Raw genomic sequence first — 72030 nt, forward strand, 5'->3', positions numbered from 1 at the left:
CGGTGACCCCCCCCCCCCACAACCATAGAATTATTTCCGTTGCTACTTCATACTGTAGTTTTGCTACTGTTATGAATTGTAATGTAAATATTTTTGGAGATAGAGGTTTGTCAAAGGGGTTGAGACCCACAGGTTGAGAACTACTGAGCTAGAAGGATGAGTTTCAGTTAAAAAAAAAAAAAAAAAGAAGAAGCAGCTCAAAACTACCATGCTGTTGTTACTGACTTAAATAATGTTTTTTATTTTTCCTTTATTCTCAGTGACTACTCTCAATATGCAAATTATAATAAAGATTAAAGTGACTGGGTGTTTTCAGGAGGGGAAAAAATAGAAGGTTTATGGAAGGTGTGAGGATCCGAGAAAGTGGTTTAAGGCATGTGAAAAATGAGACTTAAAATGATACATATTTTGTTAAAACTTCAAAGTTCAAAGTTTAATGTCAATCAGTTCTGATAAGTTATTAATGTAGGCTTGGTGACAGGTAGAAGCACTGGCACTAACACTTTAAAAAAATAAAATTATCATAGTCACAGACTCAAAAAAATTAAATTTCCTTCAGCTGTTTTCTAAATATAGACTTAAAAAGTGCCTCCCATTGTGCAGAAAGCACCTCTGTCCAATCTCCATCTATCCAGTCCTCTGTTCAAGAGGAACGAGTGTTTGTGCTCTACCCCAGAACCATCCTTTGGTTCCTCCAGCTCTTCTTCCCACTTGTTCTCTTTCCTGTCAGGACATTTCTCTTATTACAGATGAATGTTCATGCTTCTATCACATTGATAATGTTCAGGCCTTATTTTTGCTATGGTCAAAGGTGTGAGTCCACTTGAGCTGTCTGTAGACTTATTAACTGCTTTCTCTACAATAAGAATGTCAGTGCAGACTAGAAACAGTGGTCCTGCTAACATATCTAAAACTTCTGCCTCTTTTTGTCAACTTAAAATTAATTCATGTAAGGTTTAGGGAGTGTGACTTGGATCCATCTGTCACCGCTCAAATGGGCTCCAGATCCCTTGCCTGAGAAAGGCCTGGAGATTTCAAGCATATGCCTGTGATAAAGATCCTCCCAAGCCCTTAACTGTACTTTCTGTCCAGAGTCTATATCTGTTCCAGTAGATTTCCACTCAGCTGACAGACACCATGCAAGAAAAAACTTCAGCCCCTGCAATTACTCATCTCCCTAGCCTCAGGTGGTCCTGCAAAACTGGTCAACCCTCAGCTTGCTGACAGCCCAAAAACTTCCTCCAGGAGAGAATTAGTGAAATAACCCGGCTATGGTCAGTAAACTGGATGCTTCTGATGGAGTTTCCTAATGTCTCCTACCATCACCTGCTTACTTGAGCCTCTGCTTTGGACCAGCATTCCAGAGTTCCCTCTTCTCAAGCCCCCAATCAACAGGAAACAGCCAGAGAACTAGTATTCACCCTTATCATCAACCAAAGGCTGGAATGTTAGGCCCAAAGTGCTCCCCAAACTGGCAGTGCTGATGACATAGTCCTAAGCAGAAGGACTTTGGCCAGATAAACAGAATTATGATTGGGTAAACAGTAGTCTAAAGGTGGGTTTCTTTTTACTGGGAACCTCCCTTAAATCACCAGGAACCTCCTTTAATCATCTCCAAAGGTCAGACATTTTGGGCAAGGGCATCTGGTTCCCGGTCAATCCAAACAGTGTCCCTACCCTGTTGACTGTCACATAAAATATACTTTCTTTTCCACCATTTTGCTCTTCTCTCTGTACCCTCCCTTGCTCCAGAGATAGCCTTGGCAGTTTGATCCCCAGTAAACCTTTCCTTCTATCCATGGAACAGCCCAGTTTGGGGTTTCACTGCACCCTAGATTACAATATCAATGTAAGAAGAAACCAAGAGAACCAGTCAATAGCTCTTCATTGGATATAAAATGTGTGCAATGATCTGTGAAAGATTCTATAGTTAAAAACTAAAATAAACATGAATAAATAATTTGATTGGTGTTTGCATAAGATACAGATATAGCCTAGCAGATTTGGCCAAACCATGCTTCTACCATAACGATAATTCTTGGTATGTGACCACCTCCCCAGAGCTCCTGCCACCAAAACTTCCTGGCCATAATAGACTAACTGTGCTCTGGAACTATGAGCCAAAGGAGAACCTTCTTTCCCAACGTTGCTGTCTTCAAGTGTTTTTCTTACGACCATGAGACAACAAATGCACAAACTGTGCAGCAGCTTTTCACGTCAAGTTGGTTTATATCCCTTGCAATCAAAAGAGACATCGTTAACAGGTGAGCTGTGCCAAAGTGAAGCTAAGCAGAAGTTCTCAGCTGGCCCGCATTGCCAATGCTCTTGCCTCTGCAGATGCCCGAAGTAGAATATAGTAGAAAAGTCCAATGATTAGCTATTGACTTATTTAGTGATTCACTTAAAGCGCTGTTTGTCCTGCCTGTCTGCCAAGCATGACTTCACTTGCTACCTGGAACAGAATGACCTGGAGGAATAGCTGAAACATGGGTTGTTTCCCTTAACAACCTGCTGACTGCTACTTATGCTTCTATAAAATCCTGCTTGCTTGCCCACCCTACCTTGTGGTTTTAGAGTATAAAATGAGAATGCAAACTGGACCCAGCATTGAAACCTTTCAGGAGATGTCCTGGCTTCAGTCCACCAGTGACGTCTCCTCTCTTCCATTCCCAATGAGTGCTTATTCCAGAAAGATTCCTGAAACATACCCAAGAGCCTGCATCTGCCCCTTTGGAAAGGTGGGGCAGTCCTGTGTCACTCAATTTTGTATAATTCAAGTTCCCATAAAGCACTGAACTCTACAGTCTGATGGGTTTTAACAGAGACACTGTTAGTTTCTTGGTGCTTTCTGTGCGTGTGTGTGTGTGTGTGTGTGTGTGTGTGTGTGTGTGTGTGTGTAAGTTCAAGATAAGATGAGGGAACTGGATCAGAGGATGACCCCAGGGAAAGCTCCACATGGTAACTTATCACAAATCCCAAAGCCACTCATTTTAAGGAAAAACCAAACCAAACCAAACCAAAAAACAGAATGTTTAAAGTTGAAGCAAATTCCCCTTTCAACAGGAAACTGATTTTTCTGATTTCATAGTTTTTCTTTCTCAAGAAGGGTCTCATACTGCTTGCCACACATCGTTAACTGATCGTCCTTGGGGGAAGAATGAGAATTAGGTGGGACAGCAGGGGGACACCTGGTGATACAGTGGGGCCTACTGTTTGCTTTAGAGGAGCAGAGAGGTGTGGACATGTGAGTAGAGTCAGAGCAGAGTAACAACCAGATAAGGAGTAAGGAGTTACATGCTTTCTCCTTGAGCCTTGTCGTTTCCTGGGCAGCAGAGGAGGGAGGTCTGTTGTCTCTGAAAAAATAAGACAAGATGAAAAGAGACAACTCAATGGGCCTGGAACACGTAGTCACACTGGAAAATGATTCTGGAAGAGATTACCAAAACTGAAACTGAATTTCTAACCTCAGACTCTCCCAAAACAGTATTTGAGCAAATTCAGACCTCAGAAAAAGAACCTGATTCAGAACACGGAACTTGCGGATGTCCACCATGTGACACTTACTGAGATATCTGAAAGCACCAGTAAAAAAACAAAACACAGCAAACAAATGGCAGATAAAGGTGTGTGGAGGCCCACAAAGTTTTCCTAGTGAGATCCGAGCTTGCTTTGTTCAGCAGAGCTGCATTAGAGGATTGCTTGACCACGTGCATGGGTATTAGGTGATTGGAAGGGTCTACACTTGGCTGAGCTAGGGGGAGGTCTTTGCTCCACCCCTTGGCATTCCTATGAATAGTCCTTTAGAAGGGACAGAAGGGGCCAGTGGATAATGACCCAGGCCCTCCTGAGGCTATCCTGTAGATGAATTTCTAAACAGTTTTATTAAATAAGAAACACAAAGCCAAATACAGGGGTAATAGCCGAAGAGATCAGAGAAATAGTGAATAGCCACCGACAAAACCTTAGCTTACCACCTTGCCGCTGTAGGTTCCCAAGAGAGAGCTTCTTCCTGTCTAAACTGCACTTTTATTGCCTTCCTGTTCTGTCTTCTCATTGGCTGTAAGCCCAGCCACATCACTTCCTCATCACTGCCTGTCTATACAGACCTCCAGGTCTCTGTGATTGGTACTGGGATTAAAGGCTCCTGTCACCATGCTTGGCTGTGTCCTTGACCACACAGAGACTCTGCCTGCCATGTGATTGGATTAAGGGCGTGGGCTACTACCGCCTGACTTCTGTTTATGGCTCGCTATGTGACCTCTGATCTCCAGGCAAACTTTATTTATTAACATACAAATAAAATCACATTTCAGCACAATTAAAATATCACCACACTATCCTGTGTTTCTGTTTCTCTCCCCTCTATTCTTCTATCTAAATCTCTTATCCCTCTCTCCTCAAGAGTACACTGTCATAAAAAAATGGGAGCTGGTCTCCCACTAAGGTAGAAGAGTAAAATGGTTGTTTCCAGAAAACAAGAAAATGAGACAATTCTCAGTCTTAGGAATCACTTCTAAGTGAAAGGAACGAATCTTTTGAAAACAGGAACTGATTCCAAGTTGGGGTGAGAGAAAGGGCAAGGTGCACTGAGGAGCTCCTGCTGGCCACACTGCAGAAATTCACTCCCAAGTCCAAAGAAAATGAACGGGCAGAGGGAAAAGTTAGTTACTCTGTAGAAGAATAAAGGGTAATGATACATAATTAATGACATAATCATATGAACTCCCCTTTGCCACTATTGATGTAATTGTTTATTTGAGCCAAGTCCCCAGTAAGTGCTAAGGTCATTAGGTGAAAGTTGTTGGAGAACTGTATCACAGTTAAGATAATAAAAGCAACTGTAAATCTGATGGAAAGGGCCTTAATCCCGTTATCAAACTCGGCACTGCCAACAATGGGGCCAATTAGGATTCCATGGTGTTCGATGCATGATAACCATCAAACAAAATAAAAAAATAAACATTTACCAGTGAACACAGATTACACTGTAGACCAAGGGATTATTCTTACAAATTGTAGGTCTAAATTCTGAAACTCTCTAGAATCAATTATTGAGAGATACAAATAGGAAGAAAGTTGCAGAAAAGGAAGCAGAGGGACTGAACCCGAGGGAAGTATGGTTGACACGTGCTCACAGGTGCAAAGATGCATGCACGTGACACATGTACCAGTTACTCTCGTCACACTGGGAAATCATGGAAAAATCATTTGGGCAAGAAAATATAAGGCAATGTTAGCAGGGATGAAATTTATTTATTTATTTTCCTTTTTTCTTTTTTTTTATTGAGATTTTCTATTCATTTTACATACCAACCACAGATTCCCCTGTCCTCCCTCCTCCTGTCCCCCAGCCTTCCCCCTCAACCCACCCCCAATTCCTACCTCCTCCAAGGTCTCCCATGGGGAGTCAGCAGAGCCTGGTACATTCAGCTGAGGCAGGTCCAAGCCCCTCCTCCCTGCACCAAGGCTGTGCAAAGTGTCTCAGCATAGGCACTAGGCTCCAAAAAGCTGGCTCATGCACTGGGGACAGGTCCCGGTCCCACTGCCTGGGGGCCCCCTATGCAGTTCAAGCTCAACAACTGTCTTGTTTATCCAGAGGGCCTAGTCCAGTACCGTGGGGGCTCCTCAGCTCAGAAAATTGGAAATCAATCTTCCTTAAGACCCAGCTATACCACTCTTGTGCATATACCCAAGGAATGCTCAATCATACCACAAGGACACATGCTTAACTATGTTCATAGCAGCACTGTTTGTAATAGCCAGAATCTGGAAACAACCTAGATGCCCCTCAACTGAAGAATGGATAAAGAAAATGTGGTACATATACCCAATGGAGTATTACTCAGCAGAGAAAAACAATGACATCATGAAATTTTCAGTCAGATTGATGGAACTAGAAAATATCCTGAGTGAGGTAACTCAGACCCAGAAGGACAAACATGGTATGTACTCACTCAAAAGTTGATACTCGATATAAAGCAAAGGATAACCAGACTGCAACACACAGCTCCAGGGAGGCTAGTTAGTAAGGAGGATCCTAGGAAGGCTGTATGGATTGCCCAGCGATGGAAAAATGGATGAGATCTACATGAGCAAACTGGGGGGTGAGGGGAGTAATGGAGGACAAGGGCAAGGGACGGGGGATGAGAGCTTAGAGGAGCTGGAGGTTCGAGCTGGAATGGGAACAGAGTGGGAGAGCAAGGAAAGAGATACCATGATAAATGAATACACCATAGGAGTAGGGAGAAACAGAGTGCTAGGGAAGTTCCCAGGAATCCACAAGGATGACTCCACCACAAACTACTGGCAATAGTTGAGAGGGTGCCTGAGCTGACCTACTCTGGTGATTGGATGGCTGAATACCCTAACTGTCATCATAGAACCCTCATCCGGTGACTGATGGAAGCAGATGTAGAGATCCACGGCTGCGTCCCAGGCAGAGCTCCAGGAGTCCGATCGATGAGAGAGAAGAGGGATTCCATGAACAAGGGATATCAAGACCATGACTGGAAAAAGTACAGAGACAACTAGCCAAATTAGTGGAAACACATGAACTGTGGACCAATAGCTGAGGGATGAAATTTAATTCAACTTTTCATAGAGTGTTTTGACGGCATCAATCAAAACATTAAATGTGCACCTATTTCATGATGTCTAGCAATTTATTGTAAACGTTCACATCAAGTATGTAAGATAAACACACAGAGATATTAATGATGTCCTTTAATTTCAGCAGTGAGACACTGGAAACAGTCTCTAAGACTGTATGAGGAAATAGAAAGTGAGCAATGGGGAGAGGATGAAAAGTGGTGCCCACTTCTCAGTTGGTATCTTTGCCATTGTTTTGAAGACAAACTTGTTTGTTGAAATAACAAGTGAATCTAATTTAATAAAGTTGATGTCCATTCCAGACAGAACTGATGGACGCCATAAGAATCTTTCAGAAAGGGGACAGACTCTCATCCTCCTGAAAGGTTTTATTCTTTTGGGCCCCAACCCATGTAGAACAGTTTTTGTTGGTGTGCTCTTGTAGACAAGGGGATTGCCCAGGAATGGGGCACTTTGTCCCTGATGGGCTTCTTAAAATCTGTTCTAGAAAGTTGGCTTGGATGAACGGAGTTAGGGAGCTAAACAATAGAGCCAGGGAAGCCTGAACACAACCTGAGGAAATTACATTTTCTTCCGTGGCTTTGTAGTCTTGAAACATCTTTTCAGGCAGAAAAACTCATCTCATTCAGTATTAAAGTGGCTCCTAGGTGACTACACATCTACAATTTTTGCAACAGCCATTGAACAGAGATACATTTAGAAGAACTAGTGTGGCATGTGTCGTTGTCTGCTGTCTGCAGAAAGTCCTTCAGGTATGCAAGTATCCAATATGATACTTCTCTGTTGTAGATGTAACCAACCATCTTATTAAATAAGAAACACAGAACCAATGCAAAGAAGAAAGCCAAGAGATCAGAGCTAAGAGCCTTACCCATCTGCTGCAGCTAGTCTCTTCAGCCAAGAGAGAGACTTACTTCCTGAGTGTTTGTCTTTATATAGACTTTCTGTTCTGCCTTCTCATTGGTTGTAAACCCAACCACATGACTGCCTCATTACTGCCTGTTTGTACAGACCTCCAGATCTTCTATGGTTGGTATTGAGATTAAAGGCGTGTGTCTCCAATGCTGGCTGTATCCTTGACCACACAGAGATTTACTTAGCTCTGCCTACCAAGTGCTGGGATTAAAGGCATGTGCCACGAATGCCCAGCTCTGCTATGGCTTGCTATTAGCTCTGACCCCCAGGCAACTTTATTTATTAACATACAAATAAAACCACATTTCAGTACAAATAATATATCACCATACTCTGTGTTTCCCACCTTCCTCCCAAGATGCACACAGACCTATTGGAATGTAGTGTGAGATTGATTTTATGTTCCCTCACCTCATACTTGGGAAATACGTTCCATTCTTATGTTGAGGTAAACAGATTTTTGCCAAGATGGTATATATGGAATATTACCTTAAGTCTCAGAAGCACTAAAGAGTAAAGTGACCTAAATGCGGGGTAGGATTCTAAGGCTGTAAATGAGGCAATTCTGCACAGCATCTTGGCTTATGATTTGAAATTTCAGACATATCCAACTTCCTGTCTTCAGTAGAATTTGTGTTGTGATTTTCCATTAGGTGTTTCAGAACTGAAATAAACATAGTCTCATGCCCGAACATCACCTTTCCCCAGTATAATTCCAAACCCAGGAGAAAGGGACAGCCAACATACCTTCCTAACCCGGTCTGCCAGGGAGAGTTGTCTGTAAGATTCCACATTCACTGGACATGTAGTTACAGCAAGTGCTTGACTTAATGAGCCCACTGGGAAAACATTTCAGCCTCTTATTGGAAAAAGGCCTTCAAAAATAACAGGGCAAATAGTTCCAGGTCTCTGTGACCTGAAGCGTCTAATTAAGCTGAAGAATTACTAGTGCATCTTTGAGAAAACTGAGGCCATGAAGCCTGATGAGTCAGTGAGGATGCTTTGTCAGGAGGTCATAGAACAGTGTGGCTTAGCTCTGTCCCTGGTGTTGGTGGCAGTCACTGTGGAAATTCTTGTGTCCTGGATACTCTAGGACAAGGGCACACTCTGCACTTAAATACTTCTAAAGCAAACTTACTTGTGATGTCTTCACCTTTTAGGAAACGGAATGATGAAGTCCAAATATCAAGAAAAGGATTGCAAAAGCAATCACTGAGAGACATAGGCCACGTGGAGAGTTTGAGGATATAGATGGTACACTAGTGATTTAAACGTCTGTATGCTCTTGGTACAGTCATTTAGAGGTGAGATACATGAAGGAGAGTAGATGGAGGAGGGAGGGGATGGGCAGAGGGGTGTTTGTGAGAGGATCCCAAATTATCAATCAAACATACACTGTCCTCTGGTGGTCAAGTGTGAAACTGCACTGTCCAGGTGATTAATAGTGGTTAAAAACTAAAGTCAACCAGGTACTTCACAAGGGGGGAATAAGTCACTTGAACCATTTGGTTGAATGTTCCGCCATCATTAAAGTTGAATGGCTCATCTTAGAGACTCCCCAGTTTTATACGCATTTCCATCTTTGGCAGTGGCTGCAAATGGAACTGCATCAGACTGAGACCCACGCTGTCCCTCTGAGGATTGGAACATCTTGTCAGCAGATGCCCATTTTATCCTCAAGAGAGCGACCCACACAGCAGTTAGTGAGCAATCAGTTACAGTTAAGTAGAAAACCTTGACTTAGGCTGACTTCACTTTGAACTTGCACCAAGGCCCAGGGATTCTTATTTTTTTAAGGATTGATTTAGTTACGGATTTTATGTATATGGGCGCTTTGTCTGCATGTATGTCTGCACACCAGAAGAGGGCGCTGAGCTGCAGACTAGAGGTATAGACAGTTGTGAGCCACCATGTGGGTGCTGGGACTTGAACTCAGGACCTCAGGAAGAGCAGCCAGTGCTCAGTTGTCTCTGCAATTCTCTAGGATTTCTTGTAGTTTACACAAGGAAATGATGCTCAGCCTTGTAAATGCTGGGGCTTTTTCTCCTCTCTGCTTAATGGGTTTCAAGATCAAATCCTTCATTGCACGTGTTGGTGGCTTATTCCTTTGTTTTAAATAAGTATCCCATCATGGTTCATAAGCATGTCAGAATTTACTCCTCTTTTCTCTTATTTATGGACATGAACTTGTGTCCAGTCCTCAGCTGCACACTTCTTATGGTTGTACGTATTCTCTTGTGGAGTTTGCTCTCTCTTTCTACCATGCAAGTCTGCAGAATCAGACTCAGCCTTGGCAGGCTGGCAGGCCTGGCAGCGAGCACCTTTACTTGCCCTCTTCATCTTGCTGGCCCACTTTTGCTCCGTGATGACTGAAGAGGATTGAAGTTTGCCATTCTAATAGATCTCAGACACCGTATTAATCAGGTGTAAGCTATTGTGAACGGACTGTTACACCGTGAAATTGTCAACTCTCTTGATTTCTTAATGACTTATTGACCTTAGTGAGGGGGAATTACAAGAAATGTCTGGTGAAATCAGGATGCTCATGTCCCCAGGCAGGGTTAGGAAGAGTGTGAAGACCAGAAGAAGCCTGTGATGCTGGAGGTGGGGCAGTTCTCTTATCTGCAACACCATGCTGATGTAGAGGAGGATTGCAAATGCATTCACACATTTGCAATACTTGAAAGCATGGTAGGTGGTGTCTGGGAGGAGTGTCAGTTCAGGTGGAGCAGGAAGGCCAGCAGGAACACAGAAACAGACACAGGAAAGTGTGCATTCTGAGTGTGGCGTGTTGTTAAAAAGGTGGTCTTTCTAGTGCTTCCGACAAAGGGCTGTAAGTGCCCACGCATTAGTTTACAAAGAGATGTGCTGGAGCATATAGTGAGGGTGCAAATGGGCTGACCTGTTCACACCTGCCCTCAGTCATTGTAGGGTCTGTGAGTGTGCAAAGTAACATTGCACATGACTGACTTATCCAGGATGGTTTTCTTTGTCCACATTCGCTTATTTCCAATCCGAAGACTCAACTCCGTGCTCTATGTCCAAGAGAAGTCCTGTGTCCTCTAGCTCCAGTTCTTTTCAGTCTTTGACATAGCAAGGTAAAATTTACAAAGGGCAAAAAAAAAATACATAATGTGTCATAAAATAAAAGTGTCATAAATAATAACCAAACGCTAAGTACATTCACATGATTGCGTAATATAAACAGCTTTTCACTCCCCCCAGCATGACATGTGATCTCCCTCTCTGCCCTAAAAACAATCTCTATGAGACTGACACAGTATTTTTTAATGTTTTATGTAAATATCCACATGGGTCTCTTTGATCAGTAGCAATTTTCCTTGAGGGTATAATGCTGTACACGCAGTTGTGCAACTTACTTTTTTCAGTTCAATGACTTTTAGCACTGAAAGATGTGCTAAAAGTATAAATTCATACTAAATGACATTAAAGAGGAACAAAGACTGATTAGTAGCTCAAAGGAAATTCTATATTGCTAACTCCTAGATTCCATATTTTATGTTCTACAGGTCCCCAGATCTGAAGATCAGCTTTTTGGGCAGCTCCTTTCACTTTATGCAGCTTCCTCTCTGGACACAAGATGGCAGGAGCTCTTTGGTATAAACAGAGTTGTCATTTTCACTAAGGTGCAATGGAGAGCAGGACTAGAAAAGCTCAAAACAGCAGGGTCCTGCTGTTCTAGACAAGGGAAAGAGAAACCTCACCTCTAAGGGCAAGCGAACAAGGTGGAGAGTCCACAGTCGCTTCTTTAGGTTTACTGGAAGGAAGCAGAGACAGAAACCAACCAGCCAACACAAAGCCTACACCAGAGTGAACATACAGAAGCCAGGGCCGAGGGCATTGGAGGCCCTTCCTGACTAGGCTGCATACAATTTGTGAAGCCTGCAAGAAACGGGCGCTATGCCCACGATTAGCAAGGGTCCCGTGGCTCTGGCCAGTGCTGTCTGAGCTTTCTCCTCAGCTCACCAACCCACTCCAAAGGAAGTGCTTTCCTTTCCTGATGACCACATGTCCCTGTTCCAAAAGACACAGAACCTGGCAGATTCCAGCGGGCGCCTGAGGACTCAGATCTGCCCCTATAACACAACCACCGACAATAAATTGTTTGGTAACTATTTTGGAAATGCTTCTTTCCCCCACAATCCTTTTATTAACTTTGCAGGCATTGCTTGGTGGTAGAGTCAGGACCCTCCTGCAGTAGAACATTATTGTAAGGTGTGTTACTTTTGTTTATGTTGCATTTGTCCAGAGCCACATAACTCAGACGGAGCATCGATGAACTTTAAGCTGAGGAGGTTTCAGGCTGCTATTCTGTTTCTCTAGCACAGCAAGGTACTGCGATATTAGGAAGGAATGGGTAAGAGGCACAGCCCAGCATGGTTACTGTCTTAAGGGTGCAGACACCATGGTGATGAGAAGTGAGCTTGCGGGACTGGTTGTTTCCTTAAAGAATCAAATCAATACATGTGCTATGTTCTTTTGTCTCCTGGACATCAGTTAAAATAGGATCAAAACAGATTGCTTCCAATTAAAATGATTTTAAGTAACTGTATTTTAGAAACAAAAATACAGCTGTGCAGTCCAACAAGTATGCTCCCTTTTATTGGACCCAATAAACTAAAACCTTTATTTTTAGCAACTCTCGAATGTTCTTCAAATCTGGAACAATATGTACACACATGTGCTTGTAAATGTATACATTACATCACACACATATATCATGATGATGGTGATTTGCTCTCAGGGGAAGGATTTTTATTTGGAATAATTATCAAAATATTTTGAGCTAAGAAGGGCAGGCAATGTACAGAGCTGAGCAATATTAAAGTAAAATGAATTTTGGGCTAAAAACAACGAGCTGGCCTTTTAAACATTCAGTTAGCAACTGTGACATTTACTTTCTCTAGCTAAGGAGCCCGGTATCTTTGAACTTGAATTCCATTAAGGTGAGTATTTATTTCTGCTCCTCTTCATTAATAAGTTATAAATTTGGGTGGTAATTTCCTTTGTACAAACTCCATCCTATTTTCTGGATTATAACACTAAGTAGACACAGAAGAAACCAGCACCCTCAGACAGCACGATCCAAGAAGGCAGCACGTCTTCAGCTACCCAGCACAGTCCTGCCTTCGTGAACAGCCCGTGGGAAGGGCTTTTCACAGTCTCTCTTCATTCTCATGTTTGGGGAGTAAACAGTCATTTATCCATTCCCAGAGTGGCAGAGATTCATTGCTAGACAGACAGTTTAGCAGTCTGCAGTAGTCCCCGGTGCGGGAGAGGCGTTCTTCTAGCGACTGCTGCCATCTGCTGGTCTCGATGGGAATACTTAGGTTTTAGAAAAAGCGGTGCACAGGGCCCCGGTCAAGATGATGCAGAAGGCAAGCATCATCAGTAAGTAGTTTCGGAGACCCTGAGTAATAAGAAAAGAATGGATGCGTTGAATAAAACTGGAATCAAATTTAAATTTACAATACGGATATTTTAAAAAGACTGTCATGGATGTCGTGGACCTTTACTGACTCATCTGCTCTGGCTACCGGTGTGCTGGCCCGACTCTGACACTGTCTCTCATTCTCTCTCTCTCTCCCCCCACTCCCTCTCCCGATCCCTTCCTGTTCCTTTCTGTCCTCTCCTAGAGATCAACAATTCTCCCAGGAAAACCTGCAAGAGTTCATCCACTGAGTAACACACGTGAGTACCCTCAGTGCCTGCCCTGAGAGAAAGGTGAGGGCTTTTAACAGACAACCACCAAGTTGTTTGTGCATGTGTTCCTGGACTCTGCATAGAGCTGGTTTGGTGAGTAGAGTTGGGCCTCTGACCCTGAAGTGTTGTAGCCCAAGAAAATGGGGAGCAGCAAGTGGAGATTCCTGGAGGGAAGAATTTATGTGCAAAGGCCCTTGTTATTAGGAAGCAGGGCTGTTTCCAGGGCAGTTTCAGTAAGCCTGGGGCAAGGACAGGCAAGAGCAGGATGGTGAGGATGTGGCTGAATGGCCAGTGGAGAGTTTGGGAGCCCATGGGCCTAACTATGCTTTGGGATTCTACTTTTCCTGGCAATGAGAATGGAATTAAAGGAACAGGAAGCCATACATGCTGAAAACATTAGATTTGCATTCTGGAAAGTACACTCTTTTAGAGGATGGGAAGCAGATTGGAGGGGTCAGAATGAATGTAAAGAGACCGAGGAGGTAACCCTGGTCCCTGAGAAAGATGATGGGATGGAGATGGAGTGGTGGAGATGGATCTAAAGAAACAGAAAGAGAGGTGTAAGGAGTGAGGATTAACTTGTCCTCCTTTGATGGGCACTAGTGTAAAAGACGGAAGGCATGGACAGGCTCATCCCGATGCAGCTCAGTATTTAAAATGTTTTAAAAATTTAGACTTTCGGGACAATGAGACAGGTCTGCTCCTGGCAGCACCGATTTACTTCAGAGAGGAGGATGGGCATCGAAGACACTCTGTATGGAGTTTATCTTCTTCTTGGCAAATATAGCCATTTGGGCAAGAAACTGTTCTTGCCTGGACTGCATAAAAAATGTATGGACTGGACATGCAGGACCCATAGGAAGGTGACCACTGAACTTTGCTTGGCGAAATGGTCCTTCAGGTTCCTGCTTTGCAGAGGAAACTGCCAGACATTCTACAAGACACAGAGAGAAATGACTGAAAGACTCTAGGCCTGTGGGCTAAAGACAGATGCCCCAACTTTACAAAGGAACATTAGGTGACTGTCCAGGCTGCCAGCTGTCTTTGTCTACCCTGCAAGACTCCCGAAAGTTGCTTACATCCTTCTCTTGTTTCTCAGGTAATAGTATATCCTTCTGAGGTCTTTGATGTAGTTGAAGACTAGAGTTATAATTTCCTCAGTTATGATAAAAGATAAGTTAGATATAAAACCTTAGACTCACAAATATAAGATAGACAGGATATCTTCTTTAATATAGTAACTGTAATTCTTGCTTTGATAATTGTTTTGTTATGCAATTTTACTATGCTAAAGTTAAAACCTTCCTTTTTGAAAAAAAGAAAAAGGGGAAGTGCTGTGGATGACTGATTGATAAATAAAACACTGATTGGCCAGTAGCCAGGCAGGAAGTATAGGCGGGACTAACAGAGAGGAGAACTGAGAGAACAGGAAGGCAGAGAAGGAGATGCTGCCAGCCGCCGCCATGACAAGTGAGATGTAAAGGTACCGGTAAGCTACAAGCCATGTGGCAACTTATAGATTAATAGAAATGGGTTAATTTAAGATATAAGAACAGTTAGCAAGAAGCCTGCCACGGCCATACAGTTTGTAAGCAATATGAGTCTCTGTGTGTTTACTTGGTTGGGTCTGAGCGGCCGTGGGACGGGCGGGTGAGAGAGATTTGTCCTGACTGTGGGCCAGGCAGGAAAACTCTAGCTACACTCAGTCATCTTTTGAGCCACAAATAAAATATCTCCCTGAGGTAAACAGAAATATTTCATTTCCATAAGATCTATTTTTAGGGGTACACATAGATCGATTTCAATATCTCCCTCCTGAGATTAAACCTGCAAACACCGGGAAACAACGATCTTCTCTCCCTGAGCAGCTTTTCCTGGTCAATATCTTAGCACCTTCAGCCATTTTTCACATAGAATGGTTTCCAGCACCCTCTTTGTCTTGACTGTTCCTTCTGAATGATGGCCAGTGGGTGTCCACCTCTCTGTACAGATAGACTCTGTATGCTGCTGTAAGGCAAGATCTGAACATTCTAAAGTAAAACCGGAATAATGTCTCATGCACTTTAGATACATAGTCATTTAGTGGTCTTGGTCACCTAGGCGGGGCTGGGGAGCTAGAGAGTCCCAGGGACCCTCCTTTGATTGCCTCTCCAGTGCTGGGATTAGAAGTGGACACCGCCACACCTGGACTTTTATTTTTGTCTGGATTCTGGGATCGAACCTGAGTCTTCATGCTTCAAGTTAAGCATTTTACCAATGGAACTAGTCTCCCTTCCCAAGTTTTAGATCATCTAATAGGGAAATCATAGAATGCTACTGTGGGCCCTTAGAAGTGACAACGATTCAATTATAGTCATGTAGTGGACACATGGGGATTCTGAGAGCACCATGGTGGTGGGGGAGATAGGACTTAGGAACACAGCCTGCTCCATATCTGCAGGGAAAGTGCAGGCAACCTTCCTCTAACCATAATGCTGAGGCATATGGCCTAAAATTATGAGGGCACAGACTTGGAGGAAATGGGGTGCTGTGTCTCTGGAGAGAGTCAACTGACTTATTGTGGGAAGTGAGTTTGTGAAGGCTGGGTGCTGCTCGTGGGTGACCCTCAGAGCTGAGAGCTGCATTTCTGAGCACCTTCCCCAGGAATGCCTGGCCAAGAAATCAATGGAACGCATATGAAAACCCGGGGACCCCAGCAGTGGATCACATAGGGAGACCTGTTTGAGGTTGGAAAGATGCAAAGTTGGAGGAAGGGCTCCATCTTCCCTGCCCTTTGGCCAGATCTACTTTGAGGGAAGACTAGGAAAGAGTACCCTGGTGTGGCTACCCCACGAGTCAGAGTCCAGCAGAAAACGTCAAATAAACAATTGTACAGGAGACTGGCTCTCCTAACCACACAGCAAGACCCTCTGCAAACTGAATCTTCCTGGTCTCATTTGCCGACTTTTCCTGACACTTCCTTAGGGGTACTGGACTTCAGTTCTGATAAATTCGGAGAGCAGAAGTAAATTTGTGCAGCAAACCCAGACACAACAGCAACAGTACCCAGAATGGAGAGGTGTGGGCACTGCTAAGATAGCCGTGCTTTCAAACTTATAGCTCTTACCAAGATTAATCACACTTGGGGATGGAGAGGTGGTTCAGTGGTTAAGAGGTCTTGCTGCTCAGCCAGGCGGTGGTGGTGCACGCCTTTAATCCCAGCACTGGGGAGGCAGAGGCAGGCGGATCTTTGTGAGTTCGAGGCCAGCCTGGTCTACAGAGAGAGATCCAGGAAAGGCACAAAGCTACACAGAGAAACCCTGTCTCGAAAAACCAAAAAAGAGAGGTCTTGCTGCTCTTCCAGAGAACTGGAGTTCAGTTCCCAGCACCCACACAGGGCATCTTATAACTGTCTGAACTCTAGCTCCAGGGGATCCAGCACCCTCTTATGGCCTCTGCAAGTACCTGCACTCACATGCACATACCCACATACTGACACACACACACATAAATAAATTGAAAAAATAAATTAAAAACTGTTTCTAAAGAAGAGTAATGATCCTTAACATGTAATTCAAAGACCAAAATTATACATACTCTTTGAAATTTAATAAAGAATCAGGCTAGAGTACATTAATTAATTTGCCTTTGATCAGAGCTTTGTAAGTTTGGTTTAGACTAGGTAAGCTGTCTGACTTGCTGGGAGCCTCAGTACTAGATACTAGATAGAGATATTCTCTATACGTGAAGTGCGGCACCCCAGAGCTGCCAGATGGGGTCAGCTTCTGTAACACACACACACTCCCATGCCTGTGAGTCCCACACTAACACTTTAAGTCTCCTAAAATCTTTGTTTTAGTTTTCGGAAGTCTTTAACCTTAACCTAGCTACTCATACTAGTTCTGAATAGGCACTCTGTAACCTTGTTTAAACAATGGATATATTCAAAGGCTCTCGAGATGTACTTGGTGAATTAGAAAGGAAGCTGTGAGTTGACGCAGGTAAGCTCAGAAACTGAGGCTTCAGTTATAAGTGCCGTACGCCCAACTATTAGAACACTCTGCTAAGCCCCATGTTATCTCACAGCAGAAGAATGATGTTGTCAGGGGGTCCATTTCCCCCTTACATTTAAGAATCTACCCAAAGTTCTCAGTTTCCTAGAGGGGACTGACATTTGGGGATGGCGACCATTTCCTTATCCTTACCTGTATTTCCTTGAAAATGAAGATACCCCACAGTGCAGCGATAAGTCCAGGACCCTTAAATAAAAGAAGTTTAATTTTATTAGATATTTTTATATAACTGTACCCTAGAAAAATGTAGTAAGCTACAGGCAATGTAAAATATTTTCCGGGGAAAAGAACTATAATTCTAAACCTTAACTCCACACTGATCCAAAACTCATTAAACATCATTAAATAACATCATTAAATAAGACAGATTTATTTTTTTTGCTGTTTTTGTCTCCATGGTCATGATTGCTATTATTTTGATCATATTATAATATTTTATGGCACTAAATGCTTTTCTTTGATGTGATGTATTTATGACAAAACTATTCTATCCAGGCCTAGTGGTGTGAGTCTGTAGTCATGGATACTCAGGAAACTACGGCAGGAAGATTGAAAACTGAAGGCCTGCCAGGGCTAAAGACTGAGTTCAAAGTCAGCCTGGATAGCTTAGCAAAGCTGTCTTAAAAAATAGAGTAAAATTTGAAGGGGGATAGGGGCTATAACAGTGGTACAGTGCCTTCTTCATATGTGGGAAATTCTGGCTTTAAACCTAAATATAAACACACACACACACACACACACACACACACACACACACACACACACACACATCCCAAACAAAAAACCCCCAAACAAGAACAACAAAAAATCCCAAGCAAACAAGCAAACAAAGACAGAAAAGGAACAAATAACCTTCCTCTTTTTAAATAACCAAATAGCTTGTTTTTCTCCTGACTTACTTATTAGGCACACATAAAGGGATTGATAAACGAAAGCGAATGAATACACCTTAAGTTTTCTCAGCATTAGGTACACACTCTGATCTCCTAACTGAAGCAAGGGCATCTTTGCCTGGTAGACAATGGAAAGATGGCAGTACTCGGTCCCCATGCAAACCAACCAACTTTGTCTAACTCTAAACACAAACAAACACTGAAGGTAGCGATATAGAAAAATCAAACCATGTAAGCAAGCAACAGGAGTCACTGGAGGCAAGGACAAGAATGAAAAGATACAGAAAATAGGAAATGAGAAGCGACAAGAGAAAAGGCATCTTTCTATAATTTGAAATGTGAAGCTGTTGAGAGTTGGTGTTCATGTTTTTCACCAGCAAGGAAAACAGTAGAGTTGGCTTAGCTGTGATCTTGGTGAAAAAGATGTTACGAGACCAGAATTTTAATGACTCCTCTTCAAGCCCTGTGGGGACTCTGGAAGAGCTTCAGTAAACAGCTCCACAGTGTTCTCTCTCCCAGGACTACTCCCACTGTCCACAGGGCTGGCCCAACAAAGTTTGATTCCGCTGCTTCCAGCGTGTGTGGGGAAGCAGTAAAAATGCTTTGCTCTCCATTTGTCAGCCTCCGAGAAGTCAGCCTCAAAGGGGCCAGAGAAATAGGTCAAAGGAACTGCCTTACATCAGTGATGTGAAGTGCTGATCCTCAGAATCCAAATCAAATGGGGAGCATGTGCTTTGAAGCGGTGGGAGGAAACAGAAGAGGGATGACATACTAATGCCTACTACGTTAGTTACACTAGTTACTCAGGAATCTGTGTCCTCTTAATTTTGAAGACCCATTTCCCTCCAGAAAGGCGAAAACACAGGACCGCAGGTGCCACCCGCCTCTCTAGCTTCCCACCTGATGATTTTCTAATTATCCCTTCAGGCATGTTCCAGCAATGCTGTGAGGATGTTCGTGGTTTCAGGAGGTGATACTGTGCCAAAGTAATGTACACCCCAGGCAAAGGCGAGCTGAAGAGAAAGCGCATTTCACAGCAGGTGAAACTGCTTGGGACACTGGAGCTGTGGAACTGTGGGTTTTCCTTTTGGGAAATAAATCAGGTTACATTTAAGTCAGCTTTTGAAGGTGGGTTTGGTACAGTCTTAGAAGCCAAACCTAAAGTGCTTAGCATGATGCTTGGCACATAGGTACTCAATAAAATATAGATGATGATGATGATGATAATGATAAAGAAACCAAGCCTTCTAGATGAATTGGTTAGTTTTAGAATTGCCAGGGAAGAAGGGAAACAGAGAGTGAGTGGGTCCTGAGCAGGGAAATGGGGTCCTCCTTCTCCCTCGCCATTTTCCTTTTACAAGGACTTTGGATCTGATAAAAAAATTTATTGAGACTAGCACAGTTAGGCATTTCCTTTTTATGCCAACATACAGTTTCACTTTCAGTGAGAAAAATAGCTTAGATTTTTTGAATTTAGTTGTGTTAGAAAGTTATTTGGTGAATATAGAGCGGTCAAAAGCACACTGTGTGAGCCAGGCTTTGTGATTGCTAACATTTTGGAGGCTGCGGCAGGGGGATTTCATACTTGAGGCCAGCCTGGGTTACAAAGACACCATCTTAGAAACAAACAACAAAATTCAATTTCACACCCACAGCTCTTATCAAGCCTTTATGAAATCTCTTTTAGACTACTCAATTGTTAAGGTTTTTAGTTTTGCACATGTCTGAAAAAATGTGTGTGATGATTATTTAGGAATCAGGAGAACAACTGGTCAGAAGAGCATAAAAATAGGGTGGCTCAACTGTTAAGAGACCTATTGCTCTTGCAGAGGACCTGAGTTCTGTTCCCAACACCCATGTTGCATGACTTGCCAGCTGTCTGTAACTCCAACTCCAGGGAATCTGCACTCAGGTACACACACAGCACACATGGATACACACAATTAAAAATAATAACGATAAATGTTCAAGGAAAACGCCTGTGTTTATATACAACAGGCTGGAGACTGTTCAAGGTGATGATGAGCTGGCTGAATCGATTCAGTCAGCCTTCTTTCCTCATCCTCAAAATGTGGATGGTTGTAGCATCCCTTAGGCTACGTCAAAATAAGCATTGTGGTTTTGGCTGTTAGCTCTGTTTCACACAACTGAGCCCTAAAAACCCGCTGAAGCAGAGAGCAGTTCCCACGATTAGTGGCATCATCATTTCTGGAAACTTCCTTAACCTAGGGAAACTTCCTTAACACCTTCTCAAGGAGTCTGAAGTACTGTTAGCGCCACATCATATTTATATACCATTATACAAAGAAGACTGAAAGAGTCATGAGTAGAAAACCATAGTATGCCGGGCGGTGGTGGCACACGCTTTTAATCCCAGCACTCGAGAGGCAGAGCCAGGCGGATCTCTGTGAGTTGGAGGCCAGCCTGGACTACAGAGTGAGTTCCAGGAAAGGTGCAATGCTGTCTCGAAAAACCAAAAAAAAAAAAAAAAAAAAAAAAAAGAAAACCATAGTGTATCCCAGAAGACCAGAAGACAGTAGGTAAAAATGACCAAAGGAAAAATTGCAGGGACATACAAAGATGCGGCATTGGCAAACCTGCTAAAAAGAGGTTATAAACGTTCACTCCACCTCAATCAAGAGCATGGAGACCGGAGAGTGGGCGCTTGTCCAGTTTTACTGTAAAAACAACCCAGGAGGTCGGCCACTTACAGCAGTGATGACTGGGAAGCTGATCACGGCGCTCAGCGAGTGGTTGGCTATGAACCAGCAGCAGGTGGCGATGGCCCACAGCACCCCGGACAGGAAGCCTAGAACACAAGGGAGTGTACATGGGAGGGAGGGGTGTGGTCCTCTGCTGAGCACCATGCCTTCCACGCCACGGAAGGTGTAAGCGTACTGATAAAAGCATTCTTATTAACGATGTTGGCCCTTATGGGCGTTTGAGCTGTGCTTTGTGGTCACTTTGGAAACCCAAGGATTCCTCTGATCATGTGTCTGTGAGGATGAGGACTGGTCATTCCCTTTATTGAATGAAGGAGGAGCTTCATCCCATAGGGACAGGGTAGGGGAGAGGGGCCTAGCAAGTACTGGATCTGGCACATCTGCAAATTGAAGTTGAGAATGGTACTGGAAGTGGGGGAAGAGAGAATCCCGATCTTTAAGAAAAAAAAAAAAACCCAGCTACATAACTCACAACGCACCATTGTCTATCAATCCGACATTCAAAATAATCAAGTCATGCATGTTTTATTTTATGTAAAAATGTTTGCTTGTGGCTATATGTTCCAAATTGAATTATGCCGAACTCTTTAGTGAGAAACTATTATCTCAACAATGACTAAAGGGTGATGACCCCAAATACACTTTCTATAGCCCTCCAGGCACCTTCCCTGACCCTGCCCTGTAACTTTTGGATAAACTATTTTTTTCTAAGTGACTGCAGACTCTTATCTGTTGATATTTATTTATTTATTTATTTAAATAGGGGCAGGGGGTTCTGAGTTGTTATATAAATCTTGAAATGGTAGGAAAAAAATAGTGAAGACTGATGACCCTGACAGAAGAGTTTTTAACACAGGACATCTTCCCTTTTACAAAATTCATTGTTTGGCAGTGTTAGGTTCTGTATTGATGATCAACATTTTGGATACAGTTTCTTGGTGTTTTTTAATACTTCATATTTTATGGTGGACTGGACCAAAGCCCTTAAGAGAACACTCCTCTCTCTCTCTCTCTCCGTCCCTCCCTCCCTTTCCTTCCCTTCTCTCTCTCTCCCCTCCCTCCATCAGTCACCTTCCTTCCCCCCCCTCTATCTTTTTCTTTCCCCCTCTAATGATTATTCAAGTTCATGAGTGGAGGCTGGCACTTCCAAAGAGTAATAAGATTTTGTGTAGTTAATATTCTTTCTTACCTGGTAAGACTGCCTCTGGATATAGCCTTGGCTTATTTTTCATGGCTACACAATAGGCCACAAAGTAGATTGTACTTGTAAGAAAGATGCCACTGGAGTACGCAAACACGTAGTCTAAATCTGAAAACACAGATGAAGAAATGCAAACATCATTCCAGCCACCTCAATAGACCTTAATTTCTGTAACATAAAACATACTCACAGAAACTAACCTTGAGTGTACAGGACCATTAATTATATTTAATCATCCTCATTCTCCATATGCTGTTCATATAGAATTTTAATAAAGAGATTTAAAATCTAGAAATACTGAGTAAGTTAACTACAGTGAAATCTATCAGGCTAGTTTTCATAGTAGCCCTGGAAATCTCAGTAAGAAACGGTGACTATTGTCTGACTATGATGTGAAGTTGCCCTTTAAGAAGGAATACGCAGTCAGCCCTATCTCTACTATGGACTGTAGCAACTGTAGCAAATCTTGATGTATATTGGAGGGGAGAACGTGAATAAAAATGGGCACTTGCATGTGGCCAAACTACATGGTCTGTTGATCCACCCAGAGATCAGCAGTTCTGTTGCAGATGGCAGCTGTACGGGAGGTCATAAAGCTTTGGAAGTTATTCCAAAGGCAGCTTTGTCTAACCATTTACAACAAACCAGCTCCAAGGCGGAGATGGACAATGACACATAATGGTGGCCCGTCTTGGGAAACCCTAATATCACCGACAGCCTGAGCAGATGGCACTGAGCCACACAGATGGGGGCACTGTAGGAGCTTGGCTAGGAAGTCTACCTTGAAGTCAATGCTTCTGTCATCTACAGTTTTGACAAGGATGAGTGGTGTGTGTTTTTGGATGGAAACCTGAACTGCATGTCTGTCTCTTCTTCTAAACCTGAAATCATATTGTAGATCGTAGAAATGAAATCCATCCATCTATCCACAAAAAGAGATGAGGGCTATCCAATTACTATCTGCAAAAGTCTTTATAAAAGAGCACATGATACATACGTGTTGTTAAATAAAATACAGCAATGCCCGCTGAGGATTATTTTTTAACAAACTGGAATAAAGTACGCTCCTGTGAGACTGCATCTATACAGCCAGAGTTGTAAGAATACCTAAAAACTCATTGTCTATTTATAGAAAGAGACAGTTGAGGACATTGTTCATTATGTTCCAGGACCAGGAGGGGCTTTATTCCTGAACAGCCAATTGATTTTATCTGTGCTCACTGACTTCTGGGGCTGAACTGATTTCCCCTGTGGCTAAGAGAATTCCGAGAGCCAAATTCATGCTTATCATAAGCAAGTATACAAGTGTTCTACAATGATGTCAAACTCCCTCCGGCTCTGTTTATTTATTTCTTCTCCTTCCTGTGGTTAAGTTTTACTTCAGTTATTATCTTTTGAAAAGAAAAAAAAAAAGGAAATCTAAAACAAGAATTTATGTGAAACTTTGAAATAAAGGAGGTCAGTAGAGGGCACCACACATGGAGCTAAGTACAATGGGTTACGACAGCCCGGAGACTGTCAGTGAAGTTCAGCCCTCAGTAACAACCCAAGTTCTCCCTGTGGGGACTCAACGGGCCTTCAGCGCGTGACTTCCCTGACTCATCTGCTTCTTAAGAGTTTTGTGTTTCAAACTTCTCCCTTATCTGGCTAAAATTCCCATTGAGTTTCCACATCACGTAACCCGGAATTTTATTTTATTCATCTGGCTTCCTTATGTATGTTGTACTTCCAAGGAGTTCCAAGACCCCTACAGTAAGTAGATCCTTGTTTATCTCCCATTCAGCTTTCCCAGGGTCGTTGCATAGAATGTGGTTTCTGAGATGCTAGTTTTAGAACCGGAGGCATTATGTTGACTCTTTCAATGGACCACTTTGTGCTTGAAAAAGAATATCCTCTGACCAAATAGGCTTATGCTTTGACATTTGCTTGGTTTAAGAATGCTGTGTACTACACTTCAGCTTTTTTAAAGCATAGAGTACATATCTTCCCAGAGGTCATGATATTGGACATAAAGGACTCTTCACAGTCTCTGAATCTTAGTGGAAAGCTGGGAACCCCGTGCTGAGATCCAGGCAGTGGAAATGAACCCTGACTGCAGTTGATTTCATTTGTATGTTACGGAGCCCAGGAAAACATTGCGGTGTCCATTGCCACCTTGATTCCTGGTGCCTTCTAATTCACCACTTACAAATGAGAAGACAAACGCACCCAGCATGACTGACGTGATCGTAGCTCTTTTCCTATCTTCGCTTACCGTACTGACTGGCGCCCGCGTACTCGCTGTCGTTTCTTTTGCCGTGGTCCTTGATGTAGATGATTGGCACAAACGTAGATCCATAGAGTATTCCGGATATCACGGCAAGGCTGCAGCCCCTGACAAAACCAAAAGAAAGCACTGCGAATCTAGGCAAGAGGCAACGTTTTCAACACACTACTGGAACCGCAAGGACGGCTTTCTTCCATGTGAGGATTTTAAGCAGTTTTGCAGAGGCTGGCCCTCCGTCTGGAGCCCTGTGACCGGCAGAGTCGTGAAGACAGGAGCGGAGCCTCAGCCGTCTACAGGGTCTTGGTGGAAGAACATGACAGGCAGAGGGAGGAGGAACTATTACTACAAATGTCATCACACACGAGCTTCGAGTATTGCTGCTATTGGGTCGTATGTCATTCAAACAAAACTAATGTAGGAGGTGTTTGTGGACAGACACTAGGGTTCTCAAGTTTCTCTCAAAGACATGCTCCAGGATCCATCATGGAGCCAGGACAGACTAAGAACAAATGCCTTTTTGTTTAGAATGATTACAGAGAGAGACTTGATTATGGCTTTGTCAAGAAGTGTTAATGGAGCCTAAGAATCTGAATATTTTTGGTAAAAAAATTGTTAGAAGAAGAAAAAATGTTTCATTTCTAACAATGCCAACTCCTTGGCCTTGAATACTGCATGCATGGAATGGGAATGGACATTTCCAGGGATCTGGACGTAAGGGAGAAGATGGATATTGTAGGACAGTCTATCTTCACACAGGGAGGCAGTTTTAGGCAAGACCCCTGCCTTCAAGGCATGATGGCATGACCCTGTAATCTCAGAGAGAGAAAAAAAATTGGAGCAAGTACGGAATACATAGCAAGATGCTGTTTTAAAAACAAACAAGCAAAACCCAAAATAATTAAATAAATAAAAACTCCCCTAAGCCTAAACACAAATTCTTTGTCAATTTTTAGTAAGGACATGAGAGTCCAGAGCTCTCTGTACACGTTGACAATACATTCCACATACATTGACGACCCCTGACTTGAAATGAGGACAAGAATCCGTGGCTCCAGAGTGGCCCAAACACATAAGTGTAGCTAGAGTTTTCCTGGTCCTGCCTGGCCCATGGTCAGGACAAATCTCTCTCACCCTCCAGTCCTGCAGCTGCTCAGACCCAACCAAGTAAACACACAGAGACTTATATTACTTATAAACTGTATGGCCATGGCAGGCTTCTTGCTAACTGTTCTTATATCTTAAATTAACCCGTTTCTATTCATCTATAAGTTGCTCATGGCTTACTGGTATCTTAACATCATCTCAGGGTGGCGGCTGGCAGCATCTCTCTGCCTCAGCCTTCCATTTCCCTGAATTCTCCTCTCTCCTTGTCCCGCCTATACTTCCTGCCTGGCTACTGGCCAATCAGCACTTTATCAATCAATCATCCATAGCACATAACTAGGTAAAAGACAGTTAGAATTTCTTTTTAGGTGGTGCTTGGGATGGATCCCTGGGCCTCTTACATACTAGCCGAGTGCTTTATGCTGTATCCTTTGAGCTACAACCCCAGCCCTAAACATCTTCCCTTTTACAAATATTCCCCTAATGGAAGACATGCTTTGTGGAGAAAATCCATGAAAATATTAAAAAAATATATATTTATGAAACAATTTCCTTTAAAAAAAAAAAGGGGGCCAGGCAGTGGTGTCACACGCCTTTAATACCAGCACTCGGAAGGCAGAGGCAGGCAGATCTCTGTGAGTTCGAGGCCAGCCTGGTCTCCAAAGCGAGTTCCAGGAAAGGCTCAAAGCTACACAGAGAAACCCTGTTTCGAAAAACAAAAACAAAACAAAACAAAACCAAAAAAGGGAAACTTTCCTTATGAATGTAAAAATGGCAATATATTTTTCTTGCACAGCTTAATTAATTTTTATTTTTTCATTCATTTAATTTAGTCCAACATTACTCCATGGCTCTTTTGCACTGTGAAGACAGCATATCTGCTGCCTTTAGGTTGGGACTGTACAGCTCAGTGATAGAATGTTTGGCTAGCATGAACAAAACAAAGCAAGTAACCCCTTCATGGTCCCAGGTCCACAAAGTTCACACAGCCATGATCTGTAAAAGGAAAACTGCATACTGCAACATGTTTTCAATAATTCAGCCCTCCCAGAAAAAAACAAATGAAAAAACCAAACCACTATAACCCCATACCCTAAAAGTGAGACAGGCTGCTGTTAAGGCATCCCTGGAAGTGCTTGTGAGGGAGACACGGGGGTAGGACTTACATGGGCACAGAATATGCTATTATATTTGATAATGGACACCTGGGATCATCAAACTGTCACACATGAAAGGAGGGTGGTAGTCCTGGGCTGATCTCAGGAAACGGAGAGCACTGCTTGATTAGCTTGTGATACAACGTGGTTATTATGCAACCTCTTCACTTTCAGTGCTGAAGTCCTACAGAATAAGGTTGTTGCTGTCCCTGGCTAACTGGTCAGATACACTACAGTGATTTGGGATTTCTCAAGGCATCTGAGCTCAATGACCAACTTCTACACCTAAGACTCAGTGCAAAGAGCAACCCCTGCCCCCAGGAGGTAGACCTGAGTTTTTGTCATTTTCTTCCTGGGATCAGACGACCTTCACCACATCTCGCGAGACCCTCTGTTTTAGTCAAATGTGAAACGCAACACTAGAGAGAGAAGCTGCCTCGCCTTACACAATGCGGTGGGACGTGGTGGAAAGTCTGTCGACCCAGGGGGAACCGGCACAGGGGTCTTCGGCTGTGTTGATCACCTGTGGAAGTCATAAGAAAGATCTGTATACAAGGACCTTCAGCAGACAATTGCAATGCCACACAAGGATGTCCAGGCTTTTCCTCCCCTCTCAAACACACCTTAACACGTGCACAAGTCACCCATGATCTCTGGGAGTTCAAAGCTGCTCTTCTGACTCCACCCCTCCAGTTTTCCACTTAAATTTTTTTTTACAGATTAATGTGTTGCTATTTGATAAACTTAGCTCTCATGGTTCATTAGTGTATTTTAATAAACTGTAAAGAAATCAGAACCAAGAAAAACTCAGACTTTCCACAGTAGAATGCATACAATCAATAAGCATTTTATGTCTCTTTTCCACTCAATAACACTATTTTAATTTTGTGTTTTACTGAATTAAAATACTTCCAGGCATGTTTCAAATTTAGGCTAATACTTAAGTTGAGGAAAACCTGTGAGCAGATTTGAAGAAAATTTGTCAGTTTGAATTCACTGTCCTGGCTGAGTCAGGTTTTCCTCAGTTGGTGCTGTGGAGCTCAGGCTTGCCCCTGCATCATCATTCATCCTGATGCTCGCATATCTTTAATCTCAGCTGTTTGTTCCCCTTGACCTAACCTAGAAGATCTAGTAGGTCTACCCTGTGTCTCTTCTCAAGTTGTGTTTGTTTCTTTTCTCTTTCTTCTTTTTCTTTCTTTCTTTTTCTTTCTTTCTTTCTTTCTTTCTTTCTTTCTTTCTTTCTTTCTTTCTTTCTTTCTTTCTTTCTTTCTTTCTTTCTTTCTTTCTCTCTCTCTCTCTCTCTCTCTCTCTTTTCTCTCTTTCTTTCTTCCTTCCTTTCTTTTCTTCTTTCTTTCTTTCTTTCTTTCTTTCTTTCTTTCTTTCTTTCTTTCTTTCTTTCTTTTACTTTGTTCCATCGTTCAAAGTATGGTTAGCTGGGAGGCATCTAGATCCCTGGATCAGGTGAGGAACACAAGAGCATCCTCTCGGGGCCAACTCATCTTTTCTTGAAGCACACAGTGCTTAAAGATGTCCGGGAACTAACATCCTTGTCTCTGTTTTTAGGTCAATGTAATGAAGGCATCAGCCATCTTGGTTGATAGAGGTTTGGGTAGGGGAAGAAGGCAAGGGGAGGGGAGAAGTACCAGCACAGAGGTGAAGCTGCCAGGGAGGCAAAGCCTGTAGGCTGAGGGTGTGGGCTCAGAGGGTGACAAGCAGCCAGGCTCCAGAGCAGATGGAGAGGATGGCTTAAACTGAAGGGCTGGCGCTGGCTTCCTGGCAACATGGACAATACCTCATGCAAACTTCAGAGTGGGACCCTGGACATCTGGGCCATGTCACGTCTCCTTAAGGTTGGCCCTGTTTAACACTGACTGGCTATTCCAGACCAGCTTGTATTCTTCATGGTCAAAACAGTGCCTCCTTGTGTATTTTCTGTCATTGTGGTTAAGCAAAACATGATAAAGATAAAACCAGAAATGGAAAGAAAATCAAGTCCATTTCCTACCAGCACATGATCTCATTGACCATCATTAGCTCCCTCTGCCCATTCCTTCCTTCTGTCTACTCCTCAGCCTCCTGCTTCCTTTTTCCAAGTTACTCTCTCATCTCTCCACAGGGCTGTACAAACCCCGAATGTATCATCAACGAAAAGTTGCATTCGTACACCTTGTAGGGATCTGTTGTCAAAAAAGTCAGCCTCATGCTTAGGAAGAAGTGTCACCATGGAAACCTGACCCATTTCTGATAAATATGCTGAACTATTTTTATAGCCATGAGGGATGGAAAATATCACCTTCTCACATGTATGTCAGAGTTATGTTTTTTTCCCTTACATCCTGTGGTGGTTTGAATGAAAATGGCCCCCATAGGCTCATAGGGAGTGGCACTATTAAGAGGTGTGGCCTTGTAGGGGAAAGTGTGTCACTGGGGGTTGGGCTTTGAGGTTTCAGAAGCTCAGGCCAGGCCCAGTGTCTCTCTCTCTCTTTCTGCTGCCTGCTGATCTGGATGTAGAGCTCCTAGCTACCTTTCTGGTACCATGTCTGCCTGTGTGCTGCCAAGCTTCTCACCACGATAACAGACTAAGCCTCTGAACTGTAAGTCAGCCCCAGTTAAATGTTTTCCTTATGAGAGTTGCTGTGGTCATGGAGTCACTTCATAGCAATCGAGACCCTAGCTAAGACACATCTAAATCTTAGGTTTCAAATCGAATTGTCCCACACAATACTCACAGGTTCTATTATCAGTGGCGTGTTGTCCACGTTGCATGGATTATTCGGAAGCTCACTTTTGATGAACAAAAATGTGAGAGCACTGAAGGAAAATACATTCCAGTGAGATTTACCAGGACACACACACACACACACACCACACACACACACACACACACACACACACACACACCACCTGCATCAAGCTGACTGGTTTTTAAGAGAAAACAAAACTTCAATTGAGTCCTGATAATAGAATTACTTCTGCACACACCATGTAGAGGGTCTTGCTGTCTCTTCAGAGCCCCATTTTCTTTGGTGTCCTTTACTTAGCAGGGTAGAGAACAAACACATGAGATTTTCCCTAAATTGGATCTTTGTCCTGATTTCCCTGTTTTAGTCAATGGTCTCATCTTTTTTAATGATTCCAGCTTAACTTTGATATCACACTATGTGAAACTAAAAGTGAACACGACCCTGATATATTCATCATCTATTATAATGATACACTCCAAAAAAAATGGAACAATATCCTTAGTTGGACAACTGTAAGGGATGGCCACTTCTATATGACAGTGACATTTTGACGAAGTACACTCTTTCTGGAGTATCATCTAAACCATAAGTACTTTACTTTTCCTTACCAGTACTGACCCCAGCTCCCCAAAATAGGATCAACAACACTCAGGTGATGCCACGCGGAAAGCTGAATGGTGGAACTATGTAGCCACAGTAAGAATGGTCTCAAAGTTCTGATATGGAAAGAACCCCAGGACGTAGTTTTAAGAGATAAAAACATGTATGCCTACGTCTGGTAACATTTTCCCACTCTTACAGCACTGTCTACCCATGACCAGCGTCTCTATAGCAAATGCCTCACTTACTTTTGGTTGAACTATGCAAATGCATTAAGATATTAAGAAAATGGACAACTTTGAAATACTTTGGATATTCATTTAAAAATATTTTTTAATGCATTTTCATGTTCAAAAGTTAAAATAGGAAGCTCTCAGAGTGTATTTTAGGTCTGAACAGGGTATCTGGGTTCAGAACAGTGAGCAATGTATGCTGATTTAGTCATCAAAATGTGTGTGTGTGTGTGTGTGTGTGTGTGTGTGTGTGTGTGTATCTCCTAATTACAACCTGCATGGTCTGTATAATGTTCTTTGTATGTACATTTTCAGGGATGACCATTTGGTATTGAATAACCAACTGGTGTGTTCTTCCCTGGGGAACTGTCTGACTGAAGCTATTATCTTCCCTCCCTGATGTTTCACATGTTGGCTCTTCCTTTTAAAATGTTTCTAGCTGCACACACAACTCATACTCTCCTCTTTTTGGCCAGATGAAAGAAGAGCTGGAGGTAAACAGCTCCCAGGCTGGTCCTCACTGGATCACCCACTAGATTTCACAGTCCCAAGACTCAGCGCTGCATGGGCCAGACCATGTACCTCATTCCAGACAATTTGTTTTTCTAGAGACTTCAACAGAAGATTGGAATCACCTGCTGTGTTATCTTAAGAGTTCTTAAAATATGGCCGGGCGGTGGTGGCACACGCCTTTAATCCCAGCACTCAGGAGGCAGAGCCAGGCGGATCTCTGTGAGTTCGAGGCCAGCCTGGACTACCAAGTGAGTTCCAGGAAAGGCGCAAAGCTACACAGAGAAACCCTGTCTCGAAAAACCAAAAAAAAAAAAAAAAAAAAAAAAATGTGACAGTGTAAGAATGACTGTATCGAACCTAATTACATGCATATGCATAAATAAGTTAAATGTATATGCGAGTGTCTGCTTTTAATCTGTAAGGCTAATATTAGATGTTGCAATTACATTTTCTTCTAGAAATGAAAATCCTCAACTCTTGTGTAAACTCGTATATTTTTCTAGTAACGCAAAATGTTGGATACTAGAAAGCTACAGGCGTGTTTTTTTCCCTTAAAAAGAATAACGCTGCAACCAGTGACTTAACCTCCATGAGACCTGGCTTTTCACCTGTGAACAGGTATTCTGTACTGTACCATAAGCACTACAGGCGAAGGAAAGGATGAAGCATCGGGAAACTTGGAATGAGACTGTTACAATTCCATAGCAACACATGTGTGGTGAAGAACTCGGGGCTGGAAAACACACTCAGGACTCTTCTGGCAGTCAGGCCTGGTGCTGCATGCCTGTGATCCTCGAACTTGGGAGACCAACAGAAGAGGACCACAAATTCCAGGTCAGCCTGCACTCTTGAGTTCTAGGGCAACATGAGCTACATAGCAAGACCTTGTCTCAAAAACAAAATGATAGGAAGAATGGATTTTATGAGATTAAATACAGCACACATTGTGTATTGTAAAGGTGGAAATTAAAAGTGGCTACAGTTTTTAGTTAGAATCCCTGCCTTCAATGTGTCATCTCACACAGATGGAACAGGAGGTACCTGTGGCGTTTTTTGTAGGGCTGTCCAGCCTGGTCCATAGTTAGACAAGAGGACTGCAGCCCTATGAAAGGCAAAGCTGGAAACAAAGGCCTGGACTTCCCAACAATGCAGAATAGTGAATGAGGTGGGGATGGGGGGAGGTGGGTGGGAGACAAACGCTCCAGAGAGAGAAAGTGAAAGGAGTCAGAAGGGGCAGATTCTTGGATAATCCACGACACATCATTTTATTTTTCTAATAGAAAAGGAAATCTGTCAGGAAGCTGAGGAGAGAGGATAGCAAGTTCAAAGCCATCCTGGACTACCTGGTGAGGCCTTACACAGGCAAGCAAGCAAGAAGCAAGAAGCAAGCAAACAAGCAGCAAGCAAGCAGCAAACAAGCAAGCAAGAAGCAAGCAAGTCCTCTGCTGTTTAAAAGCCCTAGAGTGGTCTCAGTTGTATAAGCAAACTAACTGGTATATGTTATACAGAGAAAATGTGAAACTAGCCATCATCTCACCCATCCTTTAAAGACTGGACTGTACAGAAGACCAAAATGATCATTTAAAGTATAGAAAACACAGCAGCATTTGGGCTGGAGAGATGATTCAGTGGGTAAAAGTGTGTGCTGTGCAAGAAAGAGTGCCTGAGTTTGAGTCCTCAGACCTTACATGGAAGCAAACACATGCAAGGAGATAGTATGTATTCCTAGTGTTCCCACAGAAAGATGGAAGACTGGGACAGGAAAGTGCCTGGCATGCTGCAGGCCAGTTAGCCTGGTGTATGCAGCAGCCCTGAGGCCTCTCTCAAAAAAAAAAAAAAAAGATGGAAGTCTGAAGGGGTTAAAGGCTCCCACTTTCACAACTGAATTTAGGCTCCAATTTTCTGAGAAGGGTATTGGACAAACAGCTGTCTTTTCCAACAAGGCCCTTACGTTCAGGGTCCAGGGAGGGAATAAACACAGAGGGTCTAAGTCAGCCTCACAGTATCTCAAGGACAAACCCAGCAGACCCTTCTGAGTAACGTCCAAGCTTGTGCAGATGTGTCCAAAAATGATTAGACATATACTAATTAGACTTATACTAACCAATTAGATAACTGACCCTGAAACTCTCCTTAGCTGTACATAAAAAGATCTTGTGTGTCCCTCTAGAGGTCGTCACTATTTTGTACAGGTGAATGACCCCACATGCATGTGGTATAATAAATGCTCTTTGTTCCTACATACTATTTGAGTCTGGGGTCTTCCTTTAGCATTTCCTCGGACCCTACAAGCCAAGGACCAGTATCTGAGGTTGTCCTCTGACCTCCATCCATGTGCCATGACACCTGTGCACCCAAATTCATACATGAATATGTGTGTGGGCACACACACACAGGGACCCCCCCCCCACACACACACAGACCTCCCCCCGCACACATACTGGCAGCACACAGATACACACAGGCACATATATCCACACAGAGAGACACACATGCATACATACACACACACACACAGAAAACAAAGCCACATCTGTAATCAATAGAACCATATTTCATTTTTTCACACTACCAGGAGCTCTAAATTCATTCATCAATGCCCTTCAAAATGAACCAATTAAAGCTATTCAGTTAAACTAATTAAATAAAATATTCCTGCAGTTCCACCCAGGAGAGCAATACAGATGGGGCCTGACTGCCTCGTAGGAAGAGATCCCTGCATTCCCTGGCTGCGGATCCAGTTCTTAACAGAGCTGCAAAATTCCTTCAGTGCACCACCTAATTTAACATTGATTGAGCCACCAACAAATGTCCCAAGGGGCAACTATGTGTGAATGTAATAGTACAGGCATTTGGGTCCTAAGTGTCCCCTAAAGGCTGTGCTAAAGGTTTTTGGTGACTGATCTACTTGCTATGGGGAAGCAATCAGCCTTTAAGAGGCGGGGCTTAGTTAGAAGTTGGGTGGTTAGAGGCATGACTTTAATGGGGCTTGTTGGGGCTCTCTGTCTTTCTCTTCTGTTTCCTTTGGTAGATGGCTTTGCTCCTCCACATTCTTTGATCACCCTGTACAGCTTCCGCAGAGCCCCCAAACCATAGGGCTGATTTATCATAATCTTTCCATGTGGAGCCAAAACCATGTGTCTAGATATACAAAGCTTTTCAAACATTTATTTTTCAAATTATCTTCAAGATTGCCACTGGCATTACCCCCTCTTTCCAGATAAAGAAACCAAGGACTTGGAGAAAAGATCTGTCCAAGGTCATATGGATAGAAATGGCAGCATGTGAGGAACTGATTTGTAATTTTAGGGAAAATTTTGTTTTTCTAAAGAAGAAATTTGGAGTGTGCTTAATGTACTGGATAGACCAACCTTAAATCATTACCATTAAGTTAAAACTAGACTTGCTAAATTAGAATTTTACAATGTGCAGAAATTATCTTAGAACTACTGTAAGCTAGAATTCCATGTGAACCGTATAAGACCCATAAAACTGCCTCTAGCCAAATGTGTCAAGAATTTACAGTTTTAGAATAAGCTTTGCTATTCACCCCCAATTGCCTAGGGACTACCCTCTAAGGCAACATTTCAATGACAAAGAGATTGTTCCGGAATGTGGCTGGGGAAAAACACCATTACTGGAGGAAGGGAAATATACTGTTCTTTCCCTGAAGACTAAAAAAGTACTAAAATCTTTGTAGGCGATGCTATTTGTTATGTGCAGCACTGACAGTGGATATAAATGGAATCCAGAGAGAATAGGTGACTGAATTTAAGGTGACCTAATTCTTGCTTGAGTTTTATTGGCGACACGCCACTGTGTAGAGATTCAAAGTCATTTTCATCCCCATTGATATAGTGCATACAAGTAGAGGGACAGACATGGATACCTAGGTATTCAAAAGAGAATGTGAGAGGTGAGAAATTGGTGACTGGGTTAAAAAGAATGAATGGGAGAACAGGGCAATGGAAGCTGGAGTTAGTGCTGGGCAAAGCTCTCATTACCTGTAGTCAGCCATGACATGCTAAACTCAAGGCATCCACATTCCTACATTGTAACTTGTGCACTGCCCTCCACAGCATGACGCTGTCTCCTGGTCTGAGGCCAGAGGCATGCATTAGCACCCCTGTGCCAAATTAGCCATCCTAAAGAAGGACCCAGCACTTAGCCCTTTGCAGTCCCCTGGGTCAAATCCACTGTAGTGATTTGCAGTCCTGGATTCAGTTAACCTGGACCCGAAACACAAGAGTGGTGAAGCAACCTAGCAGATCCGATATGCCGAAGAGGACCCATTAAGTGTCGCCTTCCAGTGAAAAGGCTGACGTTCTCAGCTTTAAAAGGAAAAAATAACCACACTGAAGGTTCTGAGATCTATAATAACAAAGCTAACCCATAAAGCTGTAAGGAAAAGATATTTCTGCTACCTTTTCTGTCATGCTGAAACTATAGAAGTACAGCCTTAGTGCTTAGTTAAAAAGGAAAAAGCGTGAAGTCATAAAGTTTGATACTCGCTGTGTTTCAGGCATGCTCTGAGGATAGAGCATCCCCCCTTGGATGAGGAATACTGTACTAAATAGACTCAGCGACCATTCCAGGGGCATAGAGGGAACCAGCAGAGCATTGACTTGGATAGTATGCTTTTGTAAGCAAAATAATTTAATACATTCTGGTTCGCCTTCATGAGCAATGTACTGTGATTCTCCATCTAGCACAGATATTGGAGGTGAACTTCAGAGCAGTTAGGTGATGTTTCCCAGTTTCTTGGAGCTTTGGAGAATTAAAACTGGAGTCCCTAACCCCCTCGTTTGTTATTTCTTGTTCTGGAAATAAGCCCTGTTGTTGAAAATCAGGAACCTTACACAAATTTTATGAAATGTAGGTTTAAAAAATGCAAGGACATCAAAAGCTTTAGGAAGCAGGGCTGGAGAGGTGGTTCAGTGGTTAAGAGCACTGGCTGCTCTTCCAGAGGACCTGGGTTTGACTCCCAGCATCTACATGTCAGCTCACAATCATCTGTGACTGTAGTTTCAGGAAATCTGACACTTTTTTTTTTTCTGATTTACTCAGGCACCAGGCACACACATGATGCACATACATGAAGGTAGAACATTGATACACATAAATAAAATAAATATATAACAAGTCTTTAGAAAGCACTCTGCCCAAAAGAACTAGTGCCTAATAATGGCTGCAGACCTTACTACTGACAGCCCAGCTCCAAAGTAATTCAGCATGGGGTGTGGCACTTCTTCTGCATCCATTCCAAACCAGCCAAACCTGGAAATTCAGAAGAAAATCAAATCAGATACTGATAAAATGTTTTAGAGTAATGCTTAAGAGAATAGACTAGGGGCTGGACTCTTGAGTTGAAATCTTGGCTCTTTCATGCACTGTCTAGCTTTGGATAAGTTACTTTCTGACACTGTGCCTCCAATTTCCATATTAAAGTGGAAAAAATAGTGGCTGAGGCATGGTGGTACATTCCTGTAACCCCCAGAGGTAAGACAATAGCTCAAGGCCAGCCTGGGCTACAGCACTCAGGAGGCAGAAACAGATTTCTGAGTTTTGAGCCAGTCTGGTCTACACACTGATTTCCAAACAAGCCAGGGCTACATAGTGAGAAAACTATGTGAAAAAACAAAACAACAAAAACCAAGCAAATCAAAACCAAACCAAACCAAAAAACTACCACGGGAAAGTGTGTGTGATTGCATGTATGTGTGTGAATGCGTATGTGTATGTGCCTGTACACATACATGTATCTTAATGCTGGGAGTCAAACCCAAGGCCCTGCACATGCTAGACAGTGCTCTAACTCTAAGCTACATCTCAAGCCCTTCTATAATATTTGAAGTATTGAAAATGACTTCTTGGCGAAAAATTCCTGTTCTTTGACATCAACTTACATTCTTTTCATCATGGTTTGACTTTGTCACAATCATTATCATTCATCGTGAACAGCCATCCAGGGGTAAGAGAGTGAGGCAACCAGAAAAAACATTGTATTAAAACAAACAAAACTCCAGGGTGGGGGGAGCAAAAGAAGGATGCATATACTGTAAGTTAGTGGATTGATTTGCCTTGCTGTTTTGGGGTAGTTACAATGTTTTTGAGTATAGGAGGGGCCTTAAAGTGAGGCAAGAATAATGTTCTCTGTTCTCATGTCCCCTCATGTGAGAAGCACATGTGATACTAACCATGAGCATCACACACTGTTCACGCAACGTCCATGATGGTATCGTGTTCCCACCCAGGCCACTGTGTGAAGCGGGAGAGCCTCTGCAAATGTAGCTAGTACCACTGGGACACACAAGGTCCAACTTTGTCATTTTAGTTAGCTTAAGTTTCCACACAAAGGCCGCCTGAGGCTTGTGACAAACCCTTTGGATAGCTAGGGTCGAAAAAGTTCTTCTTGTAGAGCCAGAGTGTTTTAGGTGTGGCTGTCTCCCTTCTCCCCCGCCCCTGTACTGCAAAAGCAGTCACAGACAATAATACCTAAATGATTGGATATGGCTACATCTCAATACATCTCTACAAAAGGCTGGGGAGATGGAGCCATAGGTTGTTGCTCTATTCTGAGGAAGAACATCTACTTTTGAATTGGTCCCTGGCTAGAACACGACCTTCAGCATCTCAGCCTCTTTGGGTGTCAGCTCTCTTACTGTGCTTACCTCATACAACTGTAAAAGTCAGGTGAGAATGATACACCTTATCATGTCTGTCAAACCACCCTGCAGCAGAAAGGGAAAGCAGACATCAGCTGACTTCCTCTCTCCCTGCTTGTGTCCCAGATACAGCTCCTTACTTTTTGTTTCGATTTCCTTTTCTGTGTCTTCATCAACTATCTAGGTCACTTACAAAGAGCTTCAACATCACAGTTAGACATGGCTATGTGTACCAGCCATAATCTGAGACGAAGAATCAAGTTGTTTCTCTTGGTATGGCTAAACCCCAGTTTAGACTGAATGCAGGGCGCAGGAATCTTAGCTGAGATCATTTGAATTGTGTTACCTTGAGCTTGCCCAGCCAGTTAAGGTATTAAATGATCCCCAGATGAGGATTCCAAGACCTAAACCGATGGTTTTGATAATTGGGACAACAGCAATGTTCCCTGTAGATACAATACATAGGGAAAAAAATGGGTTAGTTCTAGTACAACAGATACATTTCTAAGTTAAATTAGTGGTTTTTTTTTTTTTGTTTTTTTTTTTTGTTTTTTTGTTTCCTAACTTCAACTTCTGCCCCAACTTAACTTCAGGATGTGGTCTGCACTCACTGGCTGTTTTTCCAGAGTCTCACCACCATTACCTTAGGCTCTTGAGGGTCACTCAGGGCCAATCCATTATAGTGTTGAATGTTGACATTAGCGTGGTTGTTACAGAGACAAGTTCTTGCCGTGTTGAAGAGGCTAGCTCCCACTCATGGCTCATGAGATCCCACCCTCCCCGGTAGCTGGGACTGTGGCTGCTCCACCATACCCAGCTCATTGCCGCTCTTTATAAAAGAGACTGCTTTCTCAGCATCCTGACTCCATCCTGCAGTTTCCTCTTGAAGGTTTCTTCTTTAGATTTGTGAGTCCCCTTTGTGTCCTGCTTTCAGCTGTTGATCAGGGACCCGTGCGCTCTGTGATGCAGCTGTAGTCTAGTGCAACTTGAGTTTTAGAGTTGTTCTATGAACTGCTGAAGCAATTCTGCACGTAGATGTCCTCCACGGTGGGAGTGTTAGAGGCTTTCGAGTCATATGGTACCCTGCTCCACTTATTTTCCCTTTTGGAAAGTTCTCCTGGTCTCAAGGTGTTGCTGTCTCCTCTTTAACCACTTGCAATGAAGCCCTTATATCTCCCTCTTCTCTCTCCTCTGTGCCCCAGAGCAGCTGGTTGTTATAATCTGTAATGTGGTGATGTTTCTCAGGTTTGGTTGCCTACTTCTCCACGTTGACCATAGTGGAAGCTGCTTGAGGGACAAATGTTCTGGTATCTATAATGATCTGCACAATGGACCTGGTGTGGTAGCCCACGCCTTTAATCCCAGGACCTCTGTGAGTTAGAGGCCAGTCTGATCTACATAGATAGCTCCAGGTCAGCCAAGGCCACATAATGATAGCCCATCTCACAAATATAAATGCATACATTTTTAAAAATTATTTAACTGAAATAAAATTTCAAAAATTAAAAAAAAATGCTCACATTAGCAGTGCACATATTAAAATTGGAGTGATACACATAAGATTATCATGGACCCTGCACAAGAAGGACATACAAATTCAAGAAGCATTTCATATTTTACACCAGCCTTGACCAAAAAAAAAAAATCTGCAGGTTGACAAAAAAGAGATGTGTCTCATCTGCAATTCTACTGGGAACAGAGGCAGGAGGACTCAGAGTTCTAGGCCAGCCTGGGTTGCATATAGTGCAACTCTGCCTCCAAAAGCCTAGAGGAAATGAGTGAACGCTGTTCATTCTCCCAATTTCACACAGTAAAAAATCACAGAGGCACATACATGTGAGGTATGGTAATGTAAATTCTAGTGGAAATGTGAAATTATACTTACTTTGATTTCAGCTTAATAAATCTTATTAAAATCTCATGGGGGTGGCACTATTAGAAGTTGTGGCTTTGTTGGAGTGGGTATGGCCTTGTTGGAGGAAGTGTGTCACTGTGGGGGTGGGCTTTGAGGTTTCCTGTGTTCAGGCTACCTCCCAATGTCTCAGTCAACTTCCTGTTGCCTGCAAGATGTAGGACTCTCAGCTATTCCTCCAGTCTGCCTGCATGCCTCTATGCTCCCCACCATGATGATAATGGACTGAACTTCTGAAACTGTAAGCGAGCCACCATAATTAAATGCTGTGGGATGGTCTGTATGTCAAATGTGTTACTGATTAGTCAATAAATAAAACACTGATTGGCCATTGGCTAGGCAGGAAGTGTAGGCGGGACAAGGAGGAGAATAAAGCTGGGAAGTGGAAGGCTGAGTCAGAGAGACACTGCCAGCCGCCACGATGAGAAACAGCATGTGAAGATGCCGGTAAGCCACGAGCCATGTGGCAAGGTATAAATTAATGGAAATGGATTAATTTAAGCTGTAAGAACAGTTAGCAAGAAGCCTGCCATGGCCATACAGTTTGTAACCAATATAAGTCTCTGTGTTTACTTTGTTGGGTCTGAGTGGCTGTGGGACTGGCAGGTGAGAGATATTTGTTCTGACTGTGGGCCAGGCAGGAAAACTCTAGCTACAATTAAAGGTTTTTTTCTTTTTTTTTTAAATTAGAGTTGCCATGGTCATGGTGTCCCTTCACAGTAATAAAAACCCCAAGACAGTCCTTCAAAGACTCAAATGGGTAACAAGTAGGATTTTAACATTTTCAATTTTATTTGCTTCTAACAAATTTATCTCTTAAAGATTTTTAGTAATTTTCTTTGTTAAAATACAAAAAGATGAACTTTCCAGAGGGAGTTCATATAGAAAAGAGAACTGTTTCTGATTGGTTAACTGGAAATATAAATTCTACTATAGACTTTAAGGAATTGATAAAGCACAAGGACATTTTTTATTGTCTGTTTTTTCTGTTAAATGTTACTCAAAATGATTACATGCCTCTCTACTTGACAGCTTTTAAGGATAAGGTTTAAAAATGGTGTTAACAAAGAATTACTTTTTATTACAACATTTTCTGATAAACATGCCTTAGAAAGGTCAAATGCATAAGATGGCATCTGAGTTATACTTTAAAAGGATCAAATAACTTTACTATAATAGTTTTCTAGCAGGAACTTATGCTGTGGGATAATGGTTTTGTACACTGGTTTAATAAAACACTCATTGGCCAGTAGCCAGGCAGTAAGTATAGGCAGGATAAGCAGATAAGGAGAATTCTGGGAGGAGGAAGCCTGAGTCAGGACACCAGCCTGCTGTCCAGCGAGCAGCATGTAATGGCACACAGGTAAAGCCACGGAACACGTGGCAACATATAGATTAACAGAAATGGGCTGAGTTTAAATGTAAGAGCTAGACAGTAGTGAGCCTGAGCTAGTGGCTGAGCAGTTTTAATTAATATAAGCCTCTGTGTGTTTACTTGGGACTGGCAGGTGAGAGAGATTTGTCCTGACTGCGGGCCAGGCAGGACACAAGAGAACTCTGACTACAAACTTACAACATTTAAAGGGGAAAAAAAAATCAGGAAATTTCCAGGAATATCTGAAAGGGAAACAGTACACAGCCCATGTTATCTGCATTTAATGACTGAGTCACTGTGCCTTTTCTCCTGGTTGTGAGTATGACCACTGTATTAGATGAATACACACATTACCTGTTGCCCAAATGAAGCCACCGAGCATCGCAAAAGGCCAGAATTTAGGGCAGCGTAGTATCAAGTTGACCACTAAGGCGACCAGCCAAATGGCAGCACAGAGCACCCACTGAAGGAACATCCCTGGAAGTAAGACAACCTGGCATTACTTGGCAGAAAGATTCGAGTATATGCATGTTTAGGAATATCTGTAAGATGTTCTTAGAAGAACAGCCACAAATTAGGAAATGTCCCCACAGTGGGCATGTGGCACATTTATTCTTACAACTACTCTATGTCATAATTGACCCCATCTCAGATGCCAAGAAAGCAAATTTGAGCTTAAGTAACTTGGCCCCAAAGCTGGTAGGGACATTTTTAACTGGACTCTAAACCCTAGATGCTTGACTCCAAAAGTCCACAGTGTGTTCCTGCTTAGCATCCTATTTCACCTGTAGACAAATCAAGACATTTCTGTCAAAGAATTTTGAGGAGATGGAGGCTGTGTTTTCACTCAGACGCCAGTGTCATGGCCACTGCCAAAACATCCGTTGAGACCTTCCAAACCGTGCAGCAGTAACTTAAATCTCAGGATACAAGTGGCCATTTGTGGCTCACACTGCTGGAGTTTAATTTCTGTGATGAGACAGATTTTTACAAGCCTGAGATTCAGCCTCCCAGGCCAGGGCTCCTCTGCTTCTTATGATATAAGATACTGCTGGCCACTTACCTGAGGATGAACATGGCAGTGGCCATTCAAGGCTCCCGTACCATCAAGGCTTAGGGACTGAAAAGATCAAGGCTTAGGGGTTCAAAACCCACACTGAACGGAGTGCCAAGGAAGCTGCAACACCACGCTGCCACTTTTGATTCCACTTTTTTGTAGGACTTTTGTCTCTTTCTGTTCATTCTTACAACAGAGTAGAGGTAAAAAAAAAAAAAAATGTCTACTAACCTCCAAAACAACAAAACAGTATTGAAGAGGAAGAAAATCTTTATGCTCCAAGTGTGAAATTGGAAACAAAAAGCTGGTGAAACTTGTTTGGTTGGGGGAAACTCAGACCAGAGCACTCTAATATGTGCAGAGGCCTTAGTTTCAGTTTTCAGAAACACACACACACACACACACACACACACACACACACACACACACACACACACACACACATGGGACACGTGTTCAGGATCACAAACCCTGAAGCTAGGCCAGCTGCCCCTTCTGGTTATTTTTCTACTAGTTTCTATGCTTGTCAAGCTCCAGCCAAGGGGGGACAGATTTGTAACCCTGCTGTCTAAGGAGTATGAAGACTAAGGAACCAGGGAGATTTAACTATAACTGGCCTAGCGTGGTGGTACACACTTTTAATCCCAGCATTCGGGAGGCAGATCTCTGAGTTCGAGGCCATCCTTGTCTACAAAGAGAGTTCCAGGATAGCCAGGCTATGTAGAGAAACCCAATCTCCAAAAACCAAAATAAACCAAAAACAAACAAAAATAACTGGGAAGTTACCTCCCAAGAGGTGCTCACTGAGTAAGTTCACTGAGAAGTCCCTTCTGGCTTTAAAGGGAGGTCAGAGAGCAAGGGTCTTCCAAAGGCAAAAGTAACTCTTGCTTCCCTTCACTAACCATCAGCTTGTACTGTTTTGCTGCACGGTGACATACGTACGTGTTTCTAAAAATTACAGCGCTGTGCAAAACCACGCATTGAAAACCTCAAAACAGAACCAAATCTGGTCTGGGGATGACATGGAAAGACTGCACCAGCAATGTATTAAAAAACAGTTTGAACTAACGAGATGTCTAAGTACAGAAACAATGCACTCCACACAGCCCCTTAATTTAGAAGGTTTGTGAGGAGGAAGCACCATGAAGAACGAAGCCTGTGGACCACTGCAGGGCTGCCAGAATGGGGGTCTGACATCAGATGTGGGGGATCATGTGTGGTGAACTGAGAAAGCCCAGTGCTTTCTGTGTGTCTGTGAGTGCATAGGTGGTAACTTAGGAAACCTGGTGCACAGCTTTGTGTCGAGGAGTGTGTAGGTTTTGGTACTGCCTCGTGTCTTTCTTTAATGGGGAGTAGCTTTCTGTGTTAGCCTTTCATGGTTAGTTAGAGAAGAACTTGTTCACTGGTCAACAGGTGTGTATGGTGTTCAGATTGGTCTCTCATGTATCAACTGTGTTGAAAATTGGTTTTTGAATGAATGCTGAGAGCGGAACTGGCCATAATGTACTGATTTTATAAACACAGAGCCACGGCCAAGAAGCTTTTCCAGTGGTACCCACCTTGCTTTTTCATGGAGTACAATCTGGCCTCCCTGTCCTGACTCCCTCTTGGTGTACTACAATGGGCACTGGGAGATGATTTATGTGAGTTCTATTACTAGATACTATAATCAATAAAACAATTTTTAGCTGTTATTTTTAAAAGATAAAACAAAAACAAACAAGTAGCCAAGACACTTAAAAGCAAGTTTAGGTTAAAAACAAACAATTACCATCACCGGTGTCATATTTTTTAAGTGGTACAAAGTTGGATCCAAACAAGACAATTGCTACAGCAGAGGAGAGGTAGCCCGTGGTGAAATCTGTTCCGTTATTGCTCATGGTTGCAGGGGTGGCAGGACTGTCTTACTTTTGGTCTGTGTTTTTCAAGAGTTTCTGAAACAAAAGAAATAAAATGAAGGTGAGAAGCTGTGAACCTGTGAACCAGTTGTGATCAGGACACGAAGTCCATTGACCAAAAGCAGCTCAGGCTCCTTTTTTGCGGTTAGTCAGGTCATGTTGCAAAAATCTATCATTTTTTACAGGATGCTCACAATTCATGTGTTTCATTTGTTCTACCAATAATTTTTTTATTGCTAACTTATAATAAAATAAACCAAGTGTTTTTTTTTTTTTGAAAATCTAACGTTTTACAAGATCTGAATCCAATTTTTCCATATTACAAAGATGATTTCTCTGTAAAGCAGACTGGCATGGTGAACAAATTTCTGGGCTTGGACTCTATTTAACGGGTTGTTGTGTCAATCAAATTAAAAAGCACCCGAGAAGACTTTCAGAACAACGAAGTGCTTTGTAAGCAAAAGCGTTTGCTGTGTTCCAGACCCGAGCCTAAGGGCACATGCAGGTTGTATGGCCCATCGCAGATTCAGAATCCTATCTTTTCATTAGTATACCTAGAGTAAGCAGTAAGTCTGTAGCCAAAGAGTCTTGTCTGAGGTACAGCTCAGTGGTAGAGCATGTGCTTAAATATGCACGGGGCCCTGGGTTCAGTCCTTAGCACGGTGCACACACACAGGCATGCTGTATACATGTATAAAGAAACAAATAATCTAATTATTAATATTTTTAAGTCAAAGCAGAAGAAAATGCTTCATGAGTCTTGTGGAGTCTGAGCAGCAATGAGCTGTATAAGAGCGGCCTGCAGAACAGCGAGAGGCAGCTGGTTAGGTATCCCAGCTGTACAGTCTGGGAGCACCAAGCCACCTACAGATAACCAGGTTTTCAATAAAATTAGTCAGCTCAGGAAAAGGGAAAAAAAATTCAGGTCTTCAGCCAAATTTTGTTTCAAGTACTTAGTCACCACCCGTGTCTAGCAGCCACCAATCTGGACACTGCAGAAATTTTCCATCACTGCGAAAATTTCTATCAGATATCATTGCTACATACAAGTTCTGGTTCCCCAGTGAAGAGAAGTGACAGATGACTGGGGGAGGTGGCTCAATGGGTAAGGTGCTTGTGACATGAGTTCAGATCCTCAGCACCCACTTAAAAGCTGGAGAAAAGCATGTGACGGCACCTTCATGGCTGGGTGGGGAGGGAGCAGAGACAGAAAGGTCACAGGGGCTCAGTGGCCAGCCAGTCTAGCTTAAATGCTCAGTTTTAGATTCTGTGAGAGACCCTGTCTCAAAAAGTTAAGTGGAAGGGCTGGAAAGATGGCTCGGCAGTCAAAAAATCACTCGCTACTCTTCCGGACACCTAAGCTTTTGGTTCCCAGTACCAAAGTTGGACGATTCAACCATCTGTAAGTCCAGCTCCAGAGAACCCAACTCCCTCATTTGGCCTCTACAGGCATCTGCACACAGGTATACACACAGCCACAAACAAACATCCATAAATAAAAACAAAAATAAATCTTAAAAAAAATACTGCTTGCTTTGGCATCACAAATACTAAAGCTAAAAAAAGATACAGGGACGGGGCTGGAGAGATGGCTCAGTGGTTAAGAGCACATGCTGTCCTTCCAGAGGACCCAGGTTCAATTCCCAGCACCCACATGGCAGCTCACAACTGTCTGTCACTCCAGTTCCAGGGGACCTGACAGCCTCACATAACCATATATGCAGGCAAAACACCAACGCATATAATATAAAAATAAATTTTTAAAAAAAGATACAGGGAAAATTAGACTGGTCCCTGCAGCAAGGATGACAGACAAATTTCGTGGAGCATTTCATATTTTATAGAGTTTCTAATGTTCTCAGTTAAACAGTAACAATAAAGTAGAGAGCCCTGAAGGGAGACACTCATGTCTTCCTCTGACCCCCCCACCTGTGCACTCATATGCATGCACCCACACATACATCACATGCATGCACACAAGAAGAGAAGGATCAAGCCCACCAGTAACCAAGAGTCAGATATTTCTCAGTGGCAGAATTTGGAAAAGCCCGCTGAACGAGAGTCACTTTGGAAAGCTGCCATGGACTGAAAATACAGGTTTAGTAACTAAGAAATCATTTCTTTTCCGTTTTAATTAGAACAGGCAAAGCAAGCACATGGATAAGAGGACAGTGCCTAACCACTAACGGAGGCAGATTATTGGAGAGAAAAGAGGGCTCCACTAACAAATATTGACGGCCAGCCCCAGGTATCAGCCCGGATTGAAAGGATAGTTGGTAGTGCTGATCAGAGCACATGACCCCATTTGACTGCTGAGTCAGCTTCTGTCCGTTATTGCCTTAGATACACGACGTTCACTCACAGCACACAGCTCCCACATGTGTCAGAAAGCATGTGATCTAATTCCGTGTGTACTGACAATCCCAGGCAACCCCGAGGAAGGCTGCATGCACCTCGTTCTAAATCGGTGACATTTCTTTGATAAATAAAAGCATCATAACTTTACCAAGCATTTATCCCTAATTCCCTTTGAGCACAAACCTATCTCACACCACTCCTTTGAAAATCTTATTTTTGGCTCAGGTTGGTAGCAAACTAAAACCCAGCACTCAGGAGGCAGAAGCAGTCAGATCTCTGTGTTCAGTTCCTGCCTGGTTTACATAGTTCCAAGCCAACCAGGACTATGATAATGAGACCCCGATTTTCATTATTATTATTTATTGATTTCTTAAGTTAAACTCACAGCATGCTAGTTGAGCGCTCTGCTCAGCTGAAACCCCCAGCCCTTATTTTTACTTTTTTTTTTTTTTGAGACAGTCTCACAGGCTTTTCTAGACAGGCTTTAAACTTGTGATTTTTTTCCCCCACATTCATTTAAAAATTTTTTTCAGGACAATAGAACCATAAACATCACGTGGTTCAAGTAGCACGTGACATGCCCATACACGTTTACCTTAGGCCAGGTGTCAATCAGGCAGCAGCCATCTCAATAGTTCGGCATTTCCCCGGGGTTAAAGCTTTCAACATTCTTCAGTTGAAAAGTCTCAAGACCAAGTATCTTAAGGTTTACTTGTTCAGTGACCACTGATATTTTATTACACCACGTTAATTCTTTCTCTTCATTACATTTTCCCCTACTAATTTAAAGTTTTAATCAGCCCTTCCCCTCCCTCCAAGATAGTACCGGCTGCTCAGAGCAATACTGCCTGCTCTAGTTCAAAGATTTCATTTCTGGTTTCCTTTAGTTTCCTCCAATCTAAGGGCAGCTTCGGCTGTCTCTGGGCTGACGTCAGCGGTGCTGGCACGTACTTGCTCTGAGAGTTTTTCCTAGAAGCGAGTTACAGGGCAGTCCTCAGACCCAGGCGACCTGGTGGGTACTCACTGTGCGGGCAGCAGAGGCCAGCCCGGCTCTTCCTAGGACTTCCTGCCGGCGGCCGTCTGGGAAGGAGACCAGAGTCCCCTCCCAGGCAGAGGCTCGGGACACCCTCCCAGTGGAGGGCTGGAGCTCAGTCAGGTGACTAAGGAGTTGTCAGGCTCTCTGTCAATCAGCAAGTTAACCAGCGAGGTTCTTTGCTCTTAAAGAAGAGATATGTCAGGGAGTAGCAGCAAGTCACCTCCTCTTAAACATCACACCTTTATCTGTGTGGTTTGTGGAGAACCCAAAAACAGAGGCATTATAAAAAATGACTAAGTTACCCCAGTTTGTTCTTCCTTGTTAGGCAAATGCTCTACTAGTTGTACCTCCTCCCTCTTTTTTTCCTTTTTAAACTCCGAGACAGCTTCTCACAAGGTTGCCTAGACGGGCTTGCACTTACTCCACAGCCCAAGTGGACTTTAAGCTTGTGATCCTTCAGACTCAGCCTCCCGTGGAGCTGGGATCATGGGCCTGGACAAAGGCATCTAAACCACTAATGTGTGTGTGCAAATGTAGTGTGCACTAAGTGCCCTGTAGGACTGTCACCTTTGCGGCTTGCTGGCACATTGCAATGGCGGAGGAAGGTGGCTTTATACAAAACCACACGCTGGAGTAGCTAAAGTAAAGCTTGGCCCAGGAGTCAATTTCTTTGAAAATGTCCTCCAGGAAACTGGAGTGGGAAAGCAGGCTGTGAGTCCTATTTTAGATCAAGATTGTCCCACCTCATCAGTTATAGGAATCATCAGGGCAATGAGCTAGAGTGCACGCTCCTGATATCTGGTAGAGATTCTGAGAAAAAAAAAAAAAACAGCCACTAGTGTACAATGTAGATTTGCCTGCACTGGACCCTCTTCAGCAGCTGAGAATGTGTGTGTGTGTGTGTGTGTGTGTGTGTGTGTGTGTGTGTGTGTGTGTGTGTGTGAGAGAGAGAGAGAGAGAGAGAGAGAGAGAGAGAGAGAGAGAGAGAGAGAGAGAGAGAGAGAGAGAGAGCGCTCTCCTAGACAGCAGTGCTGGTACTGGTGCGGCAGAGGACACAGACATGGACTTGAAGATGAGGAAGTGCTAGGTTCCGCCCTAGTCTAAGTTTAAAGCAGGCCTCTTGGGGTGGCATTGAGCTGACGCCATCCACCAACGGGTCACATGAGGTTCACAGGAAAGAGAAGCAAAGTGGAGACGTTAAAGATAAGGTTTCCGGAAAGGAAGCCTTGCTTCCAACGCGGCATGCATCAGACATCCACACTGGGAGGCAGAGCGTTAATGAATGAAAGAAGCTAAGCATCTTCTTAAGTGAAATGATTAATTTAGCAACTGAGAATATTGAGAAACAACTCTCTGTTTATGGGCATACAGACTGTCGGCAGAGATTGCTTATTGAGTTCAGTTTTATGTACTTTACTATTAATTAATTTTTTTAAGTTTTCACATTAAATTGAGGGGTTTTAGCAACCTTACATCAAGCAAGTCTATCAGCATCATTGTTTCCCAAAAGTATACACTCACTACATGTATGTTACATTTTGGTAAACCCACATACTAGTTCAGTGGTTTGCATTGTTATTATCATAGCTGCTGTGCTGACCAGCCATCTTTCATGTCACTTTTCTAACTGTTTTTGGGGTACCATAAGGAAGACAAAGCTTTCTCCTCCTAGTGTTAGAGATGGAACGCAGGACCTTAGCACACACTAAGCAAACGCTTCTCACTGAGCTATGTCTCCAGTCCTTTGCCATCTTTATGTATTCTGGATATGAACCTTCAGATAAAAAGTTGGTAAATGTCATCTCCGGTATTGTAGGTTGTCTACACCCTGTTGTTCTTTGCTGTGCAGAACTTCTCAATTTGATAAAATCTTATCTGTCAGTTCTTGCTATCCTTTCCTGCGTTTGGGTGTACCTATTCAGAAAATCATTGCCTGCAACCAGTGTTTGGAAATGTTGTCCCTATAATACTTTTCTAGTGATTTCAGAGTATGAGGTTTTACATTTAGGTATTTGGTCCATTTCATGTTTACATATCTATTTATCTATCAATCATCTATCATCCCTCTGTGTGCATGTGTGTGTGTGCGTGTGCATATGACTTATGAACAACTATTGGCAAGTTGATGCGGCAAAAGAAACTCTTCCAAGCTGTTGGTGGGAATGTAAACTAGTTCTCCTCTGTGTACAACAGTATGGAGGCTCAGAAAAAAAAAGACAACATAAAAAACAGGACTCTGATCTTACTGGTACAATGCTTATCGAGCATGCTCAAGTCCCCGGGGATGCATCATGAGCACCAAGGAACAAGGAAATAACAACAAAAACTGAATCGGATCAAGCAACCCCACTTCTTCTGGGTACAAATCCAAAGAAAATGAGGTGAGCACACTGAAGACAAGCCTGTGTGCTCGAGTTTATTGCAGGACTCCAAACTGATAATGAAAATGAGGTGTATACATGCACAGACTCATTGGTAAAGGAGGATGAAGTCCTGCTGTTTGCAGAACAATGGATGGAGCTGGAGGATATTCCATTAAGTGAAATAAGCTAGACAAGAACTGAATGCTCTCGCTCACATGGAGACTGAGAAGTGTTGTCTCTCTAGTACAACAGTGATTTCAGGGACTGGGAAGGGTATGGGGGATGGTGGATTTGATTGGTGCATATTGTGTGCATGTATAGACACAGGTGGAACCTCCTAAAGAGGTTCAATCAATACATGTTAATACATGTATTAATGCAGGTACAATCAATACATGTTAACAAAAACAAATATAGGAAGTGCTACTCCAGTCAATGAACCAATGACACAATGAAAGAGCCTTCCTGCTAACATGGAGAAATTTTAGCTATTTAGATATACAATCAAGGTGGCCACAACATTCCCTTAGAGTGAACCCTGCTTCAGAGAGAAGCTCCAGCTCTCTTCAATTAAGGAAGACCTTGAGAAGAAGATGAAAAGAAACATTTTATGGTAACCAAGGTTGGTGCATAAGATGAAGACATGGTTTCCATAACAACAAGCAAGGCAAAGCAGCGGGTGCTGATGCCAAAGCTGCAGTAAGTTACCCAGAAAACCTTGCAAAGATAAACAAAGGATCACTATGCCACACAACGGATTTTCAGTGGAGAGGAAGCAATCTTCTCTTGGAGGAAGATGCCATCTAGGGTTGTTACAGTCAACACCTGACTTCAAAGGTCTAGGGAAGAGGCTGGCTAATGCTGCTGGTGATTTTAGTGAAACCAATATCCACTTATTAGGAAGGGAGCTAAATCTATCTGGCCTGTGCCCCAAGAATGGAACAACAAAGTCTGGGTGTTGGCAATCGGTTTGTCATATGATTTACTGGATATTCTAAGCTCTTAGTAGTGATAGGGAAGAAAAAAACTACACTTAAAATACCCAGGCACCCTCTTGGAAATGAATAAGATGCCTGCTAACACAGCATCTATACTGTGGTCAAGGAATAATGTTGAGTTTTAGGTCTCATTTACGGAACAGATTTCATAGTGCTGTAGTTGCCATAGGTAGTATTTTTTCCTATGCAATATAAGTTGAAAAACTTTTAGAAAGCCTTCACCATTCTGGTTGATATGAAGGCCAGTTGTGATTTATGGGGAAATGTCAAAATATCAACATGAACAGAAATTTGAAAGAAATTGGTTCCAGCCTTTGGGGAGAACAGTTAGAGTCTTGGGACTTTGGTGGAAGAGGAAAATTCATGGGACAGAAGCAGTAAGAGAATTATGATAGAGGTGGGGCCTGAAGATGCCGCCAGGGGGAGGGGAGCAGAGAATCTTGTATTGGTGATTCAACAGCGAGACTCAGAGGAAGTCAGATGTACAATACTGAGGAGAGGTAACCAGCTACATGACAGAATGTAGATTAGTATAAATGGGTTAATTTAAGTTTTAAGAGCTAGCTGGGAACAAGCCTAAGCTAAGGCCAAGCTTTCATACTTAATAAGAAGTCTCTATGTCATTATTAGGGAGCTGGCGGTCCAAAGTCTGACTACAGGGGATGCTACAGAAGTCTTTATTGGGGCTCTGCTGAATCTCAAGGGGAGCATATTTCAATGGCCTGGGTAGAGACCTAACATTCCAAGATACCCAAAACATGAGAGTTAATCCAGCTGGGCTGGTCAGTCACCAGGCTCAGAGACAACACCTGAGAAAGGCTGATTTACTTTAAGGAATGTTGAAAAGATGGGAAGAATAATTATTGCTTTATTGAGATAATATGGCTTTCTCACGCCTCTGGTGTGATCTTTATAGAGTGGCCCTCCATGAGGCTTAGTTACCTGTCTGCCTTTTTGAATCTGGTCTCAGAAAGCTGTAACTTTTCCTTTCTATTCTTTTCTGTCTCTTTCTTTAGGATTTTGGACAGAGAATACATATGCTTTCCCTGGTACTTTGGGCTTTCCCCTCTATTTCTCAGAAGCCACCCTCCATCATCCACAATGTGACTGCCTTCAAATGGCTGGGTTTCCTCTGCTCCATCCTCTTCCTCTGGGTAGCTGTGCACTTTGCAGCTTGCTTGTCCCAGTCCTTTTCTTTTAAACTTTCTTCAAGAGTGTTCTTATGAGCCAATTATTAATAAGCCTGAGAACCCAAAAGGGTAACCCACAAATTCCTTGTTAACATATGGCACACTGGTGAGACACTTTAGAATTTCCATTTACACCTCCAAACCTCCTTACCAATAAGGAGCAATAGTCCTGCTTGCTCTCTCTCTCTCTCCTCTCTCTTTCACTCTCTCCTTCTCTCTCTCCTTCCACTCTGACTCCCCCCTCACTCTCTCCTCCTCTGTCTGTCTGTCTGTCTGTCTGTCTCTCTTATATGCATACACACTTAAATGTAGATTCTGCATATGAGAGAAGATGCTTGAATGTTCTTTGTTTTCCCATCACCCTCTCTTGTTCTTTCTTCTCCCACCCTCTTAAACCTCATCCTCATCCCATATGCTTTCATGGACATGCGTATTCCTGTTTAAATCTAGATTCTGCACATCAGAGAAAACAGGGTCTTACTGAGTCTGGATCATATCATTTTATATTATAGTCTCCTGTTCATCCATTTCCTTGCAAATAAAATTAGAAAAGTTATTTAATCTTAAGCATCTGCTTTTCTTCATCTTTTCATGTGGTCAAAGTTACAAACTGTATAAAACACTAGGATTTCTAGTTTTTGTGTTTGCTGTACCTACCACTCGAAGGGCTTGGCAGTCTTCTCTTTGATTATGACAAGAAAAATATGGCGCAAACTGAAAACCAACGCTCTTCTTTAGAGAAGAGAATTGAGATCACAGCTTGAACTTCTTGCCTGACAACTGAGGAGCTCAGTGAATACCAAGAATCATGTCTTTCCATAGGAGGAAGAGTTTTCAGACCCAGTGACAGGTTGGGGGTGCTTGATGAGTCTCTAGCAAATTGGTACAAGGGTCCACTGACTACACCTGGGAACTCTGGGTGAGTGGAGTAGGGCTAGGGGGCACCCGCAGGTGGGTGAGTTTTACTTTTATAAACCTCATTGGGTTTTCAAGGTGAGGATTGGAGATTTTTTTTTTCAGCTAAGAAATGAAGATTTTCCTAAGACAAACAAAACCTTTTAAAACTTTTGGTAGACCAGTGTTGGAAGAAATATTAAAATTCTCCAGAGAGAAGAAATATGATATAGATCAGAAACTCAGACTTCCATGAAGGAAAAGCTTCAGAAAGGGTATAAAGGTGCAACTAAATGTTTTAATTTCAATAATGATGGTTATTTGTGAATGGCAGACTCTAAGGGACAGGAAGGAACATTGGAAACTGTCTATAAGACAGAACTTGAAGCATAAAAGAACCTGAGAAGCATAATAGGTTGCTTTTTAATTTTCTTTTTATAATTCTGAATTGAACTTGTGGCCTTGTTGAGCTGCATCCCAGCCCTAAATTCTCACCATATAGCTTATGTTGGTGTCATAATCCTAATCATCCTCTGGCGGTCTCCTGAGTGCTGGCATTGTGGGTGTGTGTCACCACACAGGGCACTGTGCTACAGCAGAAAACACTCCGCTGATTCCGTTAGATTATGCAGTCATGGTGTTATTTAATAGTAGACTAAAAGTAGTTGAAAACGTCTACTGAGAGATTAAAAAAAACAACAACACCCAAATAATTAGAGCAATCCCTACGAAGTTTTCCAAAAGATGTGTATTGATATAGTAAGAAAAGGGAGAAAATAGAATCTTACAAGTGTAGAATTAAAACTAGAGAAGACAGAAAAAAAGAGGGATCAATGAGAAGCAAAGAGTAACAAAGACTAAAATTCAGGACCTAAGTATACATTGTTGATGAGAAACTCACTTTAATGTTATTAATAAGTATACCGATTTAGAAAGACAGACAAAGATCCAGAGGAAGCTGGAGTACCAATTTTATCTTCAAAGGAGAGCAGACCAGGGGATTACCAGAGATAAAGAGGAGCATCGTGTAATGTTGAAGAAGCCAGTTTTACAGTAAAACACAAGGAGCCTCACAGCAGTGTCCAAGCACGTGAGGCAAACAGGAGTAAATCGTAGTGAGGGAGATTAATTAGGTCTTCACCACTCTAATGGAATAGACAGATACAGATAAGAATCCAGGAAGGACACAGCTAAACTGGACCCAGTTGAATAGTTACATGATATTTCATCCAAAAACAACAGAATCTTTTTGCTTCCCAAGCTCACTTGGACCGGCAAGTTAAATTGACTATATCTTGTACAACATACAACATAAAGATTAACTCTAAGGTACAATTTATGTTTTTATTTCTTCAGAATAATGTGTCAGTGCTGCATAACTTTTAACCCATTTAATACACAGAGGCACAATGCTAAGGCAGCTAGGAGAAGGAGAGGGCTGAATGGGAACTTTGTGCTATCTGCTCAGTTTTCCGTGTGGACTCTCGGAACGCTTGCTTGCCGTCAGGACCTCTTGCAGTATGCCAGTGTGGGAGGTTTTTTTTGTTTTGTTTTGTTATTTTTGTTTTTGTTTTTAAATCTCAGCTATTTACTTATGTCCTCTTCTGAACGATTTCAAACTGAGTGATTCTGCTTTCCTCTTGGAGGATTTCCATATATAATGAGAAATTAAGAATGGTGTGGAGGCAGAGCCACATCTGCTGATCTCGTTGCATTATGTAACCATGCTTTTTCGTGCTTTAAAAGAAGTTAAATCCTTAGCTTGTTTTCTTTCTCCGCCCCCCTCTTCTTTTTTTCCCTCCCCCACCAGCTTCAACAGCATCCTGTCAAATTTTTCCTGAAAGACTTAAAAGAAGAGAGAGAAGGCTGTAGCCACTGACTTCTAAAGCAACTGAGGCCATGATCCACACTCCACCATTCAAGCTCATTTCCCTTCACTAGGTTCTCTGGAGTGGACAATTTTCTTCCATTCTTCCTTCCTTCCTTCCTTCCTTCCTTCCTTCCTTCCTTCCTTCCTTCCTTCCTTCCTTCTTTCCTTCCTTCCTTTTTGGTTTTTTGAGACAGGGTTTCTCTGTGTAGCTCTGGCTGTCCTGGAACTCACTTTGTAGACCAGTTGGCCTCAAACTCACAGAGATCTGCCTGCCTCTGCCTCCCGAGTGCTGGGATAAAAGGCGTGCATCATCATTGCCTGGCATGAGTGAATGATTTCCAGGCTGAAGTTGCTGTCTGGGTTCCAGAGGCACAGTTTACTGTCTTTGAAACTGAAGTAACCTGTGGTTCTTCAGGGCAGCAAGCATAATCACCCCACAACAGTGACTACTTGCTTTCCCTGGATGTCTGGCTAATCAGTAGATCTTCTCTGTAAGGCTTCACTGCCCCCCCCTCCCTTTTTTTTCTTTACACAGGGATCAGAGCGTCACTCTTCCCTTCATCATATGATGGCTGATGGCACATGTGTGTTGGATCTTGCACTCAGGTATAACATTTCTTCTTGAAGAATATAGAGCATTTCTCCATGTTGTATTTGACCTGCATTTGGATCCTTGTTGGTCCAGAGGCCATGAGAAGGTGACACCTTGATATCTGGAAAAACTGAGAAACCTGCCTTAGGTTTCCAAATGCACCTAAGTGAAGGGAGTGGGCAGAGGCACATCTGCCTTCCTTGAAGGGTCAGAATGTTGGGCGTGTGCGTGGGTTTTCTGAGTGTCCCCTGAATTGTTCCATGTCAGTAACTTGAACAGGAAAGCTGAAGAGGGAGATGTGCCAGGTTTCTGCATGTGGCTCTGCCACCACCCACCTACCCAGGCCTGGTTCTCTTATTATCTGCCTTCTAGATGGGGGAAGGAGCTGCTCCCTACCACCGCCGCTGAGGTCTATTATTTCTCACTGTGAATTGATAGTTTGCTAATACAACCTTGTCACCTTATTGATATATTTAGAATGGGTTATTTCAAGCCACTAATCAAAAATCAACTAATTCTATCATCTTCAATATACTCTTTTCAAGAAGAGTTCATCATAAAATCAAAACAATTAACATTTTCAAGAACAATGTATATCAGGAAGAATATGATTGAAAATTGATGGTGCTGTGTTGAACTAAATGTTTCTGCCCTTCCTGGGACATATTTCCCATATGAAATGTTTTACAATAAAGGTTACCTCAATAAAGAATAAAACTATTACCTTTACTAACTTTTTAAAACAGTGTTCACCAGGAATTAAAGCTGTACCCCTCACAATGTTAACAGTTCTAGGAATAAACCAAGTATACTTTTAATCACTTACTTTGAGATTAAGAAAGTATTAATATTACTTACTTGTACGTTTCTAAACTTTTCTTTTTTAAAATTTAAATTATATGTGTGTGTGATGGTGGTGGTGGTGGTGGTGGTGGTGGTGGGGTGGTTATTTATATATCAGTACAGGCGCCCACTGAGGCCCAAGGAGTGGAGCCTCCGGAGCTGGGGTTACAGGCAGCTGTGTGATGAGTATGGACTGCTTTAGGGATAGAACCCAGAGCCTTGGGCATGTTAGGCAAACATTCTGCCACTGAGCTCCTTCCCATTCCTACCCCTTGTTCATTATTTTTGTCTGAAGCTTAGGCTGGTCCCAGACTCATGATCCTTTTGCCTCAGCTTTCAAAGTAGTAAGATCATAGGCTGTGTGGATCTATGTGTACCTGGGGGCTCCCGTGTTCTAAATATTTGAGAAGTTTCTGTGAAGTAACCGCTATAAACCAGGCATGGTTCAGGACATTGGGAATAAATTAACAAACAAACAAACAAACAACAACTCTGTATCAGTTTAGCTTACAGTCAAATAAGAGACACCAGGAAATGAATGATATCTATGGTATGTTAACCAGCGATAAGGGGAAAAAGAGATAGGGGAGGAGAGGTCTCTAAAAAGGCCCCAGAGGCCACCTGAGGATGGCAGGGTGTGGCTGCAGCTGAAGCTGCGGTAGTCATGAGGAGAGAAGAGTTGTGGAAAACAAGGCTAGAAAGGCGGAGGGGCTGGGCAGGGGGAGGGGCCTGCTGGACCACTGAAAAGACTGGCTATTCTGAGAAAAATGGAGTGCCTAGAATATTTCAATCACAGGACACATGAAAGTCATCTTTTACAGACACCCCAAGTGTATAACATTAAAAAAATATAAAAGCTTTGCTATCTTCCACAGTCTTTGAGGGTCTAGATGTTGGGGTTCGGGCATAAGTCCCCGAGGTGTGGTTGGGATTGGAGATGGTGGCTTACTTGCATCACTATGGGCTGCTCTAATGCTGGCTGGAGACCTCAGCTCCTCTTCACATGGGCTGCTGGAATATTCTGACACGGTGCTGGCTTTGCACAGAGTGACACGTGTAGGGAATTGAGCGTGTCCATTGTCCTTTGTGACCTAGCCTCTGAAGTCACACGCTGTCACTCTTCAGTGCTTTCTTGTTCATCACACTGTTTATCTCTAATTCAGAACGGTCAGGACAGACCACAGGATGGCGGGGACACCCAGAGGACAGCATCACCGAGGGCAGTTTGGAGGCTGGCACCCAGGAGAAAGAAGGAGGAGACTTATGGGACCAGTGTTCCCATGGACACACATGGAACTAATCCAGTGCAGAAGTCTAGGAAACCGCGTTGTCAGGGACCCCGATGCACTGGTAACAATGCACAGTGCAGTGATGGGAAGGGAGGAGGATGGCAGGAGGTTGGGGTGGAAGAACTCGTGCACACATTCTCCAGGCCTTTCCTGCCTCTCAGTGAAGCAGGAAACATGGTTGTAGATCAAGAGGACTGCTAAGGAGATAGGGCTTTACACGTGTTTTGAACGTCCCACTGTCTTGTCTTGCAGGTGACTCAGTGCTTATTGTCACCAATCTTGCTTAGTTACATCTTTTTTTTTTTTTTGAGTGTTGCTTTGGAGTCTTTCCTGGAACTCACTCTGTAGCTCAGGCTGGCCTTGAACTCACAGAGATCTGCCTGCCTCTGCCTTCCCAGTGCTGGGATTAAAGGAGTGCGCTTCCACTGCCTGGCACTTCGTTACATCTTAAAGGAGAGAAAATTGAACCATCATCTTTTGGACTACTGTTCTAAGAGGCACAGCCCCCGACTTTTGGTAAAGTGAAAGAAAAGTGTGTGTGTGTACACTATGATAAAGTATTTATATGATTTATATTATGATAGACAGTTATTTTTCTGGCTTCATGGGCTTGCTATATGATGGTATGGAAACTTGTAGACCATTCTTTGGTTTGCAGGTAGATTACTTTATTATTTCTGCATATGGAAAAGAACAAGATGAAGATAATTAGGAGTGTTCAAAAGAAGCAATTATAAGCAGATCGGGCTGTGGCAATGGCTCGGTAGGATAAGCCCTCACTGTGCAAGTGTGAGGACCAGGGTTCGGATCCTTAGCATTCATGTAGAAGTCTGCTGTGGTGGCTGCCTGCACCTGGGAAGCAGAGACAGGATCCCCAGCAAGCTGGCCCAAATTGGCAAGCTCAGTGAGAGATCCTCCATAAACAAGGTGGAGAGTGACCTCGAATGACTCTGCCATGAACTTTGCACTTCCCCAAGTGCAGACACACAAGTACATGCCCACCTGTACAAACACACCCACCCACCCACAGACATGTAAATATGCACACACACACACACACACACACACACACACACACACACCCCCCAAACCAAGTCTTATCCTTGCCCAATCAACCCAATACTAGCCAGAACACAAGCGCTGAGTGACTAACTGAGTTAGGTTAACTGACTCACTGCAGTGTGAGGGAAGGGGGCAAGGAGAGCGCTGTCAGAGGAACCGTTGGGTGTCTCTCTGGAGAAAAAGGCCAGGGGAGACCCCTGAAAGGGTGTGGGTGAAATCCAACGAAGTGTTCTAGTGGGCTGGGAGTGAGTGGAAGCAGTCATTGTCATTTCTGGACAGTGAAGCAGACCTGTTTCCTTGGAAACTATGATGTCAAATGTGTTCACACACCACACCCTCCTCTGAAGCTCCCAGGTGGAGTAACAGATCAATGCTCTTCACTGTGTGGGGATTTTACTCTTCCCCACAAGAGTCGGACATTTCATTATGCCTGGAATAGTTCCATCGGCAACGTTCCTGAGCGTCCATGATGTTAGAGAATGAAGCTGCTCAGTAAGAAAGCTGTCATTCCAAGAACTGGATAGTTACGTCCTAGCGGTTTAATGGCTGTAGTGTGCACTGGGAAGAAAGGATACTTTCCAAGAAGTTTGCTTGGTCCAAGAAATGTTTTACCGTTTGGAACAATGTTACTGGCTTACTAGAACCTACTAGTGTTCAACATGTCAGGCATAAGTCACTGTCCTCTCCCGGGTCATCCAAGTCTGAGAGAAACACAGTGTTCTGTTTTTTTGCTGTATGCTAGCCAAAGGTGGGAACAAAGCCTTTGTATGCAGAATGAGAGCATTTTGATACTAGCATCCCGATTAGAATACCTCCTGAAGTATGTTTAGAAATTCTCACATCCAAGGTGTGCAGTCAGGGGGTCCTTAGTGGCGAGTTGGTGCCCTTCCTAGCTCTAACTTGATCTGCTAGCCCTGCAGTTGTCTGGAGACCCACTGTTGCTGTAACGGGAATCTCCCACGAGGAGGTGCTCTTCCCACGTGTTCGTGGATGCAACTCCCGACAGGAGCCACTGGCCTTGGGGATTCTGTTGGAACTAGGACATTGTTTTCTTGCTGCGGTTTGTTCACACTCTTAGAAATACAGCCCCATCTTCTCTGTCTTCTCTCTGGCAAGCAGTACTCAAAACTTACCAGTAAAACCAAGTGACACACGGAGGAAAAAGACATTAACAAAAAAACAACTGACTGGGAAAAAAATGTGAGAAAACAGAAAAGAGGTAAAAATTCTCAGAGGTCTGGCTTATTTTTGTTGCACACGAAGATCGAATGACGCTTAACCTTAGCCCGCAGGTCTTTTGTCAGGAATCAAATCTGCCTTAGATGTGAATAAAGAACTCTGTGATTTTCTAAGATGAGAACAGCCTGTTTAGTTAAATACCAGTCTCGAGACTAGAAACGGCCAACTGCTCATGTTCAAAAATGTAAAACGATGGAATTCAACCTAAAGTGGAACATAACACTGCAGAAGCAACTTCAGAATCCCCCAGTGACCTCACTTGTTGGCCTGCCCCTGTGTCCCTCAGAGCCAGTGAGGGGGGGTCAGGATGTGAGAGGGTGCATCCTTAATATGATGCAACAGGGGATCCGAGAGGGGTTGACACAGTGAGAAAGAGGAAAGGTATCAATGGAAAAGCCCAGGAACAAAGTTGTCATTGCCTGTACTAACCAGGGGTCAAAATGACGGAGCATCTTCTCCGCGCAAAGACTTTCCTCTGTGTTACCTTGTCCAGTTCCCAGACTGCTTTGCTAGTTACAGCCTGTGACTGATCTTATGGATGAGGGTCCTCGGCTCAAGGAGTAATTTACTCTATACTGCTAGTTCTTTTTTTTTTAATATCAAAATATATAATGATATCACTTGATCCAGAGTTCCACAATAATAAACATTTTTAGGCCTTAATTATATTTAAACTAGAAATACCTTGATGATTGACATGTCTTGTTTCCGTATTATTATTATTTTTTGGTTTATCTTTATAAAGCTTTTGAGATTATAGGATAATTACATTTCTTCCTTTCCTTTCTTACCTCCAAATCCTTTCAATACCCCTCCTCACTCTGCTTCAAATTCAGGACCTTTCTTCAGTGTTATTGCATGCGTGTGTGTGTGTGTGTGTGTGTGTGTGTGTGTGTGTGTGTGTGTGTGTGTGTTGTGTGTGTGTGTATGTGTGTGCATGTGTGTGCATATGCATATACATACACATTACTTTTAACTATAACATGTTCAGTCTGTATAATGTTAGTGTTAGTTCTTAAGCTTTAGTTAAGTTCTTAGCTCTGATTCTGGTGACTGTGTTATTGACTCTTAACACATTTTTCAAAGTGTTTTGTGAGATTATATGCCTCCTTTGGACCCTTACCTTGACACAAAGCATGCAGTGGAGTAAGGATTTGAAGCAGTGAACATTCAGAAGTTCCGCTCACCACTGCTGGTCAACTGTGACTTGTGGATTTGAATTTCTGAATTCTAAGTCTTCTCATTCGGCTCTGTCCCTGCTATCTCTCCAGTAAATGTCCCGTTTCATACTGAACACATTGATGTCTCTCTTTAGGATCTCACCTGGGAGCTATTCTATTTCACAAACTGTTAACACCAGTAAGAAATAGTTTTAGAGTTGCCAAATAACAGGGGGGGGGGGGGCGCGAGCGAGCAGATATGCTTGAGAAACAACTGGCTGTGCTCATTAGTGAAAACCAAACATTCACCCAGATGACAAATCCAACGTGAAAATAAAATGCAGTTCCTTTGTCTAGAGTTCTTTCTCTTTGCCTGTTGGCAAGAAGGGCAATTGTATACTTAGATTGAAAGCTTTTTCTGATCTGTTGGCGTTCAAGGCTCAATAACCAAGCTGTGGGACTCACCTTTCGCACCCACCACTCCATGGAGCCCATCAAACCACCCGTGGAAGCCGTGTTTCCAGAGCCAATAATAAATTCTCTGTGACCCTTCAGCAGTGTGTGCTGCCATTGATTTCTCCCTCTCCCCAGCTTTTCATTCACATGCCCAAACATCACCACATTCTCTGCATTTCCCTTCAGTGCTCTGAAAGTTCCTTTAACAATTGTCTGGGAAGTTTTTGCCTGTTATTCCTGACCTCTTAATCATGGGGTGTCCAGATTGCTTTTCTGAAATCCAGCCCATAGTTTTAATGGCTATCTCAAATCTACCCATACTCATCCTACAAATAATCTGATATAATTTTCAAATCTTTTGTGTCTTTGTCTCTTGTGTAGCGTAGAGAACATTGATCAGGAATGTTGGCTTCTAAGGTCCTGTCTCCATGATTCTCAGCCATGTTTCCTCCCTCCCTCCCTCTCTCCCTCCCTCCCACTCTCCCTTCCTCCCTCCCTCTCTCCCTCCCTCCCTTCCTATCTTTCCTTTTTGAAACAGGGGTTAACTGTGTAGCCCTGGCCTAGAACTCTACATGTAGACCAGGCTGGCCTCAAACTCACAGAAATCCACCTGCTTCTGCCTCCCAAGTGCTGAGATTAAAGGTGTGTGTCACCATACATGTTCTCAACAATTTTTCTTTTATTGAAAATAGATCTTTTTCTCATATAATATATCCAGATTATGGTTTTCCCTTCCTCTACTCCTCTCAGCTTCCCCCTACCTCCCTAGCCACCTAGATCCACCCCTTTCTGTCTCTCATTAGAAAACAAACAGGCTTCTAAGGAATAATAATAAAAAATAAAATGAATAAAAGATAAAGCAAAAACTAGCACATCAGAGTTGGATAAAACAAGCAGAAGAAAAAGAGCCCAAGAGAAGCTATAAGACGCAGATCCATCCACTCATTCTCACACTCAAGAACCCCATAAAAACACTAAACTGGAAGTCAGATATGCAAATAACTTCTAGGGTAAAAAGAGAAGAGGAAATATATAAATAAAATAAAAATAAAGAATAAAAAATTAGATAAAAATTAAAAAGGAAGAGCCTTGACATGACGTTGTGAGTCAAGGAACCTCCATTTTCTATTGGCCATCCACAGCTAGGCATGTAGCCTACCCTTGACTAGTTTGTTTCTCCAGTGAGACTCCCTAGGAGGAAACTCTATTTTCATTTGCAAATTCAACCATTCTTTTTAATTCACACTGTCTATTCTGCCATAGCACACAACCATTGAAGGGCATGCAGTTATTGAACAAATCACAGAGCTGGGTAATGCTGGGGTACAATTATAGAGGGAATTTGAAGTTTATTGTTGGTTGCACTGGATAGTTTTATGTCAACTTGACACAAGGTAACGTCATCTTAGAGGGAACTTCAATTAAGAAAATGCCTTCATAGGACCGGGCTGTAGGTAAACCTGTAGGGCATTTTCTTAATTAGTATTTGATGGGGAGGGCCCAGCCTACTGTGAGTGGTACCATTCCTGGGCTTGTGGTCCTGGGTTTTGTGAGAAAGTGGGCTGTGCAAGCTACATGGAGGAAGCCAGTAAGCAGCACTCCTCCATGGCCTCTGCATCAGCTCCCGCCTCCAGGTTTCTGTCTTGTTTCAGTTCCTGTCCTGACTTCCTTTGATGATGAAGAGTGATAGGGAAGTGTAAGCTAAATAAACCCTTTCCTCCCCAAGTTGCTTTTGGTCATGTTGTTTTATCACAGCAATAGTAACTGTAACTAAGACAGTTGTCAAGACAACATGTTTCATCAAAATCAAATGCACGTATTGTCTTTTATGGACTTGAACAATAATTTCAATGGGTCACATTTCCTTTGATCCTCCACAGTATCTCAAATTCAGTATCTTTAAACACACCAGTTTTCAGTAGCACATCTTGCTGTGTTCACCCATCTTCCAGGAACATAACATGGATAATTCTTAGCACTATTCTTAATGTGTAATTGAGTATCGTCACTTCTTATAGGAGCCCATGTCACTGGTCCCATGTGATTGGTTTGAGGATATCAACTTGGCCCAAGCTGAGCTAGTTATTTAAAAAATGTAGTTAAAGTGATCTATTTATTATGTTGTGCGAAGTGGGCCAATTGCAGTATTTCTTTAAACTGAACAGAATAAAGATAGTGAGTTCCTTTCTGATAAAAGATGAGAAGTGAAACTAAGGAGCTCGTCAGGTGGTGGTGGCGGTGGTGGCGGCGGCGGCAGCGGCGGCGCACGCCTTAAATCCCAGTACTCGAGAGGCAGAGGCAGGCAGATCTCTGTGAGTTCGAGGCCAGCCTGGTCTACAAAGTGAGTTCCAGGAAAGGTGCAAAGCTACACAGAGAAACCCTGTCTCGAAAAAGAAAGAAAGGAAGAGAGAAACTAAGGAGCGCTCTGCAGCCTCATTTCCAACTGGGGAGGGACAGACCCTTAGGAGACGGAAGTCAGAGGCACAAGTTACAAATGAAACAGAGGACCAGCCAGTGACAGCCCAGTCTCTGTGGCTAGTTTGTCCTCCGGCTACCATTCAGCAAACATCAGCTCAGAATTTGGTACTTTCTGTTTTGGGGACCCATTGATGACAACTGTATGAGGGAAAATTATTTTTCCTGCATGTATGTTTGTGTACCATGTGCATGCCTGGTGCCCATGGAGGCCAGAGGAAGACACTAGGTCCTCTGGAACAGACAATTTGAAGTCTCCATGTGGTTGCTGGGAACAGAACCTGGGTTCTCTGGAAGAGCAGCCAGTGGGTCTTAACTATGAGCCAGCTCTCCAGCCTCTCCCTTCTCGTCTCAACTTTTGAGTTAGTTTCCATCAGGCTTTCTGGGGCTAGGCTTTGTTTGGGGTGATTAGGAAGATGGCAGCAAGCTGCTCTCATCCTTCCTCCTTCCCAAAGACAAAGGCTAGAAGTATGTTAACCTTAATGGAGAAATCCAATAACAGCTCTTGATTAGTGTGCTTACATCACATGACCTCTTCTAAACCAACTACTCTGGCCAAAAGCTTGGACTAGTCTTGCCAGACCCAAATCATACATTCCCTCTCTGGCTCTGAGTATGTCATACATGGCTGTACCCAGACAGGGGAAATAGGGAGATACCACTACCATAGAGGGTATAGCACAACCTGAGAAGAACTACAGGACCTATCACTCTGTACGACACCAGTTTTTTTTTTTTTGGTTGTTGTTGTTGGTTGAATTCTTTCTTGGATTCTGAGCAGCAGTAAGTCATTTTCTGCCTAAGTCAGTTGTTTTTTCTCATTTCTAATCAAGAGTTCTGATGAACACACATTTTCCCTGCTATCATTACCTTCTTAGAGTCTTGTCTCCCTAAGTGGCACTGTGGACTGACTCACTCTAGTTAGAAATTTCTCACTTCCTCCTCTTATCCTCACATGTGAGCATTATTCTCAGTTTTGCCTCTTTTTTCCCCTTTCTGTGTCTAGTCAGTTCTCTTCTGATGTCAATTTCAACTTTAAAACATCCCTGTTGCTACACTCTTGGTTATGCTTTCATCATCCTGTGCTCATATGTGTCCTTAATTGGTTTTTAGTTTATTTATATTGTGTGTGTGTCTGCATGTGTGGCATGCACATGGTGTGGTAGTTTGAATAAAAATGACCCCCATAGGCCCATAGGGAGTGGCACTATTAGAAAGTGTGGTCTTGTTGGTGGAAGTGTGTCTCAGTCTCTTCCTGCTGCCTGCAGATCAAGATGTAGAACTCTCAGCTCCTTCTCCAGCACCATGTCTACCTGCATGCTACCATGCTTTCCCTCATGATGATAATGGACTAAACCTCTGAACTCTAAGCCAGCTCTAATTAAATGTTTCTCTTTATAAAAGTCGACATGGTCATGGTGTCTCTTCACAGCAATAGAAACCCTAACTAAGACACTTGGTATATATTTGGAGGTCAGTGGACAACTTACAGGAGCCTGTTCTTTCCATCTACCATGTGAGTCCTAAGGATCGAACCTAGGCATTCAGACTTGGTGGCAAGCACCTTTCAGCCATTTTCCATTATGGGCCAGGCTTAAGAGGGATGGCAAAGTTTTCCTCGGTGTTGGAGTATGAGTGTTTACTGATGCAAAGACTAGCAACTGTGGCTTCCTCTTCCTGATATTTACAGCCTGGACGGCTAGACTACAAAGACCTCCAACAGAGACAAGCTAACCTCTACTCATACGCAGCACCTAATAAAGGTGCTGAGGTTCCAGGTTGCTGGGGTAGTAGATGCCCTTCATCAGAGGTAGCATACCCCACCTGAACTCACCTTCTATTACATGTATCTGTGCATCTGGTTTTCTTCATTCCTTTGGTGCTCCTACTCAGGGTTCCAGGACCCAAGCTTCCAGGATACAGTACATTAGGATGAGGTTAGTTTTCTCAGTGGTGGTGTGGGACTCTGAATGTTTACTGATGACACCAGGCTTGCCTCTGAGCACTCAGGTCTCAGATTCAGTTCTCATTTGTGAACCCTTTATGTAGTGCTGTGTGGTTGATATATTGTGCACCCCAATAAACTTAACTAAGGGTCAGAGAACAGAACAGCCACTATATTAAGCATAGCGGTCAGGCAGTGGTAGCACACGCCTTTAATCCTAGCGTACTGGAGGCAGAGATCCATCCAGATCTCTGTGAGTTCAAGGTCACACTGGGAACAGAGCCAGGTAGGATGACACACGCTTTTAATCCCAGGACTTGAGATCTCATGTCTTCCTTGGGAAAGACACACGCCTTTAATCCCAGGAAGTGATGGCAGGAAGCAGAAAGGTATATAAGGCGTGAGGATCAGGAACTAGAGGCTTTTAAGCTTTTAAGCTTTTAGGCTTTTAGCAGCAATTCAGCTGAGACCCATTTGGATGAGGACTCAGAGGCTTCCAGTTTGAGGAAATAGGCTTGGCTGAGAAGCTGGTGAGGTGAGGTTAGCTGTGGCTTGTTCTGCTTCTCTGATCTTTCAGCGTTCACCCCAATAGCTGGCCCCGGGTTTGTTTTTAATTAATAAGACCTTTTAAGATTCGTGTTACAGTGCTGTGTCATCCATTGCTATTGTGACATTCAACTCTACCTCACACTTAGGTGCAGTCTACTTATTCTTAAGATACCTTGATAGCTTGTTTTCCTTTGATATTTATGCATGATACATACACCACAGATGGAGACTTAAGGAGAATCAGTTTTCTACACACACCCAGATATACATGCAGGAAACAGGTTTAAAAAGTTATTCCTCAAGAATTTGACATATGTATACAATGTATTTGGATCAAGAGCACCTCTTACTTCCCACCTTTCTGCTTCCTGCCATCACTTCCTGGGATTAAAGGCGTGTGTCTTTCCCAAGGAAGACATGAGATCTCAAGTCCTGGGATTAAAAGCGTGTGTCATCCTACCTGGCTCTGTTCCCAGTGTGGCCTTGAACTCACAGAGATCTGGATGGATCTCTGCCTCCAGTACGCTAGGATTAAAGGCGTGTGCTACCACCGCCTGACCGCTAACTCCTCCTGGAGTACCTCTCCTTGTTCCCCTTCCAACTTCATGTCCTCTTCCTCTTCCTCCTCCTCCTCCTCCTCCTCCTCCTCCTCCTCTTCTTCTTGAACACATTGAGTCCAATTAGTGCTGCCCGAATGTGCATGGGTATAGAACCATCCACTGGAACATGGGCAACCTAAAATTGCCAATATATCTATAGTTAGGGGGTGGGTCCTTCTAAACCCCTCCCTCATCTATGAGGGGATACTGACAGGCTTGGTCATTTACCTGTTAGTGCAGGCAGCCACAGCTCCTATAAGTTATGAGTGCAACTGCCCTGCCATGTCATGGCAGAAGACATTACGTCATGGCAGTCCACCCTCACCTCTAGCTCTTACAATATTTCTGCCCCGTTTTACAATGCTTCTAAGCCTTAGGTCAGGGGCAGGGTGTAATATAGCTGCTTTGTTTAGGGTTGAACCCTCTGTAGTCCCTTATTTTTTGTACTTTAACCGGTTGTGAGTCTCTGTGTTAACTGATGTCCACTGCAAAAAGAAACTCTCTGATGAGGCTGAGAGTTGCACTAATCTAAGGGTATAAGGCTAAGTAATTGATAAGGTAGTCTGACACCGTGTCCATTTAGAAAACAGTAATAGCAGGCTGTCTCTTTGCATCTATAACCTCCCCAGGAATGGGTTCTTGGCAAGCTTTACAGTAGAGATTTTCATTCCCTCCTATGGAGCAGGCCTTAACACAATCAGCAAGTGTCTGGTTACCCCAGTAACATTCTTAACACTCTTACTCCAGTAGGGATGTCTTGCCAGGTTGGTCATTATTGTAGCTCTCAGGGTTACAGCAGTGTAAGATTGTTGACTTTTCTCCCCCAGCAGCCTGCATAGCATCTTTCAATAATGGGAAAGCTAGTGAACAGGAAGGAAGCTTCCAGGTCTGTACCATTTTGTTTCTCCGTGTCCTGTGAACAACGTGGCAGTGTCTTCAGTAGTAGGGTCTTACCATCAAGTTCTGGAGGGCAAGAGCCCGTATTGTTTTTAGTAAGCCCAGAACCCTCCTGACCAACACCTGGAAGGGAACTTCCCACACCTGGCATGTTTGGTTTGAGACAGTTATTTTTATTGTCTCCCAGAGATCCTGCAGCTGGTGGCTTAGGGAAGTTATCTGACAAATGCAGTACATGAGGACCCTGCTGCTCCCTAATGCTGGAGACCTCTGATGCTTTTGTACATCATGGGCTGGAAATCTTCCTCCACCTTCTTCTGGGGCTTCGACTGATGGGCTGGCCTGTCTTTGAAATCTTGAGATTTATGACACAGTTGTTTCCACCTCTACTCATTGTCAGAGCCGAGACTCAGGCAGCTATCCAGCCCCTGTTAGTCCACATCCTTGAATTTAATCTGTTTATCATCTATAATGCAATCTCCAGCCCAAGTCTAAATTATTTTCATAACTACTTTGGCCACATCGACAACCATAAATTCTTCTTCCCTCTTGGCAGCCCTGAATTTCCATTGCTGGATATTTGCTGGCACTTTATAGTTATTCTAAAGGCCCGAATCAGCAGCCCGGCCCAGCATGGGTGGAGAGCAGGCAGCAATCCCTGCATTGAACAAATTCACATCGGTGCTTTGGAACTGGAAATAGTAAACACTATTTATACCACAGAAATCAGAAAAGACTTCGGCAAATGGCATATATTTTTTCTTTTAATCCTAGTTCCGGTGGAGGACTAAGTAATGGGGTCTTGAATACCAGCCTAGTACAACCCCTGCATGGTGTCTCTGCGGACTAATACTGGCTAGGAGCAGGGCTGAACCTGGCATGGTGGGTAATTATTAGTCTCCAGACTTTAAAAAGTTTAAAGCTAGGCTCCTAACACTGCTCCTAAACTCTTCCGTGTCTGTGCAAGGGAACCTGACAATTTCTGTGCCTTCTCAGTTAATGGCCACGGCAAGGAATTAACATGACCTGTGCATCCACTTCCTCATCTGTGGACTTGGCCTGTTGTGCTGGCGTGAGTGAATTGCTATTGGAATCATGCTTGGCACAATGCCAGCTTTCTCAAATACCACGTGCATATTGAAGTAAATGTTCAGGCTAAGCTCTTTATATTTGGCCCGACCTCATCTTTCCCCCTTGACTTTCAAGCTATGTGTATCAATCTGATCTTATGTTTACCCATTCTACAATGACTTCCCTGGGACAAACACTTATCATGTTAGTTAGTCCCAACTATTTTCCTGGCACAAGGTAGTTTATCAGATTTCACTACTGCCTTATCTACAGTTTGTTTTTGCTTGCTTGTTTGTTTTTTCTTCCTTCCTTCCTTCCTTCCTTCCTTCCTTCCTTCCTTCCTTCCTTCCTTTTCTTTTCTTTTCTTTTTTTTTTTTTTTTGAGTTAGGATTTCTCTGTGCTACAGCTGTCTTGGAACTTGCTTTGTAGACCAGGCTAGCCTCAAAATCACAAGAGATTCATCTTCCTCTGCCTCCTGATGTTGGGATTAAAAATGTGTACTACTACACCTTGCCTGTTTTAGTTATAGTTTGTTTTTAATATTAGTTTTTCTTTTTTTAAAGACAGTCTTGCTATGTAGTTCTGGGTGGCTTTTAACACATGATCCTCCTGTCTGTGCCCCCATGAGCCTTACTGTGGTGCTATTTTCAATGATGTGTTTCTCAGGCATGCTAGTGTGGTTCTTCTAGGGCAAGGCAGAGGACTATGATATCAAGAATGGGGGAGAAAGCAGAGCAAGGCCTGGGGAAGGATGGCACAGGCAGTGGGACAAACTAGGAGCCAGGGAGTGGGTGAGCACTTTAGAAATTTTTTCCAATACAACAATAAGTAAGAATGACATGAGCTCCCAGCCATTTGGACATGGGCCTGGGATGAATAACATGGGTAAAGAGTTCCAACAAGGGCTCTGTAGGCAACCCTGACAGCCTTGAGTCCCCGGGAGTCCAAGAAATTTGCTCTGTGGTCTGGCTTTGTAGCAGTATCCAGTGTTAGGAAGCCGGGGCTTGTTTGGACAGAAACAATGTTTCCAAACTTGGTGATTTGTGGAGATGACTGGATTAGTAACAGTGACCTGATTGTCTCCTAGCAAATGATGGGGTGGCTTATGCCAATCGAAAGTTTCTTGAGAATTGACGGATATGGCTAGACACAGGAGAGAGGTTGATGGAGGTAGAGTGGGGTGGTGATGGAGTGGTGATAGGAAGCATGTTGAGACAGTTTAGTTGTCCTAGAACTCACTATACAGTCTAGGCTAACTTGAAAATCACAACAATCCTCCGTCTCCAAAGTGCTGGGATTATGAATGTGAACCACAAGGACGGGAAGTCTCTCTCTCTCTCTCTCTCTCTCTCTCTCTCTCTCTCTCTCTCTCTCTCTCTCTCTCTCTCCCCCCCCCCCCCTTTGATAGGGCTAGGATTGCAAACCAAACAAACAGATAATAAAAATAAAAGTTACTTTGCTTACTTGGTTTAAAATATCACACTAAGAGAAAGATATTGAAAGGAAAACTACTCAGTGTGAGCCGGACAGTCTTCCCCAGCTCACTGCTGTCCCTTCCCGCTACTGATTGTTCACTGGCCCCATTCCAGCCCCTCCACGGACCTGGCTTTGTCTCATATTTTTAGCTCTTTGCTTCCTGCCCTGTTTCAGGGATTCAAAACCCCTTCCCTGGTGATTTGAGGGGCTTTTCTCATTATGGCTGTCATATAGTTATGTCTTCTGCACTAAAGAGGTCAAACTGAATTGTACATGAAAATAGATTTTAGCTTAGAATCGGAGCCTGGTCTCTGGCGAGACCTCCCATGAATCGGTTCTACACTGTTGCAAATAAGCCCATCAGCATTTGGTGCTGGGTCCTTTCTTTGGACATGTAGCTGCTGCTGTTGTCTCCACAGCTTGCCATGCAGTAGTGCCCTCTCCCCAGGTGCGAAGGGTGTGACGCTCTAGCCAGAGCGTTGTCACTGCTCCAGATCCTCCGTGGACCCGTGGGAGCTGCCTCAGCAACAGTTGCTTAGGACTCCCTCCTCTCTGGTTAGCCTATCTGGCAGAGCCTTTAGATCCCAGTGTTTTGTAGGGTGGAACTGTGGGGAAAGACTCTTCCCCAGATCATAAGGCCTGGCTCTCCGAGGGAGGCTTCTTCTCCATTACTCTGTAGTTAAGTAACGCCAGGTAAAATTCACCTTATAAAATCCTCCAGTGTTTCAGTACCCTCTACCTTGTGACTTTGCATCTTTAGTTAATTCAAGCATTAAAAATCTTTCTGAATCTCAAATCGAAGCATTAATTCCAGAAGAGAGCGCTGACGCATCTTCTCAGACAAGGTGTCACCCCCGTGCACCGTCAGCTACGCCTTCCCCCAATATAACTCGAATCTCGCTTGGTTAATAGATCCGGAGACATAAAATCCAGGTAGGATGTAGTGTCTTCCTCCCTCTCATCAAGTTGCATTGATGTGAGGCTCCAGACCGAGGCACTGGATTCTGTTTCCATGGCAACTGCTTCACTGCCTAGGGGAAAAACAAGACAGCAATTGAAGTCTGTGTTAATGGCAGCCCTAAAAATAATCAGTAATGTGTTGAAATCAAACGAAAGACCCAGGAAATGATAGATAAAAATTAAAACCCTGCAATGTGGGGCTGGAACAATGAGATGCTGGGCATATCTCATTGCAACTATCATGTGCTCCAAGGTGTACAGGGACAGTGGTGATAAGTGTATTTTGGAGGAGAATTGATCATTCTTTTATTGGATCACTTATTTAGATAACTAAGTAGACCCGAGCCTTGAGTCAGCAGTGGTTCTGATTCTGGGCTCTCGTGGCTCTGTGAGGTCAATAGGCAAGAAAAGCTACCATAATTATTACAGATGTCTGGTTTGCTATCCAGTAGCCATTTCAAACATTTCCACTGGGTTTGTGTGGGGTTGACCACACTCAGCCCCAGGGACAATTCAACACAATTTATAGCGTTTTATTAGTTTAGTAAAGGTCCTGCAGCTAAGGTGGAAGCCTGCCAGGTACTCTTATCTGTGGAGACTGACTTCTGCTCAAAGCTCTGAAATGTTGTTTGGTGCTTGGAGAATGTTTATAATCTTCATTTTTTTCCTGAACATGAAGAAGGATGCATTTAATATCTGTCACCCCTGGCAGTTACTTTGCGATTAAGGCAAAAGTAAGCCTGAGAATGAAAACAGCTCTTAGGCAAGGAAAATGCCACGAGAATTACAGAGATGGGCTGGAATGATGGATCAGTGGTTACGAGCACTAGCTGCTCTTCTGCAGGACTCAGGTTCAACTCCCAGCAACCACACGGTGACTTACAACTGTCTGTAGCTCCGGTTATGGGACATTTTCTAGAACGCGTTGGCACCAGGCATACACACAGTACACATACATACAATGCTGGCAAAATACTTATACATAAAAAATTAAAAAAAATCTAAAAAAGGAAAGGAAGGAAGAAAGCAGTAGAGAAACACAGTGAGACAAGCTGAGCTCTGTAGTT

General features: G+C 43.1%; 1 protein-coding gene and 1 non-coding gene across 5 annotated transcripts; one reads left to right on the plus strand and one right to left on the minus strand.

The window, feature by feature from the left end:
- Positions 1-314: 314 nt before the first annotated feature.
- Tmem144 (transmembrane protein 144) lies at positions 315-47156 on the minus strand. 4 transcript variants are annotated; one of them, XM_052731180.1, is made up of 12 exons: positions 47024-47156; positions 43515-43677; positions 41041-41163; positions 37746-37845; positions 35931-36011; positions 29374-29455; positions 27091-27167; positions 24372-24490; positions 22106-22225; positions 20905-21002; positions 17433-17486; positions 315-3353 (listed from the first exon to the last, which is right to left on the minus strand). In XM_052731180.1, the coding sequence occupies exons 2-12, from the start codon at positions 43621-43623 to the stop codon at positions 3291-3293; spliced, it is 1026 nt and encodes a 341-aa protein (XP_052587140.1). In that variant the 5' UTR covers positions 43624-43677; positions 47024-47156; the 3' UTR covers positions 315-3290. The 4 variants fall into 4 exon arrangements, with proteins under 4 accessions (XP_052587140.1, XP_052587137.1, XP_052587138.1 ...); XM_052731177.1 differs by lacking the exon at positions 315-3353 and adding an exon at positions 7440-12955; XM_052731178.1 differs by lacking the exon at positions 315-3353 and adding an exon at positions 7440-12955 and having other exon boundaries at positions 46951-47075.
- Positions 38914-39018, plus strand: LOC128106766 (U6 spliceosomal RNA). Its single transcript, XR_008216824.1, has one exon. It is a non-coding gene; the product is annotated as a U6 spliceosomal RNA (small nuclear RNA).
- Positions 47157-72030: the final 24874 nt, after the last annotated feature.

This window comes from Peromyscus californicus, unplaced genomic scaffold (assembly GCF_007827085.1).
Source record: "Peromyscus californicus insignis strain IS unplaced genomic scaffold, ASM782708v3 Scaffold_9__1_contigs__length_137607984, whole genome shotgun sequence".
Taxonomy (NCBI): domain Eukaryota; kingdom Metazoa; phylum Chordata; class Mammalia; order Rodentia; family Cricetidae; genus Peromyscus; species Peromyscus californicus.

Coding starts and splice junctions, on each gene's coding strand:
- Tmem144 (XM_052731177.1), bottom strand. CDS start 43,623: ATGAGCAATAACGGAACAGATTTCACCACGGGCTACCTCTCCTCTGCT. Junction 41,164..43,514: donor AAAATATGACACCGGTGATG/GTAATTGTTTGT, acceptor TCTTACTTCCAG/GGATGTTCCTTCAGTGGGTG. Junction 21,003..22,105: donor TCCAGAGGCAGTCTTACCAG/GTAAGAAAGAAT, acceptor CTTGTGTTCTAG/GCTTCCTGTCCGGGGTGCTG.